The sequence below is a fragment of the Musca autumnalis genome, unplaced genomic scaffold, assembly GCF_047663935.1.
Source record: "Musca autumnalis isolate F117 unplaced genomic scaffold, ASM4766393v1 scaffold_3, whole genome shotgun sequence".
Classification (NCBI taxonomy): domain Eukaryota; kingdom Metazoa; phylum Arthropoda; class Insecta; order Diptera; family Muscidae; genus Musca; species Musca autumnalis.
Window position 1 is genome coordinate 228,018,970 of NW_027411866.1, and position 72,089 is coordinate 228,091,058.

General features: G+C 36.8%; 1 protein-coding gene and 1 non-coding gene across 3 annotated transcripts; one reads left to right on the forward strand and one right to left on the reverse strand.

Annotated features, from left to right (window-relative positions):
* Positions 1-19,823: 19,823 nt before the first annotated feature.
* On the reverse strand, positions 19,824-51,540 carry mab-21 (nucleotidyltransferase mab-21). Of its 2 annotated transcripts, XR_012411330.1 has the most exons (3): positions 50,335-51,540; positions 20,445-21,119; positions 19,824-20,224 (listed from the first exon to the last, which is right to left on the reverse strand). XR_012411330.1 is itself a non-coding variant. In XM_073973266.1 (2 exons), the coding sequence occupies exons 1-2, from the start codon at positions 51,080-51,082 to the stop codon at positions 20,770-20,772; spliced, it is 1,098 nt and encodes a 365-aa protein (XP_073829367.1). In that variant the 5' UTR covers positions 51,083-51,473; the 3' UTR covers positions 19,824-20,769. The 2 variants fall into 2 exon arrangements, 1 of the variants encoding a protein (XP_073829367.1); XM_073973266.1 differs by having other exon boundaries at positions 19,824-21,119; positions 50,335-51,473.
* TRNAW-CCA (transfer RNA tryptophan (anticodon CCA)) lies at positions 21,447-21,518 on the forward strand. The gene has a single exon. It is a non-coding gene; the product is annotated as a tRNA-Trp (tRNA).
* Positions 51,541-72,089: the final 20,549 nt, after the last annotated feature.

Genomic DNA, 72,089 nt, shown 5'->3' on the forward strand with positions numbered 1-72,089 from the left:
AAAAATCAAAGCGATTCCAGAGCTGCTCCTAAACTGAACTTATCCGAAATTTTGTGTGGGAGGTACCCGAAGGAGTGGGCCGATTGGAACCTTATCTAAGTCTGGTAGAAATTTCACGACGTGCAAAGTATGGACCAAATCGGTTACTCCCTTCAAGAGTTATCGTGCCCACAAATTTTCCGAACATTTTGGAACTTTTGTGGGGGAGGTACCGGAAGTAGTGGACCGATATAGCTCATCTTCGAACTTAAATTAAGTTTGGACAAAATATTACGAAAACCAAAATTTGAACCGAATCGGTTCATCCGTTCGAGAGTTATCGTGCGCACCAGCCAGACAGACGGACGGACATTGCTGAATCAACTCCAAATTGTCTAAAACACATTTCGTCCAAACATACTTGGGGTCTAAAACCATTATTTCGATGAGGCACATTTTGCCGTATGAAAGTGTATATATACCCTTTCTAGCCTAAAGGCTGAGGGTAAAAATATGATACAGGCATATCAGGTTGTAAAAAAATCATAATCATAATAACCATTCGTATTTCATACATAGGTAATAACTTATACGAAATGTACCGAAATACAAAAACATATAGATTTTTTGAGAAACATTTTTGTAGAATTATTTCATGTAGAAAATCAACTGAAAACATGTCATCTCAAAATTATGAAACAATATCGTCAAACAAAGCTATAAAGCATTTTTCAGGCGTTATTGGGGGCCAATAAAAAAATCATTACGTCATAACTCAGAAATATCAGCTATGGGATCTTTTGGGTTACTTAACATACTCAATATTGGATTTCATTTCCAAAGGGAATTTTTCAGTAGGATATTCGAAGAGACCACAATGTCTTTCGACGGAGTCCAGCAGGTTCTTTAATAGAAAACAAGGAAAGACAAGATGAAAAAACCAGTAGACCTTTGTGAGAAGACCAGTAGGTCTTCTGACAGAAGACTTGTAGGACTTATGTAGAAGACGTGAAATGTTCAATTATAACTCGATTGTTATAGAACTTTACTTTTGCTTGCAAAAAATTAAAGGATCAATTGGACCAAAAAAATATTTTCCACAAGAATTTTGTAATCAAAATAGAGTTGAAAAAGTCTAGATTTCAAAGGATAGTAAATATCCTGAGAATCGTCCTCTAACTACCGTTCGCTTATATGTTTTCTTATAGATTTATTTTCAAATACATAAGGTTTTTTGAAAAAATTTGGTGTGTCGAATTTAGTGTTATATTTCTATAATGTAGAAAATATTGCCCGGAGTCGGAGTCGAGTTATTTTTTTCGACTCAGACTCCGACTCCAGCAAAATTGCTCGACTCCGACTCGTAGACTCCGACTCCGAAACCCTGCCCATAATACTATTTGAAATTGTGGACTGAAATCTTAATTGCATTCAATTTCATATACAGAGACGTACGCAGGATTTTATTTCGGGGGGGGGGGCCCAACTTGACCAAAAATCATGAGAATTTTACATGTTGTGTAGCGTTACGTAAAGCTATTTTAAAGGGTTTGTTAGTTGATTTTATATGAAATATTGACACAAAGTATATCAATTCAGTAGTATTTAGGATACAATTTTAATTTTTTAAAGAGTATAAAATAAAAGTCCTCGTATATTTAGAATTGAAAATAAACTATATAGAAGCCTTTAATCATGTAGGTCTACGTTATGGTATATTATAGAATTTTACAACCGCAGAGAATTGCAATTTTTTGTTATCACAAGATTTTAGTATTTCGAAGATCTTAGATTAGATTTTGGGATTCCCTATATGACTCTATTCGTGAGTACGAATTAAGTTATACATGGGTTTAATGTGTTGGAGCGTATAGTTCGACCCGATTATAACCCCTTTTTCGACTTCTATGAATTAAATACCTCGAAAAAGATGAATAACTAGAATCCGAATATTTGTTTCGTTACTAGAAGTGATAGAGTCTGTGCAAGACAATTATAAACGTCAGAAATTTAAAATCGTACTTTACAGACAACGACTCATAGACTACGAATCCTTGTCCCAGTACTGTTTGAGACTACAAAACTCATGTTGGGCTATGCCAAAGCATGGTTGAACAAATATCTCAGAAACCAATATCAGAAATCAATCGGCAAACTCTTAGCTAAATCGTGACAAAACACTTCAAGTCGAAAAAAATCCATGATTGTTTTTCCGGCTGTAATCTCCACTTTCGGACGTTTTTGGAATCGATCATAATAAACACTTAGGTGGACTCAGTTCTTGTAACTTAATTTAAACAAGAATTTAAATATTTCTTAAATCAAATAATTGTATTGCTTCAAATATTGTATTGCTTGACAAACAACAATTGATCCTTAAAGAACCCCACATAATTATTCGCTAATAATAAGCATACTAATCAAGAAGGACCACTCGTGTCCAAAAGAGTTTTATATTTGTCATAACGTGTAATCGGTTGAAAACGAATTTAAAAAATCTTGAATTTTGAATTCTGAAAAATTTGCCGAACATATGTACCCTCAGCCTGTGTGAATTTGCGACAATGGCCAGAATAAGAGCTACACAACCCCAAATATTTTACCCAACAATATTGTATTCAGAGAGTTGGACAAAGAAAATTAACAATAAAAAATATCGGAACTTTTGGGGTATTTATCTTAACGATTGTGGACATTCCGTATAAATGCATACGTTTTGCTAATAAATTTAATTTAGATCAAAGAGCTGAAGTGTTAAACTTTCGCGGAGAAGGTACCTGTAGGAATGGAGCGACAAAGTACATTTTGGAAAGGATCTATTCTTTCAATAGTTACCGCGCCACAAGCCCTTTTAGTTTGTCACCGCAGTATTTTGAGCGTTATCAGTAAACAAGACTACAAGTATCAACAAAAAGAAATGTCCAAAGGATCCTCGAACAGTCTTTAAACTGTGCTCATGTTGAACTTTTGTGAGGGATATAACTGAAGATGTTGTCCAAACATATTCTCTTGGAAATTGAGGTTAATTTGAAAGTAATTTTACGATATTTGAAGGAGTGGACCGATAAAACCAATATTAGTTTCGATCTATGTCAAGGAAGAAATATTGCGATGTGCAAAGTTTAGATTGAAACGATTACTCCCTTCGAGAGATATAGTATGCACCATTTTAGCGAACATTTTTGAACGTTTAGGGCGGAGGTACCCAAATGACATAAACTTAAAATATTATATAATTCTTCCACAAACATCCCATATGGTACAAGGGAGACTTCTCTCATATCAATGAGTGCACCCCGATTCATATTAACTCAATGATATGGGACCTACTGTTTATCGCCGTGTCCGAACGGCGTGCTTTAAAACACCACTTTGTAGAGAAGTTTTATATGGCTGAAATTCTCAGGAAATGTCGCCAACATTACTGAGGGGTATTTTTGCCACCGTTGAAAATTTTGATGTTGACTGTCCCCGGCCAGTCGTATCCACGACCTTCAGCGTGCAAGGCTGGTATGCATACCATTGCGGTGGCACGGTGGCACCCAAACTTAAAATATTACGAGATTCAAAACTTTGACCAAATCAGTTAATCCGTTCGACAGTTATCATGCGCTCCATCCTGCCAGAAAAACAGAGATACAAACAGATTGTGCTTAAGGCCCTAAAGGCTGAGGGTACTATTATATTGAGCAAGACTAAAAATGCAAACAACTTCTAATAAAAATTTTTCGTTTGGACTTTTCATATCTGGTTCGAATTTTGTGGCTTCATCTAAACCAGTCTAAAACCACCTTTTTCGCATTATTTGTTACCTTTACAGGAAATTTTCCAAAAAGTGCGCTTAAAAATTCCTTGGAACATTGTGAAGATGTAAAATGCTTCCTTCATGTTGTTTCAGCAGTATTTTATGTTACTCTTTTTACATCATGTATGTATATCAAACACCGTTGACACGAACACACTATTCTCATATTTGGCAATTCGTGGTGAATTGTGTATCACATTCAAGCGAACATTTTTTTTTTTTTTTTTTTTTTTTTTTTTTTTTGAAAGATGTCATGACGAAAAATTTGAAAGTTTGGGAGATAAGGTGCAAACAATATCAAAACTGTGGTATTTTTAGATATTGCATACATTTTATAGCGCTTATGCAGTTTTTCGAGTCCAATTTTTGCAAAAATATTTTCTTTGTTCCCTTATTTTTAAGTTTGCTAAAAAGGTCAAAACAAAATGCGAATTGGTTTCCAAAATATAGCACCGATTTGTTCGAAAAAATTATTATTTAGCAATTTTTAGATGAGAACATAAAATCTTAGCTTAATCTGACAAAACAATAGCCAACTAAATCCTCGGTAGAAGTTGTTTGCACACGAAGTTGATGATAGGGAAAAAATTTAAGTGGATTTGCTAAATATGGCAGATTTTAGCAGTTTTTGACGCATCCAAATTAAATTCACGTCATTATTTTCTTCTACTGTTTAGCAACAAATTTGTCTAAAATAGAATAACAATATTTTGGTGAAGCTAGTGAAACAAATTTCTAATTAGCTTTAAGATATAGTTCACGCAAAACCCCTCATACATCTTGTCCAATAGATATTTTTTCATGCACATCCATTGAGTGTAATGCGTCGAGAACTCTGTATAGCTCGAATATGACATAACAATATTTAATATTCATTACGGAATTCGTATTTAATAGTGGAATGATATGACATGAAAAAGTAATTCAGATTTCATTAGAAGTTTCTCTCAAAAAAAGTATAGGCCCAACCAAATTTTTCAAAACATTTCTTAAAAAATGCTTATTAATGATGCATATTTTCTGAATAAACTTCAGAAAAAACAGAAGTTTTCATTTCATTTAAAATCTTCAATCAATTTTTTACAGTAGCTTAACAAATTTTGTTCGACCAAACCATTTCGGGGGGGCCCGGGCCCCCTGTGCCCCCCCCTACGTACGTCCCTGTTCATATACATACATGCTTTCAAAATTAGAAATCGAAGAGCCCATTTTCCAATAATGACAGATTTCCCATCATATGTATGTTCTTAGTCGACTTTATATCTCTATGAAGTTAAACCAGTGAAATATTTACTTTTCATGCAAATTATTCAATACCCCGCAGATTGTATTGATTAAAATATTTGTCTACTTTTATATTTCACTATTGTTTTTCATACACCTAAAAATTCAACCCCCAACTGATTTGTTTTTATCTTTTTCGTAATTTTTATTTATAACTAAAACAAAGACTCTTAGTTGGGTTTATCAACGGCGGTTAGTTAAGCTCATAACCAAAAATCGATGCTTTAATTTATTTAAAACTTAGATTCCAAAGATAAGATAAGAAATCTGTTTCTTCCATTGATTAAATGGGCGCATGTGGTTGTCGTCGTCTCATTGTCAGTCTAAATTTTTCGCCTAATTAAATAATGGAGTCTGTTTGTCTAACGATCAATCAGATTTATTTGATCTCAAATGCAAAATACATGTCTTTTTCCAGTGTGCGTTAAAATCTCCTGCTGAGCGAATGATTAACATAAATCTGTGATAAAATATCATTTGGATTGGCAACACTGAAAACAGAATTCTTATTGCCGCATTGATTTGTTCCGATAAAACAAGAAATCTATGATAATTTATTTTGATTTGTTCGTTAATCGAATTCAATTCGCCAAATATAAAAATAACCTAATTAAGTGGGACACAAATATGAATAAATAAAAACAAGAAATATTTGTGTTGGAAAGAAATTCATAGAAGCCTTCCGCTTTGTGAGACGCAAAAATAAATCAATAGTATTTCTTTTTAAAGTGTCAAATTAAAGGCGCAGACTTGGAATTAATGATATGAGAGATTCAATGGGAAAGAGATCTGATCTACTTATAGGTGTTGAGCGCAATTCTACAATACCGGAAGTATTACTGGACTTGTCGTCTATGTATTTATTTTACGATCTTCAAGTATTCAACCCGGAGGATAAGTAGGGTGTAACTTTCATATAATCCCCCTTGGTAATCTAAAAAACTCCACCTGTGAAAAAATGTCTTTAATATCTTTCCGAAAATTATTAACAAGAAAATAATTAGGATTGAAGTAAATCCCCCGCAGCAGTAGTTCATACCGTTCGTTGGATTTGTACCACCACATCGTTGTTACTGTTCCACATTAAATGTTGGAATTCTCTGCATGTTTGCTGTACTTTAATTATATCAATTTCCAACCCATAATTATGTCTGGCCAAAGAACAAATTTTCATTTCAAACTAACGTGCGCACACATGTTGGAAAATGTGGGGATCCTCTTCTACAGCCTTCTGTAGACATCACTCAAAAGCCAAGCGCAAGCGGCAGAGAAAGAGAAAAACAATTCGTAAGTAAGCATATTTTAGCCTTAAGGCGTACTTAGGCATCAAAACTTACCTCTAAAGATGCATAAAAATGTGCATTTAACCAATACTGAGCAGTCGGGACTGGGATGAGATACATGCTGCTGCAGCACGACATCATCAAAAAACTAACCTGTCAGCCAGACTATCAAGAATTTCAATTTATAGAGGTTCTTTGGTGGCTTTCGCTCATGTTTATTCACTTTTCATGGCCAGGCAAAGGGTAGTGGTGGTAAGGGTGGGGGAATCAAGAAGCCAGGGGCTTGCATTGAAGAGTAGAAATTAAATTAATATTTACTTTGTTCTTGACATCCATTGTGGAAACCTATAATCATCATTGCTGGTGATGACAGCATAAAAAGCACCTAATTACACATTGTTACAGTCAGTTGAGGGTATGGACAGACACACTGTGTGACGAACAACATGAAGAAGAAGAACCTTACAAACAGCCAAAAGCCATCATCAACACCGCCTTGCTGATCATCATCGTCATCAGCAACAACATTTTATTCGTACCATGTACCGACCACACAGGATGAGTTTTATTTAGGTCTGCTTAGTTTTGTAGTTGCAAATCGTCGCCTTTACATTGGCAGCTAACCAAGGGTATCTACGCAGCGACCTTGTTTGCATTGTTGCACTACTTTATCGTAAAATTGCCTATTAAAGAAATGCAAACAAAATTATGCCATGAGTTAAGCGCCACTTAGGTATGAAATGGAAAATTGCATTGCATTTAAAATTAATTGGAAATGATTTAGAAACGGGAATGCGAAGAAAGAAAGGTTAAATAAAGGAATTTTTCAGTTAGAAATTAATTGAAACAAGTAAAAAAGTATCAGTCGGAGATATACCCTCAGCCTATGTGAATTGGAACTTTCATGTACGGATAGATCGAATGTATTTAGGGTCTTCTCAGAACTTTGTGGCACTTTTTGTACATTTGAACTTGCCGACAAAAATGTGGATTAGGAGTAAAGTTCAAAAGTTTTGCGGAGGAGGGAATGGACCGACATAGTGCATTACGGAAGTGGATCTTATTTTGGGAGTCATATCTTTTTGATAGACATCGCGCCCACTAGTCATTTCAGTGGATTACCGTACACCTGTTGGACCAGTCTGGACCTCATCTAAGTCTGGTAGAAATTTTACGATGTGCAAAGTATGGACCAAATCGGTTACTCCCTTCAAGAGTTGTAGTGTGCATAAATTTTCCGAACATTTACGAACTTTTGTGGTGGATGCACCGGAAGGAGTGGACCGATATAACCCATCTTCCAACTTAAACTAAGTTTGGACAAAATATTACGAAAGCCAAATTTTGAATCGAATCGGTTCATCCGTTCGAGAGTTATCGTGCGCACCAGCCAGACAGACAGACGGACGGACATTGCTAAATCGACTCGAAATTGTCTGAAGCACATTTCGTCTAAACATAATTGGGGTCTAAAACCATTATTTCGATAAGGCACATTTTGCCCGTATGAAAGTGTATATACCCTCGTTAGAAAAATGCTGCGGGTATAAAAAGTGTTGAACGTGTAAAAAATAGTGAGATTTTTCTACTCGATAATCCGGACATTTTTATGAAGATTGCCCGTATTTGTTCCTTTCCTTACTTTTTACCAATTAACTATGCAACAAGTATGAAAGTTGAGCTAGAAATATGACGTTTTTAAAGTTTACATCAGGATGTAAGCAAAACACGGGACAGATGTGAATTTTCATCCTTTGGGAAATTAAGATTCTTTGAAATCTTTGCCTTATAGGTGTATACACCTTTTTCACATGCAGTTCGAAACATTCCAGTTGTAATTCTTAACATTATATTAGTAATTCAATTCTATTTGTAATTCGTAACAATTTATTTGTAATTCGAGAATTCCATTTGTAATTCGAATTATTTTATTTGTAATTCGAATTATTCCATTTGTAATTCGAATTTGTCCATTTGAAATTCGACTTATTCCATTTGTAATTCGAATTATTCCATTTGTAATTCGAATTATTCCAATTGAAATTACAAATACAGTCAATCCATTGTCCCAATTTGGACTTCTATATCTCAATAACGGTAAAAACTACGAAGATACCGTAAAAGTCAATCTTGAAGACAATTTTCATAGCTATAACATTTTCGTTAGTCCCATTTCTATAGGACTTGCGGTTTCCAAGAAAAATCGTGAAAACAAAAAACCCCTAAAAATGTCAACTTGAATCGCGATTTATTTAAAAAGCACTCCGGCGATTTTTATACCCTCAGCCTTTAGGCTAGAAAGGGTATATATGGTAAATTTCAAATTTCCTTTACAATTCCATCGAAAAAAATTAAAAAATTTTTTTACAAGCACATTCACGATTTTTGGTACATGGGTTAAGAAAAAAATCGTGGTTTCAAGTCTGTTCGCGTTCCTTTACAATTCCATCGAAAAAAAATTAAAAAATTTTTTTACAAGCACATTCACGATTTTTGGTACATGGGTTAAGAAAAAAATCGTGGTTTCAAATCTGTTCGCGTTCACAAAATTGGATGCTGCGCCCAAAAGTTATGGGGGGTTTTATTCCCTTATAAAGAAAAAATATTTAAAAATTCCCTTTGTGTTGTAATACTAAAATGTATATATAAATCGGTAACAACATTTATTATCTATCCGTAGACGCCTTAATATTTGCTAAATTTATTTTCATTTTCGCGGAAAATCAAAAAATAGTGAAGGAATCTTGGAGTAAATTTTATTTATTCTAACTCAGAGTCCATACCATTGTCTAAAAAAATAAATTAAAAATACGTACAGAATCTAGACAATGTCCAGAAAAATGTGAGACCAAAAATTTATAGATTGGGATTTTAAATTGCATATTGCAGCTACAACAAATGACAAAAGTTTATTGTTGGAACATAATTTCAAGAATATATTTTTTGGTTTAATACGAAAAATTTGAGAACATTTTTTGGGAGTTATTCTATTATATCGCTAAATTTCCAAACAAAACCTGAATTATTTTGCTAAAACCTCTTCAAGGAAAATAGTTTATCATCGTGAAAGTATAATTGCTTAGTGTGATAAGCACTAGAATTAGGAAATAAAGAGTGATATTGGCATTACAATCAAAGAAAAAACGTAAAAGTTAAAAACCGTATAACACGCGAAATAGTTAAGATCAGTTGAGGTGCATGTGCTTTTCGCATAGAGCGAGTGCATCTCTGTCAATATGTTTGCATTTTTCCATGTTTCATTCAGCGACCAAAGTGTGCTATCAGTTGCATCTTACTACACCAAAATGCTTCATGTGGGTAAAAAATAATGCGATGTTCATATGATTATAAGGCGCATCCGATTTCAGTGACCCCCTGTTAAAAATACGTCAATAAGACAAATTTTATACAGATTCGTCAAGAACCGCGGATGTGCTACCTGATTCTATTTTTGGGTAAATACGAATACTACTCCCGAATCTCTGTAACTTATGACACACCTTTTTGACAAATATTATAATCGCGTATAAAGGATTCCATTTATGTAAAAACATTTAAGGGAAATCGCGGTTTAGTATGCGGATTAGTCAAAATAAAATTGCGCTTATTTTCCTATTTTCAGGGTATCTATATCAGCGGTTTTAGTGGATGGATTCGATCGCGGTAGGGCTCATTAAATCCGGCGCGGAAAAAAACTAAAATCACGCGGGGTTCAAGGGTACCTGAATCACAGTTGTAAATTTTGAAGCCAAAAAATAGGTTTTTGAAGAAAAATTACGCACCAAAAATTCGACTTTGGACTCCTATTACTAGGGAGCTGTACGGAGCACACCCATGAGATATACATCAAACGACGTGGAATCTCGTGTTCTACAATCCAATAAATAGTTTAGTTCATTTTCTGGTTGCGCCCTCTAATTATAAGAAAAATTCCAAAAACCCCGATTTCAAAACTTCAAAATGTCAGCATCGATTTAAGGAGGATGCACTGTATATATCGAGAAGTCATACATTAGAACCATGTTGCCCAAGGGGTATTCTTCAAATCTTTCTTTGAGCTCAGGTCTAAATTTTCCTTGGTTTTACCAGAAATCAAGAAAAAACACAAAAAAACTTGCTAACTTCAACACATTTTTACCCATTTTTTTATATTACCACCAACGCAGCTTCCACGAAAATGATTTGTTATGGTCCATATTAAGAGATCGTGACTAAAACACTTCAATTAAAATAAATATATTCATATTTTATAAAATATATTAACAGTTCGCGACTTATTAAATGGTGAACCTCAACTTCAACGATTGTAAAACATTTTTGAATATTACCATATGCACTCAAATCAAAAATTTCTGGGCTGGTTTTCTGTATTGACAATACTTTTTGTAAACAAAATTAGATTATGATAGTTCCTAAAATCGGTATTGTTAACGATTTTAACAATATTGCGGAAATTCGAAAGTTGTTTTTGTTTTCTATGTTTGGAACAAAAGATGGTATTTTTGGATTTGGATTACAATGTTTGAACAAAACAAATACATTTTTGGAACCAAAACATATATTTTTGTTCCAACAAAAGCGAAAAATATTTTTTCTCTGCGTGCTTCTGGTACCTCTCACACAAAATTTCGGATAAGTTCACTTTTAGACCTGCTCTCGAATCACATTGATATTTTTTGAAGCGATTTGCATTCGCTACCTCCATTAAAAGTTTTTTCAGGAGCAGGTCCATATTTCTTGGGAAAACATCCCGAAAGGTGTAAAAAGCCCTATGTCACCATTTGTGGCTCTCAAACTGTTCTACCGATTTGGTGCAACATTTGGTCTTCGTCATATTTTATCCAAACTTAGTTGCATGGGGCAATACCGGTCCCCAACTTCCGGTACTTCTCCCCAATATTTAAAAAATGTTAAAATTTAGTTTAACTAAAAAATGGCCCATATCGGTCCTCCCTAATGGTACCTCCCCCACAAAAGTTCAACATTTGTGTTAATTCCTAATCCACATTTTTGTCGGCAAGTTAAAATCTTTGTGTTTATTTCAGCTTTAGTCCATATTTTGTTGTATTCAAGTATTTGAATAACAACAAAATGTTTTACAGTGGATATGAAATTGATTAGTTGCGGGCGGAGGGTCGGGAATACTATAGTTTCAGTTGTCACCAAACAACTTCATCAGTTCCCTTTTCCGCCGACTCTGTATCGATAAACAGGTCAATAAGCCCATCCAGCAAATTAAACAAAATGAGAAATTTGCTATATGGCCCTAAAACTGATTACCCTACAATTTGAGTCGAACTAAAGAATTTTATATCCACCACTGTTTTTATGTCGTCTTTGCTTTGCAAAGAATACGAACATAGGAGTGTTGCTTCAATAAGCGGGGGTAAAACAACGAGAAAGTTGTTGTTTTTGCATTACGCATTGATCAACAAGGCCGTGCTGATGCCTATTATTGTTGTTGGCGTTTTTTATTGTTGGACTGCAGAATTTTACATCTTTGTGTTTATTTCAGCTTTAGTCCATATTTTGTTGTATTCTTTAGTTCGACTCAAATTGTAGGGTAATCAGTTTTAGGGCCATATAGCAAATTTCTCATTTTGTTTAATTTGCTGGATGGGCTTATTGACCTGTTTATCGATACAGAGTCGGCGGAAAAGGGAACTGATGAAGTTGTTTGGTGACAACTGAAACTATAGTATTCCCGACCCTCCGCCCGCAACTAATCAATTTCATATCCACTGTAAAACATTTTGTTGTTATTCAAATACTTGAATACAACAAAATATGGACTAAAGCTGAAATAAACACAAAGATGTAAAATTCTGCAGTCCAACAATAAAAAAACGCCAGCAAGTTAAAATTTTGAAAAAGGCCACAAAATTCTGAAGAGACGCTAAATACATTCTATCTGTCCGTAGATGAAAGTTTCAATTCACATTGGTTGAGGGTATACCTCTGTCGGCAAAGCCGACTGACACTTTTTTACTTGTTAGACCAAAATTCGTTTTGAAGAAAACCTCTGTCGGCAAAGCCGACTGACACTTTTTACTTGTTAGACCAAAATTCGTTTTGAAGAAAACTGAATGCAATGACGGGTTCATATTTTTTGCATATGCAAAAATTATGAAAAAAATATGCAAGTAATTAATTAAATTTGGAAAATCATAAAAAATTATTATTTATTATTCCGCTACATTTAATGGGTCGATTGTCAATAGCAATTATCGTTGAGTGGAGTTGTCAGTTCTCAAAATTACTTTATGTATGGGAACCTTCAACTGAAGTTGGAAATTTCAGTTGACGAACCGGCTATTTTTCTTACTTACTTAGCTGGCCCATTACAGAACATTTGTTCAATAGGCCGAACTAGGAAAAGATCTCCACTTTTCTCTGTCTATTGCTTCTCTTTCTGGAATACCGCGCCTTGTCATCTCTTAATCCTCTTGTTTGCGCCATCTATTCTTTGGCCTGCCAATTCTGCGTGCACCTCCAAGCGGCTCCTATTTATACGCCTTTTTAGCGGGTTCATCATCGCTCATTCTTATGATATGGCCTATCCAACGCAATCGCTGCATCTCGATACGTTTAACTATATTGATGTCGTTGTATAGCAGATACAGCTCGTGGTTCATGCGACGTCGATATTCACCGTCAACGCAGATTGGTCCGTAGATCTTTCGAAGAATTTTTCTCTCAAACACACCAAGCACTACCATGTCTGCTTGCGCAAGTACCCAGGCTTCGGAGCCATACATCAGCACGGGTAGTATCAGTGTTTTGTAGAGCGTTATTTTTGTTTGACGAGATGTGGCTTTGTTTTTAAACTGCTTACTTAAGCCAAAGTAGCATCTGTTAACCAATACAATTCTTCTTTTAATTTCACAACTGATGTCGTTGTGGTATTTACGGCAGTGCCGAGGTAGACGAAGTCTTTTACTGCCTCAAAAATATAGGAACCAACGTCGACAGTTGGCCCAATCTCTATGGACGCATTGCGCGTCGACACCATCAGATTGGTCTTCTCGCCGTTTACCGCCAGACCCACTTTAGCAGATTCTCCTTCGACCTTCATAAAGGTATCTCTTCTTTTACTGATCGTCCCATGATGTTTATATCATCAGCATAAGCAAGTAACATGTGACTATTGGTGTAGATTGTGCCACTTCTTTTGACGTTTGCCTCTCGAATAACCTTTTCCAGCAGGATGTTGAAGAGATCACACGAAAGGCTGTCTCCTTGTCTGAAACCTCTTTTGCTACCAAACTCTTCGGAGAGGTTCTTTCCTATTTTAACTGAGGATCTCGTGTCAGTTTAAGTCATTTTACAAAGCCGGATAAGCTTTGCGGGGATACCAAATTCAGACATGGCTTGGAATATCTTTGAACACAGCGGGCTGTCGAAGGCTGCTTTATAATCGACAAAAATGTGGTAGGTGTCGATCTGCATCTCTTGGGTCTTCTCCAGGATTTGCCGCAGGGTAAATATCTGGTCAATGGTGGACTTGCCAGGTCTAAAGCCGCATTGGTATGGTCCAATTATCTCGTTGACCATAGGCTTTAGTCGTTCGCACAATATCCCTGACACGATCTTGTAGGCAATAGGGAGTAGACTTCTGCCCCTATAGTTTGAGCATACAGTCTTATCTCCCTTCTTGTGGACGGGGCACAGGATACTCAGGTTCCAATCCCTAACTAGCTGATGAATACACCTTATCAGCGTGCCGCCTCCGGTTTTGAACAGCTCGGCTGGTAAGCCATCGGCTCCTGCTGCCATATTATTCTTCAGCCGATTTATTGTTTTATTTACCTTATCTTGGCTGGGCGGTATACATTCAATACCATCTTCTGGGATTATGTCTGTGGTATCTTCGTCGTCTTCGCTGCTATTGGATACTAACAGTTTTGAAAAATGTTCTTTCCATTTCCTGAGCACACTATCTGCATCAGTTACCAAATTACCTTGCTGGTCTCTACAGGAGGATGTGCCTGTACCAAAGCCATCAGTTTGATGCTTGACTCCTTGGTAGAATTTTCGGACTTCATTCTGGTCCTGTACATATCGATTTTTTCACACTCCCGCTTTTCCATCTCTTTCTTTTTCCTGCGGAAAAGACGTTTCTCCTCTCTCCCTTTCTCCCGAAATCTCTCTCGTGCGCTACGGATTGTATAGTAGCCCTATATGCCGTATTTTTCTCTTTGGTAGCAGCACGACACTCCTGATCATACCATGGATTCCTTGGTGGAGGTCTCTGGTATCCACGTATGGATTTTGCGGCTGTTTGTATGGAGTGGGCAATACTTTGCCATTGCGCTTATATGTTATCGGGATGAGGAGTGCTTTGATTAAGCAATTGGGCTAGTTGAGTGGAATATGCTGTGGCTATTTGCAGCCTATCGATGTCTAACTTTCGTGTTGTGTTTGTTCGTGCTTTATTTGCAACGTTTAGACGGGTACGTATCTTTGCAGCAACAAGGTAGTGGTCCGAATCAATGTTTGCGCCTCGGAACGATCGTACATCCTACACGCTGGATGAATGTCTTCCATCTATCACAACATGATCAATTTGATTTTTTGTTCTTTGATCTGGAGACAGCCAAGTGCCCTTATGGATGTCGAGGTGTTGAAATCTGGTGCTGCTAACTACCATGTTTTTTGCCGCTGCGAAGTCTATCAGCCTCATACCATTGTCAGATGTTTCACTGTAGAGACTGAATTTTCCGACTGTTGGGCCAAAGATATTTTCTTTTCCAATTTTGGCATTAAAATCGCCTAGAATAATTTTAAAGTCATGGACAGGACAACGGTTATATGTTTCTTCTAAGCGCTAATAAAATATATCTTTGGTCAGTTCATCCTTGTCTTCTGTGGGAGCATGAGCGCAAATAAAGCTGATGTTGAAGAATTTAGCTTTTATTCGAATTGCAGCAAGTCTTTCATTCACTGGGGTGAAGCTGGATACCAGATGTTTTAACCTCCGACTAACTACGAATCCGCAACCAAACTTATGCTTTACGTCATGGCAGCTATAATACAGTGCGTCACCTTTAGGTGTTGTTGTGACGGCTTTCCCAATCCATCGTATTTCCTGTATGGCAGTTAGTCCATATTTACATTAGGCAATTTTCCTTGCGGCAATTATCAGCTTGAAGGAGAGAGGGGTGAAGCATATGGTAACCCTTTGCCTCTCAGCACCCTCTCTCACCGACAAACTGACAATTGCCGTAAGGGAAATTGCCTAATGTAAATATGGTCTAACATCGGCCTTGTAATTTTCAAGTACATCTGCCAATGCGTAAACTGCACCTTCTCTATAAAAGGTGCGAACATTCCAGTTGCAGATTTCAGTAAGTATATGTCAAATAAAAATCCATCTGAAATGAAATAGAAGTGAAGGAAAGGAAAGGGACGACACAGCACAGGGACCACAGGAACTTTATCTAAGTTTTGGATTCACTCCTTTCAATAGCCGTCGTAACTATCAACCATTTTCATTGGTTACCGTATGATTTTTGAAAAGCAAAAATCTTTTTATATGTATCATTGCGAGTATTAACAGGATCACAAGGACCACTTAGGGACTGATGCACATTTGGAAGACAAATAGTATGGACTTACCCTCAAAAATACATAATTATTATCACAATCTCTATGAGTACCTTCCAAAACAATTCTCGTAATATAAAATTTTTCATTTCACATTTTCATAGAAACAGAATCGAGACCCAGAAGTGGCATTGTTTTTAAACCCCTTACTTAAGCCAAATTTGGATGACGTAGGGGATGAAAGATACCAAGAAACGGCTTTAACATGGCAAAGTCCAGGATTTACCTTGGTCCCTCTTTCATCTCAAGTTGACGCTGACCTCCCCGTGGTGTCACCTGGGGTAGCTGCCTTTAACACCCGTTAAAGGTATTGAGCTAAAATGTGCGGCGCGTTCACCCATAAGAACGTTAAAAACTTGGGTTTGGGCGCAGTTATCCTCCCCAAGAAAAAACAGCCTACTATGAAAAAAACAAAAGAAAAGAAAAACAAATCCCTCTAAAGCTGACGACCCCCGCAAATGCACATGGAATGTTCGCATTCTTTATAAAGAAGGTGCAGTTTACGCATTGGCAGATGTACTTTAAAAGTACAAGGCCGATATTACTGCCATACAGGAAATGCGATGGAACGGGAAAGGCGTCACAATACACCTAAAGGTGAAGCACTGTATTATAGTGCCATGACGTAAACCATGAGTTTGGTTGCGGATTTGCAGTTGGTCGGAGGTTAAAACACCTGGTATCCACCTTCACCCCAGTGAATGAAAGACTTGCTGCAATTCGAATAAAAGCTAAATTCTTCAACATCAGCTTTATTTGAAGAAAAGGACGAACAGACCAAAGACATACATATTTTACGAGCGCTTAGAAGAAACATATGACCTTTGCCCTGCCCATGACATTATAGGTGATTTTAATGTCAAAATTGGAAAGGAGAATATCTTTGGCCCAACAGTCGGGAAATTCAGTCTCCACAGTGAAACATCTGACAATGGTATGAGGCTGATAGACTTTGCAGCTGCAAAAAACATGGTGGTTAGCAGTACCAGATTTAAGCATCTCGATATTCATAAGGGCACCTGGCTGTCTCCAGATCAGAAAACAAGAAACCAAATTGATCATGTTGGGATAGATGGAAGACATTAATCGAGCGTGTTGGATGTACGATCGTTCCGAGGCGCAAACATTGATTCGGACCACTACCTTGTTGCAGCAAAGGTACGCACCCGGTTAAACGTAGCAAACGAAGTACGAACAGACAGAACACGAAAGTTGGACATCGGTAAGCTGCAATCACAACAGATAGCCACAGCATATTCCACTCAACTATGAATTGCTTAATCAAAGCACTCCTCACCCCGATAACATATCAGCGCAATGGCAAAGTATTGCCCACTCCATGCAAACAGCCGCAAAATCCATACTTGGATACCAGAGACCTCCACCAAAGAATCCATGGTATGATCAGGAGTGTCGTGCTGCTACCGAAGAGAAAAATGCGGCATAAAGGGCTACTTTACAATCCGTAGCAACGCGTAGCGCACGAGAGAGATATCGGGAGAAAAGGAGAGGAGAAACGTATTTTCCGCAGGAAGAAGAGAGAGATGGAAAAGCGGGAGTGTGAAAAAATCGAGATGTACACGAGACAGCATGAAGTCCAAAAAGCCTACCAAAGAGTCAATCACCAAACTGATGGCTTTGGTACAGGCACATCCTCCTGTAGAGACCAGCAAGGTAATTTGGTAACTAATACAGATAGTGTGCTCAGGATATGGAAAGAACATTTTTCAAAACTGTTGGTATCCAATAGCAGCGAAGACGACGAAGATACCACAGATCCAATCCCAGAAGATGGTATTGAATGTATACCGCCCAGCCAAGATGAGGTAAAGACAGCAATAAATCGGCTGAAGAATAATAAGGCAGCAGGAGCTGATGACTTACCAGCCGAGCTGATCAAAACCGGAGGCGACACGCTGATAAGGTGTATTCATCAGCTAGTTAGCACCATCTGGCAGGAAGAACGAGTACCCGACGATTGGAACCTGAGTATCCTGTGCCCAGTCCACAAGAAGGGAGATAAGACTGTATGCTCTAACTATAGGGGCATAAGTCTACTCCTATTGCCTACAAGATCGTGTCAGGGATATTGTGCGAATGACTAAAGCCTATGGTCAACGAGATAATTGGACCATACCAATGCGGCTTTAGACCTGGCAAGTCCACCATTGACCAGATACTTACCCTGCGGCAAATCCTGGAGAAGACCCAAGAGATGCAGATCGACACCTACCAACTTTTTGTCGATTATAAAGCAGTATTCGACAGCCCGCAGCGTTCAAAGATATTCCAAGCCATGTCTGAATTTAGTATCCCCGCAAAGCTCATCCGGCTTTGTAAAATTACTTTAACTGCCACGAGGTCCTCAGTTAAAATAGGAAAGAACCTCTCCAAAGAGTTTAGTACCAAAAGATGTTTCAGACAAGGAGACAGCCTTTCGTGTGATCTCTTCAACATCCTGCTGGAAAAGGTTATACGAGAGGCAAACGTCAAAAGAAGTGGCACAATCTACACCAATAGCCACATGTTGCTTGCTTAAGCTGATGATATAGACATCATGGGACGATCAGTAAAAGAAGTAACTGATACCTTTATAAAGGTCGAAGGAGAATCTGCTAAAGTGGGTCTAGAGGTAAACGGTGAGAAGACAAAGTTAATGGTGTCGACGCGCAATGCGTCCATTGAGCCGAGTGGAAGTTGGTTCCTATAATTTTGAAAAGGCGCGGAATTCCAGAGTGTGAAGCAACAAATAGAGAGAAATGGAGATCTTTTCTTAGTTCGGCCTATGGAACAAATGTTCTGTAATAGGCCAGCTAAGTAAGTAAGTACTTAAGCCAAATTAGAATCAAAACAGATGTTGTTTGTTGTATTTATGACGGTGCCGAAGTAGACGAAGTCTTTAACTATCCCAAAATTATAGATGCAAACGTTCACAGTTGGCCATATTGGTCTTGTCGCCGTTTACTGCCTGGCCCACTTTAGCAAATTCTTCTTCGACCTTCTAAAATTGTCCACTTTAGGAATTATGGGTTTTTATTCCATAGTTTGTTAACAAAATGTTAAACAAAGAAACAATTCTTATTCAATGATCTACTTTTGTTTATTTAGTATGTCTGTTCCGCTTGACAAGATGACGAATTGAAATTCCCATTTAATAAATTGCATTGCACCAGGTTGTGCTTTGTTTTGCGGGCATATTTAAAAGGTAATCCAGTGAAGTAATTAAATTTCATTGAATGTTCCACTATTCATAGCATTTAAGTATAGTTTATGGCTATTGTTAAGTGTCCAAGCAAATGAGCGGTGGTAGCGGTGATGATGGCACATCAAGTGGCAGACAAACTGAGTGATTTGGAATGCCAGACATGTTCATGTTTTGTGACCAAGAAAGACAAGACATGAGACATAACATAACAACAGTAATAAACTACAACTCCTACACCCAGTGGGCTGGGAGTGAGGGGTGGAGGTAGATGGTTGGCCATATCACAAAACGATTCCAATAATAAATTATAAAACATTTAACTGGGACTCCAACAACAAGGCACGTCTTAAGCCGAAATGAAACGCACTAGTTTTAAATTTGTCGTTTTTTCTTCTTAATATATTTGTGTTTTAATTTTTATTTATGTTTATTTGGGATATTTTTGTTTTGTGTCATGCAAAGTTTGCGGTTTTTTATTCTTTACTTTTAGCGCTATAATTTATACAATGTTTTATTTGTTTTATTGTTGATGTATTTTGTTTTTTAAAATAATAAAAAATAAATATTACAACTTAAAAATGAATTTTAATAGTATAGGAGTTTATTTATATGTCATATAATGCATATTTAATTTTTATGTAGTTTGTTTTTAATCTAATAGTTTTTGATTATTTTTTTGGGTTTGAGAAAATTTTGCATCAAAACTTTTTCGAAAAAATATCGTATACATTTTTTATCATTATTTTTGGGCTTCTTTCATTCCATATTTTGATTGGCAAAAATATTACATTAGGGTGTTTTATTTTAATTATATTTAAAAATAACATATATACTAGGCTTAATTATAAAAAAACAAATTTTGTGTAGTTTCAAAATGTCCTAAATAATAATTTTTGGGATTTCATGTATACAAGTAATGCAGAATTGAATTTTAATATTCAATACTAATTTTTTTCAAGGGTGATATTTGATGAATTTAAAAGCAACTAAAATCTACATATGCAAAAAGAAATGCTTTTGACCTCAGTAATGCAAAGTTTTCACTGGTGAAAATGATCAATTCTAAAGCTGAAAACACATCCAACGTTTGAGTAAAGTTTTGTGTTAGGCGTTGAGAAAAAACAACAACAACAACAGGGCGACGCCGACACCAAAGTCCAGCGTTGATCTGTTTGCCGGCATATGTTTCAAATGAATTTGAATTTTTCTGCATCATGCCCAACAGTGTGAAAATGGCCGAAACGACACAAAACTTTACCCAAACGTTGGATGTGTTTTCAGCTTAAATAAAACATCTACTAAATAAATACAAACATAACTAAGCAGCCTAAACTATAGATTAAATTAACCACTTTTTTGTGTGGCAAATTAAAAGTGATTTGTGTTTTAACTATTTTACAATTTAACATTTTAAACAGGTGTTTTACATATCTCTTTGTCTTTATGTTTACGTGGTTGTTGTTGCTGCTGCTGCTGTGGTATACCATGAATTATTATTTTGCAGTCTAAAATCAATTCAATATGTAAGTCCCGTCCGTCTTTTATTTTGGTCTGACATCAGGCAACCACAACATCACAATTTCGTATGTTATTCTCCGGCTTCTGCTTTACAACTCCTCTAAACATCGCGCATTGGTCAGCATAATACGTGTTAAGCGCCAAACTTGTTTGGCGGCATTTTCTAAAGCACCCGGCGATTTACCTTTGAACAAATCCATATTCGGCAAAAAATAGTGTGGACAACGCCGGCACTGTAGACACGAAATCAATTGCAAGAAAATACCATTGATACGATCGGCAATGCAATTCTCCTCCCATTCCATTTCACGTGGATGCTTTTCACATTCATAGAGCAGTAAGGTTTTCAGGTGATACGAGGTAACTGGATTGCCGGGTAAATCCAAGTGGCGATCACGCAGGGTTTTCAAAATGCTTAGACAACGACGCCGGCTGGCACCTAAAAAGAGAAAAAACAATAAACGTTGTAGATTAAAGCAAATGCAAAAATGTTTAAAAACAAAAACAATAATACAAATTTAATACCGGTCTCTCGCTCTCCCCCATTGACTACAATTACTTAAACGAACTAATACTAAATAAATTTGTTTTTGAACTACTCTCTGTACACATTAGTGAACGCCGCCAACCACAATGTTCTCTCAACTGTGTGGGAATTGTGTGTTTTTGTTCTATTTTTAGAACCCTCAAAGTAATGAATTGAATGTGATTTGAAATTGTTTGACTGTTGTCATCGTATGCATGATTTGTTGTGCGGCATCTAACGGACTCCGTGGCGCAACGGTAGCGCGTCTGACTCCAGATCAGAAGGTTGCGTGTTCAAATCACGTCGGGGTCAATTCAGTTTTTTTTTATTTTTGGTAATTATTATTTTTGGTAATTATTTTTATTAATTATTGTTTATTTATTATTTTGGTGCGCAAAGAAAGAAATTAATTAAAATAATGAATTTATTATTAATTCAAAATTTTTTTCTTTAGTGGCATGTACAGTGTCTGTCATTGAAAATGATGTAAAATGAAATAAAAAATATATGTAATTGTTGATAAACGGTGCTCTTGAACCAAATTTAAATGGAAGGTGCTTACACCTGGGAAGTTTTTGCGGATTCTGAAACTACAATGTTCATAGATGAGAAAAATTAAAAAATCGCAGCAGCGCTTTTTAAATAAATCGCGATTCAAGTTGACATTTGTAAGGTTTTTTTTTTCGGTTTTCACGATTTTGCTTGGAAACCGCAAGTCCTATCAAATTGGGACTAAAGTATAAAAATGAAAATTCTCCACAAGATTGTCTTTGATGATATCTTCGTAGTTTTTACAGTCATTGAGATATAGAAGTTCAAATTGGGACAATTGGAATAACTAACTTTAAATGAAAACCGCTTACACCAGGGAAGTTTTTGCGGATTCTGAAACAACAATGTTTATAGATGAAAAAAAAAAACCAAAACAAGAAAAAATCGCTGGATTGATTTTATGCTAGCGAGGGTATATACTCTTTCACACGGACAAAATGTGCCTCATTGAAATAATGGTTTTAGACCCCAATTATGTTTGGACGAAATGTGTTTTAGACAATCTGGAGTTGATTTAGCCATGTCCGTCCGTCTGTCTGGCTGGCAACTCTCGAACGGATTAACCGATTCGGTCTAAAATTTGGCTTTTGTAATATTTTGTCCAAACTTAGTTTAAGTCGGAAGATGGGTTATATCTAGACATCGGATTTTGCATATTTGCATATTTTTTAATAATAGAGATACGAAGATTCTGATTGGACCAAAATTCGTTTCAAAGAAATCTAAATTCAATGGCAGGGTCATATTTCGTATTTATTTTGCATATTTGCATATTTTGCATATGCACAAAATATGCAAAATATGCAAAAAATATGCAAAATATGCAAAAAATATGCAAAATATGCAAAATATGCAAACAGTTTTTGGCCGAAAATCGTCATAAAAGTCGTAAAATTGACAATTAAAGTTGGGAAAAATCATCAAAGTGTCCTAAATTAAAATTGTTGGCCGTTTAACGTCGCTTTTTTAGCAGATTATTATGCTATTGAGACCCATTACCACAGTGTGGATATAAAAATATATATGTTATATGTATATTGTAATACCATTTTTTTTTATTATTAACCTATTAAAAAATATAAAATTTGTTAAATTGTCAAATATTTTATTTAAAATTCAATATTTTCTTTGTCTTAATTTGTTTCATTAGTCTGGTTTTAACTCAAATTGAAAACATCTATGTCGGATTTTTTTATGCGGCACTCCCCTAAAATGTTTAGTTTGGTTAGATTTTAAAATTGTTAAAGTTTGAGGACAATTGGAATATGTTAACACATGCCTCTGGGTCCTCGTAGTTATCAAAATCTCGACTTTTTGGCTATTTGACTTCAGCTACCCATATCTATGGAACGGTTAAAACTATTTACCCGTGTTATGCATTAAATTAAATGCCATACTATTCTTAATATTTCTTGCCGAACAACAAAATACGTAAGTAATACTGAATTCAAGATAATAAAGCTAATGTCCCGAAAACGCCTTAGGGTGAAAATGGAGTCTATTGTGAAGAAACCCTTTTTACAGTGTTTAATTTAACTTGCTTTTGTGTCTGTTTAGGTCAAATCTAGTAACTTATTTTCCACACAGTTGTAGTTGACCAATCGAACTAAAACTTTGCACACTTTTCAGACTTGGATGACAATACATGAATATGAAACCAAAACCAATATCGGTCCATTTTTTTCTTAGAGCCCCCATATAGCGGTACCACCCGATTTAAAGTATTTTAAGGATTCTGGTAAATTTTTTAGGCCGAATTGGCTATAACTTGGCATTTGGGGTTCCCAATGGTACAGAAACTTCCTCACTAAAAATGTTGGACTCAGGTCAAGGTTTTGGGATAGCCCCTATATAACGGTACAACACGATTTCAGGTATTTTAAAGTCTTTTTCTACATTTTCGGCCTAAATTGGCTATAATTTTGTTATGAGGTTCCCAGTGGTCAAAAAAATTAAATGCTGAAAAGTTAAAAATAAAAAATAGTTAAAAAATAAGTTACAGTGTTTTATTTACAAATGCACTTAAAACCAGAAAATATTTTTTAATGATTAAATCTCTCAAATAAAGCGCTTGCATTTAAATTAAAAATTGTGGCAATATTAAACGGCCACCAGCGTTTTATTTGAGAGAATCCATCATTAAAAATTATGTTCTAGTTTTAAGTGCTTTTGTAAATAAAACATTGTAACTTAATTTTTAAATTATTTTTATTTCTTCCCATATTATCAATTTTTGGGAATGAAAACAAATGTCTTTTACATTTTGTTCATATTTAAATTTATTTATTTATCTGGGTAAAGATGACTACTTGGTGATGAACTCGACTCCTTGCTCTGCTATGTCGTTCACAACTTTCAAGTTGTTTAACATCCTTTACCCTTCCTGGTAATTGATGTTCTGCGGTCAAGTTACAGGATCTTTTTCAATAAATTCGAAGTTAATGCTTAATCTCTTGAACAACAAATAAGTATACCCTGTAATTACGCCTGGTAGACTTTTTCTGCAAATTTCGGCAGTTGTTCTTTTGTTATAACCCGGTTACACTTAGCCGGATTAACCGAGTGGGTATGGATTTCAAATGTCAATTCCATAGCGCAAACGTCAAATCCTCTCGAAGTGGGTTAACCCGGCAAAAAAACTCTAGTGTAACCGTACTATTAGTTTGGTTTTTTTCATCTTCTTCTGCTTGCTTTGTTAAGATTTTTGTCGCATTTGGCTCTTTACGGTGGTTTGAACTATCAGATCAGGCCAACAAGTTCAGGACTAAGATACCACAGATGATATATCATTTTGTTATTTCCTTTATCTGATATTTGTTTCATATTTCAATAAATCTTCAATGCGGTTTAGGTCTTTTTTCGACCTAAAAAATATTTCTGAATTTTGCTTTCACTATTTGTTGTATTAAACTCAATCTATTGTCTCTAATCCTTTTCAACCTATTGATTATGTTTACCCAATCCATCCAATATTATATATACATAAACATTATCTTGTTCATTATAGGTTTTGTAAAATCAATAACCCACACTCTCATTTATAACACTCAGTTGTTGTCCTTTGATACAAAATAAATAAACAAAATAACAAACATTCTGGGCGCGTTAAACCGGGCTCGAAAGATGAAAACACAAAGTGCTTCTACGACCTCTTGCTCTTGTGAAGTCAGCTGGGAAGTAGTTTTAAAACATTCTCGCCTACATCGAACTTGGATTTGTCAATCGCAGACTATTCTTATAGAAATCGCGTGAATATGTTTGTTTGATGTCCGGAATATGTTTGTTTGATGTCCTCTCAACAATACTTCTTATAAATCTGTACGCAGGTACAGAAACTCTCGACTTAACATTTGCCCAAGCAGGTAAGACCACATTATTCTAGGCATTCGTACACTGCTAAGTCTTGTTTCTCCCCTGAGCTACTGTCAGTTTCAGGAACGCCCAGGAGTTGTTCTTTACCCCATACCAGATGATACCAGAACAGCAACTGTTTTGGGAATACCTGGTAATAGTTTTCCATGCCAGTGCACGCAAATGGCCTTGTTTTGGGGTATCTTCCTTGAAGTTGTTGCAAGTATTTTCGCTGTTTATTCTCCGGAATAAACGGATAAAGCTTCTATAGATCACATATTTTTTGGGGGTCCTCTCCGAGAGCTTCTGCTGTAGAAAAAATGATACGACTAACGTTCCTATAAGACGCTTTACAGGGATCCAGCAGCAATGACAATTTCATGGTTAGAAGTTTTTGTTGAAGCTGCGCCTGATTATTTTCGGGACAGATGGTTCTTCAGATTCTACGAAGCGTTTAGCATCAAAAGAAGACCTAGACCTCATTGAAAATCTATTGAAATACAAAAACATAGAGTGTAAAAGGAAATAAAAAATGATAAATCACCTGTGGTATCTTAGTCCACCGTAAAGAGTCAAATGGCGACAAAAATCTTAACAAAGCGAAGATGGAAACTTCTCCGGAAATATTCGACCCAAACTTACAAAAGAACAACTGTTCGAAATTCATAAAAAAGTCACATTAACTCCGAGTCGAGCTCACCCCAGATTACAACCAATTAATTAAAAAGGACGAATAACTAAAACAATGCGTTCTCCAAGTAGTCGGCTATACCCAGATAGTCACGTTAATCGGGGCACTGGTTTTCTATCTCGAATTCAGTAATACTTAACCATTTTGTTTTTGAATATAAAATAAACAGAATGGCCTTTAATGCATAATACTGGCAAATAGCTTTAACCGTTCCACAGATATAGGTCGCCGAGAGAGACGAGATTTTCATAACTTCGAGGCTCCAGTAGCACGCGTTAACTTATTCCAATGGTGCTCAATTGGCAATATTAATCTTAAATCTATCTAAAATCTAATCTAAGTAAACAGTATAGGCGGCACCCCCGCCTAAAAAAATCCGACATCGATTTCTTCCCTTTGCGTTAAAACCAGCCTAAAGCTACAAATTAAGACAAAGAAAATATTAAATTTACATAAAATGATTGATATTTTATCAAATTTTATATTTTTGCATAGTTTAACAATAAAAATTGTATTACAATACCATATACCCTACACCACACCGTCGTAAGAGGTATCAATAACACAATAATCTGCTATAAAATCGACGTTAAATGGCCAACAGTCTTAATTTAGGACACTTTAAAGTGTTTTTTGATGATTTTTCCAACTTTAATTGTAAATTTTACGACTTTTATGACGATTTTCGCCCAAAAACTGTTTGCATATTTTGCATATTTTTTGCATATTCTGCATATTTTTTGCATATTTTGCATATTTTTTGCATATTTTGCATATTTTTTGCATATTTTGCATATTTTTTGCATATTTTGCATATTTTTTGGCATATTTTTTGCATATTTTTTGCATATATTTTGCATATTTTTTGCATATTTTTTGCATGTTTTTGATATGACCCCAAATATCGAAAAATTGACCCTCAAAACGCCTAGATCCAAAATTTGAGTCCAATCGGATGAGAAATAAAAAACATGCAAAAATCCGATGTCTAGTTATATCGGTCCACTCCTTTCGGTACCTCCACCCCAAAAGTTCGGAAAATTTGTGCGCACGATAACTCTTAAAGGAATTAACCGATTTGGTCCATACTTTACACATCGTGAAATTTCTACCAGACTTAGATGATGTTCCAATATGGACTCAATTGGTCCATTCCTGCGGGTACATCCCGCTATAGTGTGATAAAAAAAGACCTATCTATCGATATCCCCGCAATTTTTTGAGGTTTAATCCTATCCATACTTTTTTCGGTTCATACGCCCAAAATGTTTTTTTTTTTTTTTTTTTTTTTTGAGAAAAAAGTATTTCACCATTTTCACGATGTTCCGGGAATACTTCTAACAGAATAAATGGAGTTGGTATACTCTCATCACCAACCAACTAACAAAGCTCTCCCTGGATATAAAGCCATATCCGAGCGTATCATCATGACAAGGCTTAACTCAAAGTTCCACAACATATTTAACGTGCAGTGATATGCCCCAACGGAACCCGATAATGAAGATTCTAAAGATTTATTTCACTCTCAGCTTAACTCAGTTATAAGCTCTCTACCAAAGGGAGGCATAAGAAACGATAACGGCGATAGACTTGCTGAATTCTGAAATAGTCTATTTATGGGCGCCTCAAAGTTCGTACATAAATATATCCATAAATACACATGTGAATTATCAGATGGCCAAACGCGAAATGCAATCGATCGTATTCTCATTAGTTAACTTTTGCTCGGCTCGCTCATGGATTTGAAAACAAGACGTGGAGCAGATATCGATAGTGATCATGTTGAAGTAGGAATTAATATATTTCAGTTAAGTTTGCATTGTTTGGAAATGCTCGCTTTTCGCTTTACTTTCATTGTGTTTGATTTTTTTTTGTAACAACATTGATATGCCATCTAGGAGTTTTCTAACGAGTGTTGTTTTTGAGCCTACGCGATCTTTCGGTATTATTATTAACACTTTGTTTTCGATCGCCACTCGTAACACAGGTAATCTGTTCTTCTATTTTCCCTTTATAATTATTTATTTATTTACTCAATAAAGCTTCTGCTTTTTATTATTTGAAAATTAAAACGTTCGTGTTTTTATTTCTCTCTTTTTCGAAACGCAATTTCGGCGCCTTTACAGATCACATTCTGCTAATTTGTACACAACGTTTAATACCGGCCGTTTTAAAAAATTAAACCTCTTGCAACTGTGTAAAAATTAAAACTCTTCCGCAGAAACTGCACACAGATATAAGGAAGATCTAACAGAAAACCTCCAGGGAAACAACATGAACACATGGGACAATATAGCAACAACGTGCAAGAAGCAGCAACCTCCGTCATTGGAATTGCGAAGCAAACCCAAAAGCCATGGATCACTAACGAGACTCTCGATGCAATAAAACACCGCAAGCGATTACGCAATATTCTCCTAAGAGCCAAAACAAATGACGCCAAAGTACTAGGCAAAGATAACTATTGTGTAGCTGCAAATATTGTTAATCGTTTAGCCCGTAGAGACAAACATATATCTTTCAACAATCTGGTTGAACAAGCTTCTAATATTTGAAATATTCGTGGTGTAAAAAACCTTTACGGAAATGTGTGGTAACAATATTAGGCCTATAGCAATAATCAAGGAAGAAAGCAGCCCCGAGGAGCAAAAAGACCACTGGCGTCACCTCTTTAGCATAGAGGAACCAGCAGCCAATGTGACCCAGCCATGTATCTCCTTCTGCGCCGCAACTCAAGAAAGGCCGTAAATACAGATCTACCTACTTATGAAGAAGTAACAACAACAACACTGAAGTCACCTAAAAATGGCAGGACAGCAGGTCCGCGCAACATACCCTCGGAGCTACTTCGGTATGGGACAGAACCCATCGCTCAATCTATTACTCCAATTATTAACGACATGTGGGAGTCAAATGTCTTGCTCAATGAATGGAAGAAGGGTACCATGGTTACAATCCAAAAGAGGTGATCTCACCCAGTGCAACAATTGACGAGAAATAACATTTTTAAATGCAATCAGCAAAGTAATGGCTCAACTTCAGCTACACCGTACATCTTATGTGCTCGATTCGATTTTACCGAAGGCATTCCTCTTAAAATTGTAACCCTAAAAAGGCAACTGTATAGAAATGCCGAAATATCTGTCCGTTTCAACGGCAAAGAAAGCATACCCTTCTCAACGTGCAGGGTTCGATCACGTCAATGCTAAAATGGAATTGCTAACGCGAAACGTCTGCAAAATCTGTCTAAAAATAAATGCTTAAAATACTAAGCTTATGAGAATATGCTCAACATGTCAATCGGCACTCACAATAAATGGACAACCCATTGATTACTTAAAACACTTTTGTTACTTGGATAGAAATATTATCAAATACGATGGAGCAGATATCAGCGACCGCATTAACAAGGCAATAAATGTTTTCCGTTAGGTCAACAAAGTTTGGAGATGTAGTGCCATTTCTCTCAACAAAATTCAGAAAATTTAACTGTAGCATCAAATCTATTCTGCTGTGCGAATTGGAGTTTCACACAAGCGACGACTCGGAAACTTCAAGTACATATTTATAAACCGCTGCTTAGGCAAATTCGGAGAATCTTCTGCCCTAACAAAATATACAATTCTGAACTAGTGCTCCGAAATAATTGTAGCCCTGTCCATATACAAATCCGCAGGGGGAAATGGGTCTTGTAACGCCACGACTTGCGCAGACCACACAATGACATTGTTCTAGGCTGGTGTCCCCAAGGACAACGCCAAGGAGGACTTTCAAGAAACATCGAAAAAGAGAACTTGTATTGCCCTAAGGATGCATGAACAGAATCTCTGGCGCGATTGTGCCTATTGGCATGGAAGTATTCTGAATAAATCAGGTATCAATGTGAACCAACGTGGAAAACTAAGCTATTATATATCATCAGTCCTGAGATTTGACTATATAGATGTCGTTATCCCTAGTAGAGATGACTGGAATCGCAGTAAACGGTCTGGCATTTTATACAGACGGTTCCAAGATGGAAGAAGGTTATGAGGCTGGCGTCTGCTGTGAAAGGTTAGGTCTTGAGTACACTTACATGTTAGATAACAACTGTAGTGTTTTTCAGGTTGAAATCTTCGCGATTTTGAAGGCAGCGGAATTGTTATAAAGTCTGGATGCAGGGATCTTTGAACCGGTGACTATCTTTGTGGATAGTCAAGCGGCTCTTAAAACCATCAAATCCTGTATCAAGTCAGATGTCAGCCTTGAGAACACTAACTAACAGCTATCGACTATGCTGGGTACCAGGACACTGCGACTTTATGGGTAATGAAAAAGCAGACGAGTTAACTAGACGAGGATCGCAGTCTACAGATCTAGCAATCGCTGACTCCATCATAGCACCCATTTGTTACTTTTTCCAAAGTATTAAGACGCTCTCCGACGAAAGAGCCAGGGATTTATGGCATTGTGTCAAGATCTGGTCAACTCTGTCTGTCAAAAGAACGAATTCTCTGTTGAACCTGAATAAAGCTGAAGTTAGAGTAATGACGGGAGTTTTCACTGGACAGTGCTATATCAGGGCCTTTACCATAAATGGGACGATGACGTTAATGACTATTACAGGCTCTGTGAGGATGAGAAGGAAATGGAGACGATCGAACACAGGAACCGCATTTCCAATTTTCTTCCAACCATCACCACCCAAACTTTTTCTCCCTTAAAACTACCAATACGGGTCATTTCCTGGTTAAGCTTGGACCAATGACACCTCTAGAACTTTGAGATATAATCGAAATTTCGTGGCGCAATTATATGTCACGATCTTGAAGATTGACCGCTATTACTAGACTTATACCGAGAGTGACTTGTCTCTGTCCGTTTATACCTTCGGAAGCGATTTCCAGGCTACTTCTAGCAGACTTCGCATGCCACGGTTACCGTAACTCATCGAAATAAGCATTTGCGACCCATGTGTATTCATATTTTTGATCAGGTCAAAATGTGGTCAGTTTGATCACGTATGGTGTAATTTTTGCTTTGGTTGCACCCTCGGATTTTAGGTATTTTGTGGATTTTAGTTACATTTTTTGAACGAACTACCTGTAGTTTGACATTTGAAGTTAACAGTGGTCACAAAACTTCTCCAACAAAAATGGTCAACATAGGTGGATATTTTATTATCATGCAGAATATTTGGCCAACGATATATTAAGAAGGAGAGAGCTCGTATTTATGTAATTAAAGCATTTTTATTATGTAAGACATACAGATATAAATAAAGCGGCCTAATCAGCCAAAAATGTTTGAAGATGAGGAATTAAAAGAATTACTCTAAGAAGATTGTTATCAATACGAGTTATTTCCAAACTTTAAAAGCATTAGGATTTTTTGAAAAGCAGGGGATTGAGTCCAATGTGGCTTGAAGCTAAGGAATTTGGGTCGAATGCCATATTGGAGCTGTACGTTGAAACACGTCTTTGTGTGTCACAAATGCTTCTTTAAAGCCACAAAAAAGAATAATTTTGCATAGTATGGCCACTGGCATTCAAAACTGGATACGTTAGGATAATTCCAAACGCAAACAACCAGCCAAATCAACGCCGAAGTTGAATATCCATCGATCAAGGTAATGTTCTGCCTTTGATGGGATCACGGCACAGTCGATCTGTACCTAACACAAGTGCTTCATTTGATGAAAGCAATCAATGAAAAGCGACCAGACATTAGAACATAATATTTCATCATGACATATATCAACCAAACAACAATATTTCATTTTGCCTATAATGGTAATTTTACATATCAAAACTACTTAAAAAAAACAATCCAATTAGACCATATTATAATTTTTAAATAATGAAACCCCTTATTACTGTCACCAACGGTGTTAATAAATCTGTTATAATTTGATATAATTGCCGTTGCCTTATTAAGTTTTTGCTTACTCCATATTAATCAGAAATAATTTAATACCTTGCCTCTGACAGACCAATAAATAATAAAATTAATTTCGAGAGTAGGAAATCCCGAAACAAATTTGTTATTGTTCCAAAGCAATACTGTAGCGTCACATGACAGTTAAACAATAACTGTATAACAAGTGGATTTTCGTTAATTCTTCCAAACCTTTTTTAATCCACCTAAAAACCCTGTGACCACTGTGCCATATCTCGGCTGGTCTCGTGATATTACGCACAAATCAAGTTAGTGAGTGCATAGTTCGCCGCCATGTTTAGTCACACGACTTTCGCAGGTATGATTAAAAAAACACTCTAGAATGTTATAACATTTCCTAAGAAAAATATATTTTTAATTTATCAGCTATTATTTGTTATAAAACAAATTGAAATGGCACATAAATGGAAATTTATCTGTTATTGAATGACAGACAGACAGATAGACACAATTATAAATGGGTGTGGACGTAGAATATGTTCATTCATTGATCTCAAGCAGGTGCTTAATTATCTAAGCGCTAATCACAGTGTGGGTCATTGTGTTTCGTGGAATTTTCACGCTTAGTAGACCACACTAGTAGACTCACTGATAAGTCGAACAAAAAAAGAAATTAAAAATAAAAATATGTTTTATTTTTGGCAATCTAATCGGAGATACATATGTAGGTACACCGTTGAAGTTTTTGTTGAAAGTATTATTTTAAAGCAAAATACTCTACTGTATTTGCAAACTTATTCTTTTGAAATTACGGGAAATAAGTTTCCTAGTGTTCTTGAAATATATAATTTTAATGTCCGAGGAGAATTGGGTTCATTCATGATCCGGTCTTTTTTAAGATATCCACGAAGACTGCAAAATCATGGTTGTTGTTGTTGTAACAGTGTTTGTTATTATGTTTGTATGTTCGTTCTTTTGTTCACTCTGGCTCTGGGTCTATCTCCAGTTCCAGGAAAGTGGCTGCTTCGATGGGATGTAACCACAGAGTAGGGTTGGCTGGGCAGTTGAAAATTTGTTATGTGTCGTGCCGGCCCATGCCACATACTGGGCAGATGTCTTGCACGGCGCGGTCGAATTCCGCCCAATAAGAATTAAGGCGACTGCAATATCCCGAGTGTAGTTGAGCCAAAACTACTCTAGTTTGTCGTGGCAGCTGACGCTCCTCAGCTGCAATAGATGGGGGATGTATTTCGAGGACTTTATTCACACTATAACTGCTTAAGGCCTTGGCAACTGAATCCGTGTGAATACTATTTAAACCTGCTTGATACGCTTGTTGATCTAGGGGTTCTCTCCTGTATCGTTGGACCTCTCCCTCTAGAACATGGATATCCTTCCGGATCTGCCTGTATGTGCCGGGCCTACCCACAAGATGGTGATTGGGATGGCTCACACGGTAACATCCAAGCAGGTACTGCAACGAAAGCATCTCATTGTTTTGCTTTACTGGAAGAATCTTTGCCTCCTCATGTAGATGGTCCACTGAAGATTTCTCAGGGCGGCATTCTGGCAAGTTTGAATCTTTTTCCAATTCGTATCACATAATCTCGGGGACCAGACTGGCGCCGCATAGCTTACCACAGACCGACCTATCGCGTTATATGTGGTCAACAAGGTTTCTTTATCTGCACCCCAAGTGCTGCCGGCTAGGGACTTGAGGACCTTGTTCCTACTTTTCAGTTTGTCGCAGATAGCTGTGGCGTGCGCGCACGACGTGAAAGTAGTGTCGAATGTGACCCCTAAAATTTTGGGACAGTTTGTGGTCGAAATTCTGCCACCGTCGACCACGACATTCAATTCTCTTCCATATTGCGCTGTCCATGTGGTGAACAGAGTGGCTGTTGATTTTGTGGCGGAAATCTGCATATTCCTCGAATGGAAAAAGGTGTTAAGATCGGTTAAATAGTTGTTCAGTCTCTCACAAATGTCATCAGGATAGGTACCCGACGCCAGGATCGTGCAATCATCTGCATACGTTACGATCTCGATGCCGTCTGGAGGGGGCGGAATACAGGAGAGGCAGAGGTTAAACAGTTCCGAAGATATCACCCCACCTTGGGGAACTCCCTGTTTCAATCTACGGGGTTAGGACTCCTTGTTCCTGAATTCCACGTACGACTGGCGTCCACACATATAATTGACTATCCAACGTTTCAAGCTTGGCCGGAGGGTTGTCTGCTCAATGTCCTCAAACAGCGTGGAGTGCCTGGCTGTATCAAAGGCTTTTGTCGTGCTGTGCTGCTTACGGAATCCATGCTGATGATCGTCAACTTGATAGCTATTTCTGATACTGGGGAGGACTAAGGCCTCAAGGGTCTCTGCTACGGGCGACAAAAGCGAAATCGGCCTGTACAATTCACTTTTGCTGGCATCCTTGCCGGGCTTCCGTAGTGGGACCACCCTGCCCATTTTCCAGACTTCAGGAACAATGAGGGTGGATAGCGACCAGTTGAGAACTTTAGTGAGATACTCCACTCCCGGCTCATCCAGCTACTTCGGCATTACCATGGAGATTCCATCAGGGCCCAACGCTTTGGATGATTTAGCGTTCCTGATGGCATTGGCAACATCATCCATTGTAAACTGTGGTGGTTCCTCCTCGGCAGGAAGAGATCTGTCTCTTCGCCCTGTCACTCTCGGGGTGCTCGACAAACTGTCGATTGAAATAACTTGCGCACCTCTTCGGGTCAGCCAACGTAACGACGCCAAACGTGACTGAGGTCCTATCTTCCCTTCTTCCAGGGTTCGAGAGTGACATAACCGTTGCCCACAATTCACTTGTACCGGCCCTAATGTTGCAACTCTTCAAATGATTTAACCACTTGTTCCGCTTGTGCTCGCCGACCAGCCTGTTAACTTCCAGTGTCAGCTCCCTGACTTTGGGGTCATTGGGGTTGGTTTGGCGAAGCTCATCACGCTCATTTGCTAATCCCGTCGCCTCTGCTGGGAAGTTTGTTCTTACTTCGGGTATTCGACCAGCAGGGATATGGCGAGCGGCTGCAGCAGTGATGATGTCTCGGAACGTCCTTTCCGCTAACCGAACATCAGAAGGATTGGGTAGTTCTCTGAAGCGGTGATTGGTGAACTCTCTGAAACCCTGCCAATCAGCTTTCTTATGATTGACGAAAGTGCGGCGTTCAGAGGTAATGAAATCGGGTGGTCTGCTAATGGAGACAATTATGGGGAGATGGTCTGATCCAAGGGAAATGACGGGTTGCCAGGTAACGTCATTTGGTGTGACACTCTCCTCTAATTCTGGTAGGGGCGTCCTCATTCACCGTGCAAAACGTAGTGCTGTCAATCTGCTCAGCCAGCGCTGTACCTCTCTGGTCGTTTCAGAGGGCCGAATGCCACATCTCATGATGCGCATTAAAGTCCCCCAGGACCAGACGATTATGACCTTCCAAAAGCGGGCTAATGTTAGGCACGTAATCTGAGATACAGCTATTTCTCGGCGGGATGTATACGTTCAGCAACTCTATCTCGGCAGTTCCACACCTGACTGCTACCCCCATGCATTCCATGTACGGGTCATTAGAGACAGGCTCAAGCGAGATAGGTCTGTATTGGACAGACTGGTGCAATAGGAAAGCTAATCCCCCACCTCCACTCCTGGTGCGATCTTTCCTTAGCACATTGTAACCATCACAATGTTGTAAGCTACAGTTGTTGTTGAGCTTGGTTTTTTTGCATCGACGTGACCACCATGACATTTCCCCGACTCATAAAATCTACTATTCGCTTAATCTTTCCTCGGAACAACGTGTGCGACTGCTGTTGGGGGAACTGTGGGGGATTCGCGTAAAATGACGCCGTCGCATCTAAAAATCCTCCTCGAAGTTACCCACCTTCGTTTTCCTCGTAAATAGACATATTTCCGTTTTTTAACATTCAGACCTCTCGATCTGGCCGAGTTGTATGCAATTTTGAGAGCCGTTTCTACTCTTCTGCAAAGTATATTCGGATTCTTTCCCCTTAGAAGTATTACAACGTCGTCTGCGTAGCAGACTGGGTCAAATCCTTCTTCGGTTAAGGTCCTTAAGAGACTGTTTATGGTAGCAACCCACAAAAGAGGTGATAGTATCCCTCCCTGTGGCGTTCCTTGTCCGACTTTGTCTCTTATTTTGACGTCATATAGCCCGCAGCTTATCCATCTGTTCCTTAGCATATGGTTCATCCAGTTCCTTAAGGCCCTGTCCACCTGAAACCCGTGTAAAGAGTGGATCAACGTTTCGGTGCTAACGCTGTTAAAAGCGGCTTTGATATCAATGCATACAGCAAGTGTATGCATCTTCATTTCAAAGGTTATCTCTATATGGTGTACTACCTCGTGCAACGCGGTTTCCACTGATCGGCCTTTAACGTATGTGTGTTGTTTGAATTTGAGCATATCGTTAGGGATTTTACTCTTTATCATGGTGTCGACCGTCCGTTCCATTGTCTTGAGTAAGAATGAAGTTAAACTTATCGGGCGATAAGATTTTGGTATTGCGTAGCTTGCCTTGTCAGGTTTTGGGATAAAGACTACCTCTAGCGGGGTGTATGCAAATTTTAGACAAGCGTTGAAGATCCTGACCAGTTTGGACGCAATAAGGTCCGCTTCCCGCTGTAATAGGGCCGGAAGATCTGGTCTGGTCCCGCTGCTTTGTATGGTGAAAAGCTCGTGATGGCTTATTTGACCATCGAGTTCTCAATTTTTGGTGCATCTCCTGATGAGTAACCCGACTCAATCGATGCCTCGGTGCTGGCCGTGGTATTCGACGAAAAGTGCGTTTTCATCAGAAGGCCTAGAGTTTCTTCTGTTGTTTCCGTCCTTTTCCCATTTCCATCGACCATTCGCTCGGTCTGTGTATGGGTGGGTTTGGACATAAAGTTCTTAATTTTCGATACGTCGTTAACGCTATCCACCTGTTCGCAGAATAGCTTCCAGGAGTTACGTTTGGCGTTCCATGTAATTTTGTTGTATTCCTTCAATTTTGCCTGGTAGTTGTCCCAGAATGCAGCTGCTTTCTTACGTTTTGCCCTATTATAAAATCTGCGGACCTCCTTGCCTTTATTCCGAATTTCCCCTGTCACCCAGGGTTTTTCGTAGGCGGCTTTTCTCTCTCGAAGGGGACAACTTTCCTCGTAAGACTTTACTAGTGCCTCAGTTAACTTTAGGACAGTCCTATCTATGTCCTTCTTACTTAGGCATTCCTCATCTGCTTGCCCTAGTCTTTGTTTTAATCGTTTTCCGAAAACCAGAGTTAGCCCCCCTCTAATTTGGATCATGGCTACGCCCTTGTCACCAAGTCAACTCCACCGTCAATGATCAACTTTAACTTTGTTCCATATTGAAATATTTATGAATTTATTTTTCCAAAAAAACCAAACAAAATATATATGGATGTTTGTCCAATTTAATATCTGATTGTAGCCATCAATTCAATCTATAAAATGTGACAATAACACAAATTAACTTGAACAGAGACATGAGAACAAAAGAAGAAGTGGTGACTGACCAGCCAGCCACAACACAAGGAACATTGAAAACACTGAAAAACTCAAAACTTGTTTATTTCAAAATTCTCAAGCGAGCAAACGAGCGAGTGAGCACCTTCGATTTCATTGCTAACGCTAACAACCAACGCAACACAACAAATCACAGAATTTCTTTGAAAACATTTGCTTTTTGGACTGACTGACTGACTCTGTGAAACAAACGAAATGCCGAACAACAAATACATTTTCTTTCGTCGTCGTTATCAATGAAATCTTTGCTGGTCTCTCTCACATGTCGTTTAGATTACATTTCAATGTTTCACACAGATTTATGAGCAGTTTTCATGTTAAAAACAAAAGCAACAACAACAAAATAAACTTTGTCACAACCGCAAGAAATGTTTTAAATTCCCGACTATACATATTTTAAAATTGTTTTTGTTTTTTGTTGTGTTCTTTTCAACCAATAACAAATCTTTCAAAGCCTCTAAGAAAATAATCGGAATAAAAAGCTTATCTGCGAGCGATAATCTCGTGTTGTTGTTGTCGTTAATAACGTCAGATTTGCAAACGTTTGTACCAGCTTATATATTTTTTGAATCATATGATTCAGACATTTTGGCACTATTGTTATCACAAAAATTAGTGCGAAAGAAAATCATCGCGTTAGGTTGAATTTTTTCGGAAAATTAAATGGAAGATCATTTGTACGCATTTGGTATAGAAGACCCCTGCGAAAATTAGAATAATCTAGACCAGCCATGCACGCGTCTTTACGAAAAAGTTAAGTACAACTCTCTTTCCCATACAAAAACCCAAAATAGCATTCTCTTCTTGTGCACCATTGATCTAGACCAACATTCCGCAGCCCTTTACTCGCGAGCAAGCAAAGAAAGCTTCTGTCTCCACTCACTAATTGAAAAACCATGCACTGACAACAGTGTTTGCTCAAATTGTTGTCAGTGCATGGTTCTTCAATTAGTGAGTGGAGAGAGAAGCTCTATTTGCATGCTCCCGAGTAAAGAGGTGCCGAATTCGTATCTAGAGCAGCATCCGACAAAAAGGGGCACACGTGTCCTTAATGAGAGTAACAACAAAATAACCACCATTTAGTCCAGGTATCGGCACCAATACAAATGCATTGTTTGCGGCCTCACGCATACGACTCTCTCTCGCTCTCACCACAAACAGCGTGTGCGTTAATGCATTGCTAAAATTAAAAATCATTGAAACAACCGACACCAGAACCTTCTTCTTTGACTTCTGAACGAAGACTGAGAGGTGGTTGTTCTGTTGTTATTCTCATCAAGGGCACGTGTGCCCCTTTTTGCCGGACATTGATTTAGTCTTCACTCAGAAGTCAACGAAGAAGGTTGTGCCGTCGCTTTTTTCAATGATTTTTACCAATGCAATAACCCACACGATGTGTGTGGAGAGAGCGAAATTTACGCTCTCGATGTTGTATGCGTCTGACCGCACATACTTCATTTGTATTGGTGCCGATACCTGATCTAGAGCAGCGTCAGGCACCATACTTTTCTATTGCATACTTTACGGGGTGTCATTGTGTGAGTACATGCTTTTTCAATGGGTTGAATTGTGTGTGTGGAGAGAGCAACGTTAAATGAACGCACGTGGAGGAGCGACAAATATTTTGTTAGTACACGGACTTCTTTTCATGAAGGCCCGTTGTGTTTTTTTTTTTGTCAAAAGGGCAATTTAACAACATATCTGTCATTTGATCATCGTTTTACATTTTCTTTGTAATATTCCTAACACCAAAAATCAGTAACAGTCATGGACTTTTCGTTGGAAGCCAGAACTACTTCAAGTAATCATTTATAGGATCAAACGTTTCAGTCCCAGAGGCAAAATAAACAACAGATTTCTGGTGTTGGCATGCCACTAACTATCCAGCCGAATTCCATATCTTGGGCTAACAGATATTCATTTTAAAATTGGCAACAATAGCACTGAGCGTTACATCCTACATTAAGAGCTGTAAAACAGCGAAAGAAGCTTGGAACTGTTTGAGTGAAATACATCGACCCAAAGGCCCAGTTGAATAAGGTTTAAATTGCTGTGAACATGCAGGCGTGTTTTTTGTGTTGGTCAATATTTCGAAAAACCTGAATATGTGAAGGGTGTCCAAACTAGAACGCAATTTTTAAATTTGTCGCCATTCGCTAGTAGAAGGTATGAGGTGAAGGTATGAGGTGAAATGAAAATATAAAGGTGAAATACATCGACCCAAAGGCCCAGTTGAATAAGGTTTAAATTGCTGTGAACATGCAGGCGTGTTTTTTGTGTTGGTCAATATTTCGAAAAACCTGAATATGTGAAGGGTGTCCAAACTAGAACGCAATTTTTAAATTTGTCGCCATTCGCTAGTAGAAGGTATGAGGTTAGCAAAATTGGAGCGCTACAGGAATGAACAACGCATTCTCATTGTGAAATTGTTTTACCAAAAATGGTGAAAGTTTTGCGGCTACAGTTCCCAAATTGCGATCAATTTGGGGTCCCAATAATACTCCAAAAGAGTCAACTGTAAAGAGAATACTGGATAAATTTGCCGAAACTGGGTCTGTTAGTGATGTAAAGACAACAACGCGCCTTCGACCAGTTCGATCGACCGAAAATATCGCAGTTGTAGGTGATGATGTCGCTCAAACTCCATCCACCTCAATTTTACACCGAGCTCCGCAAATTGGTGTCTCCAAATCCACTATGCAGCCAATTTTGACGAAAGATTTGCATATTCATGCATACAAAGTTCAATTGTAAGCCTCAGGAACTGAAGCCAGCTGACCATGGACAGCGAAGGGAGTTCGTAAATTGGTTATTGGAGAAACAACATGAAAATTCTGGTTTTGCCGATAAAATCATCTTCAGAGACGAGGCCCATTTCTATCTTGATGGCTTCGTCAATAGGCAGAATTGTCGCATTTGGGTGAGGAAAATCCTCGAGTGATTCACGAGAAGCAAATGGAACCCCTTTTTATGAAAATAAGGCAGGTCGGGCGCAAACAGTCAATGGTGTTTGGTATCGTGAAATGATAACCAGTTTTGTTCTTGCCTAGAATTGAAGAAATGAATGTAGAGGGCATGTGGTTTCAACAAGACGGTGCCACATGTCATACAGCCAGAGAAACAATTCAATAGCAGCATCAGTCATTTTCCGGTCGTGTTAGTTCGCGTTTTGGAGACAAGATCGTGCGATTTAACACCTTTAGAATTTTTCTTTGTGGTTTTTTGAAGTCGATGATTTAAGCGAATAAGCCGACGACGACTCAAGTCTTAAAAGAGGAAATTGGACGCTGCATTAATGAAATAGCGCAACATTTATGCAAAATGGTCATTGACAAGTAAAAAGGTATCAGTCGGCTTTGCCGACAGAGATATACCCTCATACCATAAAGTGAAGACAGATTTGGACAAAATATTAGGAGATCTTTGGATCCCCTTGGACCAAATCGGCATGTCTGTTTAAGAGATATAGCGCGTACCATTTTAGTGAAATTTGTTTTAATCTTTTGTGCGGGAGGTACCCGAAGAAGTGGACCGATGTGGCTCATTTTCGATTATAAATCAAATTTGGACAAAATATTACGGCCAAACTTTGGGCCGAATCGGCTGATCCGTTCAAAAGTTACCGTGCACTCCCGCTACTGATGTTGTAGGGTTTTTTATAGCGTTCGGGTCATTTTCTCAGGAACTATAGACTTGCCGCTGAAAGAACTTGTGCCGTCGTAATGGGGGCAACGAATACAAACTGCTACAATAGAAATCAAAGGGATTCGAGAGCAGTTCTTAAACTGCACTTTTCGGTAATTTTGTGTGGAAAGTACCCGAAGGAGATGACATATAAATTCCATATTCGAACCTAATCTATGTCTCGTAGAAATATTGCGATGTGCACAGTATATACCAACTCGGTTACTACCTTCGAGAGTTGCCGCGCGCACCATTTTAGCGAAAAGTTTATAACTTTTGTGAGAGAGGTACCAGAAGGAGTGGACCGATATGGCTCATCTTCGAACTTAAACTAAGCTTGGACAAAATATTACGAGGTCCAAATTTTGAACCGAATCAGCAGATCCGTTCGAAAGTTATCATACGCTCCAACCACTACACATAGGGGTTATTTGCAACTTTTAGGCTATTTTCTGATGAAGTATGGACTTGCCCCTGATGAAACATGGACAATGAATACTAGTTGTTACAACACAAATTAAAGCGATTCGAGAGCAGGCCCTAAACTGAACTTTTCCGAAATTTTGTGTGGGAGGTACCCGAAGGAGTGGACCGACTGAGTCCATATTGGAAACTCATCTTAGTCTGGTTGAAATTTCACCATGTGCAAAGTATGAACCAAATCGGTTACTCCCTTAAAGAGTTATCGTGCGCACAAAATTTCCGAACATTTTCGAACTTTTGTGGGGGAGGTACCGGAAGGAGTTGACCGATATAACCCATCTTCGAACATAAACTAAGTTTGGACAAAATATTCCGTTCGAGAGTTATCGTGCGCTTCAGCCAGCCAGACAGACGGACGGACATGGCTAAATCAACTCCAAATTCTCTGAAACGGATTTCGTCCAAACATACTCGTACTTGGGGTCTAAAACCATTATTTCAATGAGGCACATTTTGCCCGTATGAAAGTGTATACAGTATTTTTTGCTTACCTGCACAATCAAAAATTGCACGACTTCTTGCGTTCTAGCTGGGACACCCTTTACTTACAATAGTGATCGTTATCACTTAATATGTGTTGTAATATTGCATCGTGTACATTCTAATATTACAACAAATTACAATTATTGGTTGTGAACCAAGCAAAATAAATTGCAAGCAGTGCAATGTAGACTACTTCTATCACGGCATGTTTTGATGCAGTTCAAACGGAGTCATGAAAAAGGCACTCCATTCCTCACATTTTAACCGCTTTTGGATGCAATCCAAAGAATCACATCCATTTGCAGTTAAAATGCAGTGCCAAGGGTCAGTTAAAATGCAGTGCCAAAGGGTTGGTTAAAATGCAGTGCTTTGGAGTGCATCTTTCAGTAGTCACGCTCTTGTAAAAATCATGAGTGAAAATGCTTAATTGGATGCACTTCCAGATTACTTGTACATATAATTTAACTGCATCTTTGGAGGCAAACATTTTGCTGGGGAAATAATGTTGAGGGACTGAAAGGGTATAGGTCCTCAACATGATTTCACAACCAAATTCGAATAATCCGTGCATATAAATTTACCTGACATTGAGTCGTTATATCACCTTGCAATAAATATGATTAACAAATTTATTACCTCTGTCCCAACGTTTGTTGCTGTAATTAAAATACAATGAAAAGAAAATCTCTACATGTCAATAATTTTTGCTTTTAAATTGAATTATCAACGTCGCGAGATCAATGACTAATTTTTAGATCGGAAATTTATCAAGGTAGGTATTTTTTGTGTTATTTTTTTCATAGGTAAAGTTAAGTTAAGAAGCCACAAAAACCACAAATCAAAGATCTTTTTATATTATTCATGTACTACTACCACACTACGTCTGTCCTCAGTCAGTTCTATCAAAACCTATTATCGCATTCGCATTTAATTTATAAGTCATTATATCAATCGGCATTTAAAGCCCCTCAAATAAATCAATTATGGTTAAGTGTGTCACTGATTACTGCCAATAAATACGACAGACGACCTGGCATTTGATATTTCTTTCAAATTTGTTTTTTTTTTCGGAGGGGGATTTTTGGTTCGGTTTTTCGTACGCACTATCACTCCTCTACAGAAGAAAGAAAACCTGGTGTGTGTTTTTTTTCTTCTCTGATTTTAAATTTTGTAAACGGAACAAGAACGCCAGCAACAACAACAACATTGGCCGCCAATCACTGTGACCAGAAGAAATGTTTGACATGATATTTTCATAGACACACCACACTTCCAGCTGGGAGCTATTTATTATTGATTTCGCTTTGATTGTTTTTCTTGTTGTTGTTTTAGTTTTAGTTTATTGTTTGTGGTTGACAAAGTCGTCTCTTCATGCTGCGCTTGGTGGCGTCTATGTTGGTCGGGTTGTTATTGCTCGTGTGTTATGCTGCTGCCAGTTATTTTGTTGTTTAGTTAAGATTTTAAGTATTTATAGTTGTCGAAAGTTGACACCTTAATTTGTGATCACTTGTTGTTTCTGTTGTTCGCCTTACCTTTGTCTTACTGCCAGTTGCAAAGATCACGAAATCAGTTAAATTTTAAAATTTTTGATAATTTTTGATTTGTTGCGGGGATTTTTGTTGATTTGATAAGAATACGATATGTAGCGCCAGATATAATGTTAACTTGTTGGAATCTAAGCGATATGGATGGAAGGCTGGGGGGAGAGAAAGTTTTGTTTTATATTTATAGAGGAGAAGCATTTAGTCAGGGTGTCATTCTAAGCTTAAAATATATGTAGATTTATGGAGCGAATGGCGACTGACTTCTAAATCCAAAAATTTATTGGAGCAAAGAATGAATGACATGTTTCATGAAGAAAACCGATGGCCGTAGTTTTTACATTGGTTCTATATAATTCTCATATACACATTCGAAATAACGTTGGTATATTTTTTGTTACAAAAGTAAACCCTATGAATAATAAATATTTATTTCTATATCAGTTATTTTTTTGAGTGTAAGTATTATCTCTAATAAATTATATAATTTTATTAATTGTTATCTTCAAGTTCTAATTAGATTACCACAAAATAACCGGCAATATCCAAAATATGGCTTGATTGTTTAGTACCAGAATTATTAGCATACATTAATCTGTTATATTGTACCAATTATTCTTATAATAATGATGTCAATAAAAATTTAATTTATATTAAAATGTTAATTTTTTAAATCAAATTGCGAAATATTTGAAGTCATTACTTTTTATGTTTGAGTACATTTTAATTTGTTAATAAAGAACACCTCGAATTAATGGTTTATTGAAAGTAACATACAAATAATTTTTTATTCCAAATGACATCCTTTGAATGATAATAAAGCGATATTATCAAATAAACCTGCTCAGAAAATGAGAAAATATGTTTATTGGGTTGGTTTTAAAAAATCGATAGGCGGCACCCCCTATAGTGTTTAGTTTTGTTAGATTTTAAGATTGCCAAAGTTTGAGCATAATCGGAACATGGGGCCTCAAATATAGCTAATGGTTCCTATATATAGCTAATACTAAAATCCGAGTCGATTTTCACAATTTTTATAGGATTAGTTTCTTAGCCACAACTATAGATGGTATTCTACCAGGTATTTACCCAAAACATGGGTAAATACCCGATAAATTTCTTTTTTGGGTGTTTATTTGGGTAAATAAAATTTTATTTTGAAATGAAAATTTTGTTTTTCTGTCAAAAAAAAAATCAAAAGGAATACCAGATAAACGGTTTAACCTCGCGGACAAAACTTTTTATATGTCAAATCGGTTGTTGGAGTTACTTGTGAGAAAAATTTAACGATAAATGCAAAAATTATAGCTGTGTTGAGGAGGACTTAAATCTCAAGATTATCCACTGAAATCGTGGGTTAATCCATCTGATATATTATAAAGTTTGGATCTCGATCCAGCATTTATGTTTTTCTGCATGGAGAACTACAACAAACCGCTCTAAAAGCTGTCAAATATCAAAAAATGCTGTCACAATATATGAGAGATTTACCACAAAATATGGACCAAAATTGGTCATATTTTATTGTATGATTTTAGTTTCTGTAGTTTAAACCCACATTTGTACCCAATTTACCCATTTTAATGGGTATTTACCATTTGGGTATTTACCCATTTCCCATCTCTACCCACAACATAGAATTGACACAATTTTTTCATCAACTTTGGCCCCATACAAATTTCTATGGAAACTTCGAGGCCCCAGTAGTATATATTTATTCCTTTAAACTCCTATAAGGAGCATAGGGCCAGTCGAAGCCCCAGTGGCACGTGTTAAAATATTCCGAATGTACTGAAACTTTGTGAATCTTAAAATCTAACAAAACTAAACACTATAGGGGTATGCCGCGTAAAAAAACCGGCATCGATTCTTTAAAACCACCCAAATAAACATATTTTCTCATTTTTTGAGCAGGCACCCCCATAGCCTCCTAAAAATAGATTTTTTCACTTTGAGTTAAAAGTTCCTTATCAAGAAATGTGGTATAAAGGCTAAAAGAGCTAAATAAATCATGAATCAAATCTACGACTGCTGCCAGAATTTAGAAACGTTTTGATGGTTTAGCAATATTCAAATAAGAAAGCTTTTGCCTTTCGCTATACTGCAGATAAACTATCGGTATTAGATTGATTTGTGATTATTTTTGCAAAGAAATGGAGTTTGATAGGTCACAATCTGCGCGAAACGCGACACAGCATTCCAAGGACAGCACTAGTACCCAGCCACGACTTCAGTCTATAAACTAAAACGAAATTCATCAATAGCTACATCTGGTCTGTTTTATTATATGCAGCCGAAACTTGGACAAGGAAAGAAAAAATATAATAATTTGAATTCGGGATATACCGAAAGATACTAAAAATACTTTGGATAGATCGCATAAAAAATGAATCAAGAATCCATTGAATACAAATCCATTTTTTGTTAAACACAAAAACAATTCTAAAACAACAAATAATTTATAAATTATTATATGATCGCATATATCCGAAACACGCATGTGATAATAAAGAAGAAAATTCTTCGCAGCTTCTATTACGAGTGTACAATACTCGTCACTGGTTTGTTCCCGTCAGTGCTGAAAGACATCATCAACGGAAATCACAGGATACTAGGGCGACAAAAAGTAGCCGGGGATGAATCCAGGGAAAATTGAGATAGTGCTATTCAGTACAAAATTCAAATGTGCAATCCCAAATCTACCACAATTACGAGATCAAGAAATACCAATATCAGATGAAAATTAGCCATGTTCATAAGGCTAAGACAAAAACAAGTTGAGTTTCGAAAAATTTGCAATGTTTAGAGGCGATTTATATGACATAATAATTAAAATGATGACATAATTTTTTTGATTTTTGTTGTTGGGCGCATCCACTGTGCAACGGCTCCCAAACATTTTGAGATATTTGTAGTATGCAACGGTTGCTTTATGAGTACGATGTTATGCCTCCACGATAGTTTTGAGTCTAGGATAACGCTCAAGCATTTGGTTTGTTCTGATATTGGTATTGATAAGAATTTCAGTTCGAAGAAGACTAAACACTAAATTTCAGCAATTTCGGTAAAAGAATGTGGCTAACATTCAAAATACCGAAATTCGGAAGGTACCGTTCTATGGGGGCTACCACAAAACGTCGATCTATACCGACAAATTTCTGAAAACATTACTCTCTGTAATAGAGGGTTATAAATGAAGTTGAGCCAATGGGGGAATACTCCACTCAAGCAATCGAAACTAAATACCAAATTTCAGCCATTTCGGTGGGTTATTGTGGTCACAACCTTCAAATTACCAAAATTCGGGAGGTGCCTTTATATGGGGGCTATATGAAGGCGTGGACCTATACCGACAAATTTCATATGAAGACTAAGTATCAAATTTTAGCCACTACGGTGGAAAATTCCGACAAATTTAGGGGTGAAAGTTGAATACCCCCAACGAAGACTAAATACCAAATTTCTGGCATTTCGGCGAGATAATGAGGCTAAAACTTTCAAAGTACCGAAAATCGGAATGTACCGTTCTATGGGGGCTATATCAAAACGTGGATGGATATAGCCCATTTGCAATACCAAACATCCTAGGATTAATAAAAAGTTCTACACCAAATTACAAAGGTCTATCTTAAAAAGTGCGAGCTGCATCCTGATTTCAACAGACGGACGGGCGGACAGACGGACATGGTTATATCGAGTTAGAATTTTACCCTGATCAAGAATATACATATTTTATAGGGTCTCCGATGAATATTTCGAAGTGTTACAAACGGAATGACAAATTTTATTATGTATACCCTCCACCACCATATGGGAACACTTTATGGATTAGGATTAAAGTTCAACAGTATTGCGGAGGAGGAACTTAAAGGAAAGGACCGACATAGTCCATTATGGAAGTGAATCTTATTTTGGAAGTCATATATTTCCCACTAGTCATTTCAGTGGGTCATCGAACAACTTTTGGACTAGTATTCTGGATGCATGGACTTGTCCACGGAAAACATAATATCGCTTTAGACAGGACGACAACGAACATCATCGTTATACATTTTCAGGATTTTCGAACAGACCCTAAACTTTAATTAGACACAAATGTTGAACTTTTGTGGAGAAGGAACCTTGAGGAGAGGATCGATATGGGCCATTTTAGAAGTTAACTAAATTTGGACAAAATATTAGAAAATCCAAATTGGTTGCCCCATTCAAGAGATATCGTGCATACCATTTTAGAGACCTTTTAAAAATTGGGGAAAGGACCGGAAGTTGTGGGCCGGTATAGCCCATCTTCAAACTGAAACTATAGTTTCAGTTATATAGTTATAAGATTGGGCAAAACATGACGAAGGCCAAATTTTATTTTAGACCAAATCAGTTCGAGAGTTATCGTGCTCTCCAGCCACTACATAGGGAGCCATAGGGATTTTTTACACCTTTCGGGCTGGTTTCTCAAGAACTATGGACTTGCCTCTGAAAATACTTTTACCGTCGTAAGTCCCAATTTACATTAGGCCATTTTCCTTGCGGCAATTCTCAGTTTGATGTAGAGAGAGGTGAGGCATATGGTAACCCATTGCCTCTAAATACCCTACAAACTGACAATTGCCACCTACAAACTGACAATTGCCGCAAGGAAAATTGCCTAATGTAAATATGGACTAATTGAGGCAGGGTATGAAAGTTGCTTCAACAAAAATCAAAGTGATTCTAGCGCAGGTCCTAAAGTGAACTTATCTAAAATTTTGTGTGAAGGTAGCCGAAGGAGTGGACATATGAATATGGACTATCCGAACCTGATCTATATCTGGTAGATATATTAGGATGTATAAAGTATGGACCAAATCGGTCACAGCTTTCGAGAGTTATCGTGCGCACATTTTTTCCGAACATTTTTGAACTTTTGTGGGGGAGGTACCTGAAGGAGTGGTCCGAACTTAATCTTTGTTTGGACAAAATATTACGAAGGCCAAATTTTGAACAGAATCGGCAAATCCGTTCGAGAGCTATCATGCGCTCCAACCACTACACACGGTGTCATAGGGGTTTTTTTTTTGCAACTTCCAGGCTATTTTCTCGGGAAGTGTGGACTTGCCACTTATGAAGCTTGTACCATCGTATGGGGTGCAGTGAATACAAGCTGCTACAGCAAAAATCAAAGCGATGCGAGAGCGGTTCATAAATTGCACTTTTACTAAAATTTGTGTGGGAGAAACCCGAAGGAGTGGACCGATTGAGTCCATATTGGAACCTCATCTAAGTCTGGTAGAAATTTCACGATGTGCAAAGTATGGACCAAATCGGTTCAAGAGTTATCGTGCGCACAAATTTTCCGAACATTTTCGAAATTTTGTGCGATAGGTACCGGAAGGAGTGGACCGATATAACCCATCTTCGAACTTGAACTAAGTTTAGACAAAATATTACGAAAGCCAAATTTTGGACCTAAACGGTTGATCCGTTCGAGAGCTATCGTGCGCTCCAGCCAGACAGACAGACAGACGGACATGGCTAAATCAACTCCAAAAAGTCTGAAACACATTTCGTCCAAACATACTTGGGATCTAAAACCATTATTTCGATGAGGCAGCGAATGCAAGTTGCTTCAACAAAAACCAAAGTGATTCGAGAGCAGGTATTAAAGTGAACTTTTTCGAAATTTTGTGTGGGAGGTACCAGAAGGAGTGGACAAACATAGTCCATATTCGAACCTGATCTATATCTGGTAGATATATTTGGATGTGTAAAGTATAGACCAAATCGGTCACTACCTTCCAGAGTTATCGTGCGCACAATTTTTCCGAACATTTTTTTTTAACTTTTGTGAGGGAGGTACCTGAAGGAGTGGACCGATATGCCTTATCTTCGAACTTTAACTAAGTTTGCAGAAAATATTACGAAGGCCATATTTTGGACCGAATCGGCAGATCCGTTCGAGAGTTATCATGCGCTCCCTTCCCTTCAAGAGTTATCGTGTGCACAAATTTTCCGAAAATTCACGATATAACCCATTTTCGAACTTAAACTAAGTTTGGAAAAAATCTTACGAAATGTAAATTTTGGGCCGAATCAGTTAATCCGTTGGAGAGTTATCGTGCGCTCCAGCCAGCCAGACAGACAGACGGACATGGCTAAATCAACTCCAAAAAGTCTGAAACACATTTCGTCCAAACATACTTGGGATCTAAAACCATTATTTCGATGAGGCACATTTTGTCCGTATGAAAGTGTATATACCATCGTTAGCATAAATGCTGAGGGTATAAAAAGTGACTCTGGATTTGGAAAATATATGCTTGCATCTTCTGAAATCACCTAATCTCCTATCACTTTACTTTTGCCAAAAAATCTATTGGCTTTTGGAAGTGGGAAAGGCGAAGAATTATATCATATACGTCACACTTTCTGATAAGGCACTTCTTGTGTAGACTGGGTAGAATAATTGGGTCCGCTGTTTGTCAAACTCCTAAACATTTGCGCTTAATACAGTTTATAGGCTGGTCTTGGTATATTTTGAAAATTTACACCGCTTGCAATTGCCACAAAACGAATCTGTAATTTGTTATTAGTTGTTTTCGCAGTCATAGGCTGCGGTAATTTAGTTGTACATTTTCCAAAATACATACATATTTAATCCGGACAATAAATTCTATTATGCAAATATTTCTGAGAATGATCTGCATGAAATAGTTACTGCCTAAGATTTTCTACTGCTAGGTGCGAGGTGAAATCTCATCCAACCCAGACCAAAATGCGACTTGCCCCTAATTTTCTACATAATTCTACGAAATTGTTACGAATTGTTACGACTATAGGTTTCTTTATTGTCAGTGACACCTTTCAAACACCGACGGCATTTAAAAGAAAAATAACAAATAATTTCCCCTCCACAACTTACCTTGTAGCAAACGATTTTCGGCATCTGTAAAACTCAGCACCCAGGCATCACCTTCCATGGCGGAATTTTTACCCTGCAACGCTATACATTCCTTCGATAACATATCAAATCCTTCAGTCTTAACCTCTGCAACAATATTTGGATGTGGCCATGGTATACCGGGTATGGGCCAGTGTGATGCTGATCGTGGCCACAGGCCGGCACATTTGAAAGCGGGTGTAATTTGCACAATAATACGCTCACGTATACGTAACTTCACTTCTGTGGTGTCGGCAATCATTTTGACAATATCACGATAGGCACATTTATCACAGGCCTGGGCCACGAGTGTTTGAAAGCGGGAACGTATTTTGCGTGCTGATAAATAACCAGATGCCGTTATGAATTCCACCCACAGTGACATGGAACGTTTGCGGCCATCACTGAGCTTGAGAACAGCACAACCGGGCAGCGTACCATCATCGACAAAATTCAAAACACCCATTTGATTGAGGTAGATAATTATTTCAAATTCTGTTGGTGATATAACTTCAAGACCCTCGAAACGGCCATTGTAATCGTTGAGGGAGGATATGAAACGAGGCTCTTGCACCTCCACCTCTTTGAGGACATCTTGGACAATGCGACACACTTCCAAGATTTGTTTGTGTATTTGGGCTTTGCGTGTTTGCACACGATCCGCACAATATTTATTCATTTGATAGACCATTTTTGATTGGGCCGCAATCATATCCGACGGCACCAGCATGTTGAGTGGTTTTTTGTTTTCTTTTGTTTGTGTTAAAAAAAATCAAAATTAGTCAAGGCTAATAGGAACTTAGAAACACTTGTGCTTTTGTGCTTTTTGTTTATTTTTATGCAATTTATTTTGTGTAATTTTTCTTGTTTTAAATATTTTTTATTAATTTTCTTTTAATATTTTTAAATTTTTCTCTTGTTGTTTTTTGTGCGTTACAAAATTCTTGTTCACTTTTGAGAAGTGTTGACGCTTTTTTCATCCGCTTACATTTGGAAAAACAACTTTGGCAAAGACGACGTTGAACCAGATCGAAAAGTAAGAAAACACGCGACGTCACACACAATTACTTCTCCACCACACATTCGTTTCACGCGTCGTCGTCAAGTTCTACTAAATGACTGAGTTTCGTTTGGTTAATTCACCGCAAGAAGACGGCTGTCGACGATGGCGTAGCGCCTCTGCAGCTCATTTGTTTTCTTTTGGGCTCTTCTCCGTACCCATCACATAAAACAAAGAGCAAATACCTATAAGGTGGGCTGCTAAGGCCTTTTTTTGTTTGCTCTTCTTTAAGTTCAGCAATTGTGTATCTGTGTGTGTTTTCACCTTACACATTGTTGTTGTTTCATTTTTAGATAAACAAACAAAATGTTCGTACTCTCTCACCATCTCTTTGTTATTGCTACTCTGGTGGCCATATTGTTTGTGAGAACTTAATTACAATTATCAAATGTTAGAAAGAGATGGTGTAATAAAGTGGGAGTGAATACTCAGTTAAGCGGGTTGTTTTCGTTTGTTTTCTTTTGTTGTTGTTCGTGTGGTTGGTCTCTCGGCATTTTCACACCTCTTTAAAACATTTATGAATGTGTATTTTTTTCTTTCTCCATTTATGCTTGTTAAATGGCAATTTTTATGACTCTGGATTGGTTTCCAATTCGTTTTTGCTTTATGCGGCATTTATGTTTGTTTTATTTGACTTTTGTGGTTTGGTGAGTAGTGTTCGGTTATAGAAATGGCGCTCATGTTTATTTTGTGGTTGGCAAAAATTTCGAAAGGTTTGTTATTTGAACAGTGAAATTTGTAGATTTTGCAATGAAATTACTACATATAAATATACAAAATTAATTCATTGCATATCGATGCTTTAATTCCACAACCTCGTATCTTAAAAATAAATGTTTTCAAGAGAGATTAAATGCAATTATTAGAAAATTTAGTACAATTAATTCCTTTACCCAAAAAAACTTTTAGCCAAAAAAATAAATACAGCGAATCACAGTCAAAAGTATCCACTTTTTTTTATTTATTAAATTCAAAAACATATGCATTACAATTCGTTTTGTGTAGCCCCAGCGCCACATGGACATTTTTGGGGCAAATTGGCTAAGTTTATAAACCATTTCCCAAGTTATAAAAAAGTGATTTATATGAAAATCGTTTAAGTATTTCTATATACATATTTTACCTTAGAAGCATATCGACGTTATCCATTAGATATAACTTCAGACTGTTTTTAAAAGTGGAAATTCTGGAAAAATTTTTTATGCTTGGAGGAAGACGGTTATATTCAAAACAACCGGCATATTCAATACACTGCTTAGTTGTTTCGATTCTGCATCGCTTTACATGAAGATTTGTACTATTTCTAGTATTAATATAAGTATGATTTTGTGTAAAGGTAATGACATGGTAACCAATATTTTTTAGTGATTTAAACATGTATGTTAATAACTGCATTTTATGAAGACCATGTATTGGCAAAATGTTTTTAGATACATTCTGGAATAATGAAAGTGTGGGATACATTCGTGGAAGGTTGTAAACAATGCGTAAAGCTTTATTTTGCGATCGTTGCAGGGATTTAAAATCACAATTTTTTTGATAACAGTAAATCATAGGTAAATAATTGTAGTGACTATGGATTAGAGAGTTGTATAATAATATCTTCGTATTCACATCAAATTTGTTTTTAAATTTATAAAGTAACCCAATTGCAGGAGCAACCTTGGACTTCACATATTTCAAATGAGTATTCCACAACAAATTACTTTGGAAGTTTATTCCCAAGTACTTCAAACAACTGCTTGTTACAACATTTCTTCCACAAATGGAAACATTAAAATCATCTCTTCCACTTGCAAAATGTGGTCGAAAACGTAATAATTTTGTTTTTTCTGGATTTAGAACCAACCCATTGATTCGAGTAAACTCATAAAGTACATTCGCATCGTGTTCGATCTGGGCTTTCAAAATTATGTCATGGCAATATGGATAAAATAGACTCATATCATCTGCAAACATAATCAATTTTCCATGCAACTTCAAATTTGATATATCATTTACATATAGTGTAAACAGTAATGGACCCAGCACACTGCCTTGAGGCACTCCATACTGAACATTTTCCATTTTACTGCAACATTTATCAATCTGAACAAATTGCTTCCTGTTATGAAGATAGCTCTCTATGAGTTTATGAGCATATCCAGAAATTCCATAATACGGAAGCTTATTCAGTAATATTTTATGGTCTACCAAGTCTACCAACATGTTGAAGTTATCTGAGGGAAAATGCTGTATTTGTTCCTTTAAACTTTTGGGTATATTTACAAAGAAATCATTTAAAGTATCACACATCTGGCTATCTGTTAAATATTCGCCATTGGCATTCTTTAATTGTATTTTTGAAGATGTCATTTTTCCCAAATGTTCATTTAGAAATTTCCAACATTTTTTCGGATTTTGTTGCAAATTTTCCAAATTAGTCCGATAAAAGAAATTCATACAGATTCTGGATGCCTTTTTTATTACTTTACTTAATTTTTTTATTGTGGTGTCAAAACTGGGATTTGTACCTTTCTTTCTTCTCTTTAATAGCAACTTTTTGTTAAACTGTATAAGAGCCAACAAATGTTCATTTAACAAAGGTGTAATTGCATATCTTGTGTTCACTATTTTTTTCCTGTCTGTGGTTGATGTATTAACGCAGTCAGTAAATGCGTTTATCAGTAGCGTCATGTCTTCATTAGCATTCCCAAAAAACTGTAAATTTTCAAAATTTTCCCTGACATTTTCTGCTAACAAGTCATAATTGCAATGACATTGGGATCTCTAAATATATATTCATTATTTACAAAGTCACAAATTAGTTTACATGATATTATATTGTGATCAGTTAATATACATTCGATGGAGTCTATTATGATCGTATTTTGTATATTACTGAAAATATTGTCGATCGACTTTCCACTAGCTGGTCGAGTTACTAGGGAATGACGGCTTTCATAGCAAAACTGATGTAGTATATTGGAAAGGTCACATGATGAAGAATTATCCAAGAGATCTATATTTGAATCGCCCATAATTATACTTGAAAAAGTGCCGATGCTTTCTAACATGCTTTCGAAAAGTCTGTAGAATGTATCTAAATCACATTTTTGAGATCGGTAGAAACTAGTAATTTTCAGAGGACTACCCTTGACTTTAAAATTATTTATTACAACACTTATGGCTTCAATATAATGGTCCCTTTTACAGTATTCTACATTGTATGAGAAGTTGTTCCTAATAAAGATTGATGTACAACCGTGTGCATCACTTCTACAGCAGTGTAGAGTCAGAGTCAGTTTCTTTCATTAAAACTGCGATTGCTAAGAATTGGTTAATGATAGCGATTTCATACCTTTTTATATTTTACATTAGTGTCTTAACTTAAGTATAATAAAATAAAATTAACGAAATTCAGGTAAATTTAGATAAAAAAAATAAAAATGGTTTTATGAAACCAAAAGGATTTCTTAGGAGTTTAGCACTTGGTATGACATCCTTTGTTATCCTTTACAGCTTTTAGCCTTTTTGGTAAAGATTTAACTAAGTTTTCTGGGCAAGATATCGGAATTTTTCCCCATTCTTCTTGCAAGGCATATTTCAGGGTTCCTATACTATAGATGTTACAATTTTTTATATTTGTCTCCAAAAAAGTCCATAAATTATCTATAGGATTTAAATCTGGGGATCGGGGAGGTGTTTGAATCACTTTTTGACAGTTACATAGCATCCATTTTGGAAAAATATGTGATTTGTGCTCGGGCTCATATATTGATAAAATTGGAATGTTGTCCCAAGTCCCATATTTTCAGCGTCTAAATTTCAAATTATCCTTTCAGAATGTTTAAATAATACATCTTATCCTTAATTCCTTCGATAAAGACACGATTTCCTACACCGGAAGCACTCATATAACGCCATACCACAACAGAGTCTCCTCTGTGCTTTACTTTTGAAATTGTATGTTTGGGGTCCAAGGCGGTATTTGCCCTATGACATACCTTAATTGGTCCATATGACCAAAACAGGTTAAAGTTGTCTTCATTGCTTTCATTGGCAGCCTGTTTTGGTCATATGGACCAATTAAGGTATGTCATAGGGCAAATACCGCCTTGGACCCCAAACACACAATTTCAAAAGTAAAGCACAGAGGAGACTCTGTTGTGGTATGGCGTTGTATGAATGCTTCCGGTGTAGGAAATCGTACCATTTTGTACCTTTGAACTTGCCGACGATAATGTGGATTAGGATTAAAGTTTTGCGGAGGGGCTACTTAAAGGAATAGACGACATAGGAAGTGGATCTGATTTTGAGAGTCATATCTTTTTGATATACATATATTGGGCACACTAGTCATTTCAGTGGGTCATCTTATAACTTTTGGACCAGTATGCCATGAAGCATGGACTTGTCCACGGAAAACATAATATGACTGTAAACAGCAGGACCACAATGAACAGCATCGGCATTCATTTCCAAAGCATCTTCGAAGAGACCCTAAACTGCATAGCGACTACATATAGGCGTTTTTACACCTTTCGGGCTGTTTCGTCAAGAAGTACGGACTTGCCCCTGAAAAAACATTTATCGTCGTAATTGAGGTAGCGAATGCAAGTTGCTTCAACAGAAATCAAAGTGTTTCGCGAGCAGGTCTTACAGTGAACCTATTTTGGAATATTTTTGAACTTTTGTGGGGAGGTACCTGAAGGAATGGACCGATTTGGATTATCTTCGAACGTGGACTATGTTTGGACAAAATATTAAGAATGCCAAATGTTGGACTGAATCGGCAGATCCGTTCGAGAGTTATTTGCGCTCAAACCATTACATACGGTGTCATAGGGGTTTTTCGCGGGTTTTCAGGCTATTTTCTCAGAAAGTATGGACTTCCTCCAGATTAAACTTGCACCGTCGTATAGGGGGCGGTGAATATAAGTTGCTAGAAAAAAAGTCAAGGCGATTCTAGACCAGGCCCTAAACCGAACTTTTCCGAAATTTTGTGTGGGAGGTACCCGAAGGAGTGGAGCAATCGAGTCCACATTGGAACCTTATCTAACCCTGTTAGAAAATGTACGATATACAAAGTATGGAGCAAATCGGTTACTCCCCTCAAGAGTTATCGTGTGCACAAATTTTCCGAACATTTTCGAACTTTTGTGGGGGAGGTACCTGAAGGAGTGGACCGATATCGCCCCTCTTTAGCCTAAAAAATATACAAAACAAGGATCGAACTCACTGTGGCCCCCTCAAAACATTTGCAACTGAGAAAGAATTTTTTTAAAATTTTATCCGATCCTAACTGCGAAAGGAGTCTTAAAGTGTCCCAAGCTGTAGCTACAAATGTCAGTCACCGAAAGGAACTTTATTCTGCGTTGAAAATAATAATTCAGTAATCATTGGATTAGCATATTGTAAAAAAAAACTGACTTCCGACGACAGCATCCACGGACTCATCACATAACCCACTAAACAATTTTTGCCGAGATCGCACCGAATTCGGACGAAATCTCTGCACAAGTTTACATTTCTGATTTTTGTGACGCGAGTCCCGAAACTCGGAACTTTTTGTCGAGGGAAATTCGAGATGTTCTATTCGAAAATCGGAAACTAGGTATTCTGATATTTGATTAGATATTCTTAATATTTTCTACCAAATTTCTCAATATTTATTGGGATATGATTCGAATTTATCACTAATTAAATCGGAACTTTATTAAAAATATTTGTTAAACTTTTTATTACACGATGTGTAATTTTTATACCCTACACCACTATGTGGGGAGGGTATTATAAGTTGGTTTTGCCCAAAAAGTTTGTAACGCATCGAACTAATGGTCGTAGACCCATACTTATATATACCAAAATGATTGTCTCGACGAGCTGAGTCGATTGGGCTATGTGTGTCCGTCCGTCAGTCCGTCCGTCCGTCCGTCTGTCCATCTAAACCTTGTAATCACGCTACAGGTCGCAATTTTGATCGGATCGTCACCAAATTTTGGGTGTTGATGAGGGTTCCGGAGGGGAAGAAGCCTATTGATTTTGGTGATGGTCGGATAATATTTAGGGGTCGGAATGGGCAAAAAACTTATTTGGAGAAAAAATCAACGTTTTTTTCCAAAGCAAATATCTCAGCTTCTATAAGGGGTATATCAAAAGCAAAACCTGCTAATGAAAGAAGAAAATATCGCCTTTGCAACGATGTAACGTAGGTTGTCGTAGGTGGTCAAACAATATCGCAATAGCAGCTAATAGAACACAACTTTTCATTTTTGCGATTTAAGATATAATGACGAATATCACAGCATAGGTTGGCGACTTTCCAAAAGCAAAGTCTGACTATGAAAGTAGAAAATCCCACCTTTACAATGATGCAAAGTAGGCTGGCGTAGGTGGCCAAATAACGGAGATATCACAATAGTCGGTAATACATCCCATTTTTAAATTTTTTTGTAATCACGCTACAGGTCCCAATTTTAGGCCGATCGTCACCAAATTTTGGGTGTTGATGAAGGTCCCGGAGGGGAAGAAGCCTATTGATTTTGGTGATGGTCGGATAATATCCAGGGGTCGGAATAGGCAAAAAACTTATTTGGAGCAAAAGTTAACATTTTATTTCAAAGCGAATATCTCCGCTTTTGTACGGGGTATATCAAAAGCAAAACCTGCTGATGAAAGTAGAAAACATCACCTTTGCAGCGATGTAAATTAGGTTGTCGTAGGTGGTCAAACAACAGAGATATCGCAATAGTCGGTAATGCATCCCATTTGCCGATTTTTTTGTAATCACGCTACAGGTCGCAATTTTGATCGGATCATCACGTTTTTTGGGAGTTGATGCGGGCCCCTCAGAGGAAGAAGCATATTAAGTTTGGTGGTAGTCGGATAATATTCAGGAGTCGGAATAAGCAAAAAGCTTATGTGGAGAAACGTCAACGTTTTTTTTTTTTTCGTATGCGAATATCTCCGCTTCTGGTAGGAGTACATATTCCATAAGGAAAACCCGCCAATGAAAGAAGAAAAGATCTCCTTTATATTGATACAAAGTAAGTGGCCAAACAACCGAGATATCGCAAAAGGCAGTAATATATCCAATCTTTCCATTTTTTGTAATCACGCTACATGTTGGAATTTTGATCGGATAGTCACGAATTTTGGGGCTAGATGGGGCCCCACAGATGAAGAAACCTATTGCTTTTGGTGATAGTCAGATAATATTTAGGGGTCGGAATGGGGAAAAACTCATGTGGAGACAAACTTTAATTCTTTGTGAATATATCGGCTTCTAGTATTGGTATTCCAACGGCAAAGCCTGTCGATGGAAGAAGAAAATATTACCTTTACATTGGTGTAAAGTAAGTTGGTGAAGGTGGTCAAACAAGGTAGATACCACAACAGTCAGTAATGCATCCAATTCTTCCTTTTTTTGCAATCACGTTACAGGTCGTAATTTTGATCGGATGGTCACGAAATTTTGGTTGCTTATGGGGGTCCCAGAGAGAAAGAGGCATATGTTGTTTGTTTGAGGTAGTCGGATTATATTCCCTAAAAGAAATGTTTTCCAGTGAAAAGCTTATGCACAGGGGTAGTGGTGTAGGGTATCACATGGTCGGCCCCGTCCCGACTATAGCCTTTGCTCACTTGTTTGAGTCATGTTTTATTAACCATATTCTGACTCCGCAGTGTGATAGAACACCAAAAAGGAGAAGACACGCGTCTCGCCGTTTTTTTCCTATCTCATGAACTTTTGCGGTTATAGACCTCCAAATGTTTGAGGCTTTGATGTAAAATGGGTCATATGGTCAGGACTATATCTTCCAAGCCGTTAGGAAATTTGAATTTATCTCAGAGGCAAAGCTGTAGCCCTTGTCTTAAAGAACAAACTGTGAACACATATAATCCATCAAACATCATCTGCAAGGTCAAAAGCGCCATGGTCAAATTTCTTTTAAAATTTTTCCTCAAGTTTTGTTATACAGCTATCAAACCGATTTGAAGCAAACAACCAACTACAAAAATGTACCTCAGATCTCAATAAACATCTTTCTAGAATATACGAACTCTGTACAGACGGTTCTTAAAGGTCAAAATAGCAAAGCAAATGTAATTTGTATCTTGTTTTCTCTGGTTTTGGTCCACAGATACTAAACCGTTCAATATTCAACAGTAAAAAATAGCAAACACTTTTGAAAATATTCAATTTTTACACTTTTTTTCTCCGATTTTGGTCCACAGATACCGAATCTGAACCGTTTTCGATAGAATTTGGCACATTTATTTTTAGACCGAATTCAGTCACACGATCCAAATTTCATCAAATTCGGTCGTATATAGCGTGTTTGGTGCAGCAAATACGTCAAATCGGCCGAAAATATATATGGGAGCTATATCCAAATCTGAACCGATTCCGATATTATTTGGTACATTTATTTATAGACCTAATTCCGTCATAAATTCCAAATTTCATCAAAATTGGACAGATATAGCGTGTTTGGTGCATTAAATACCTCAAATCGGACGAAAATATATATGGGAGCTATATCTAAATCTGAACCGAGTTTCAACCAAAAGCAATAGCGTTCTTCCGACGGCTAAAAAAATGATCTTGCCCAATTTTCAGCCAAATTGGACAACAAATGCGACCAGTACGTTGCGAACGGACGGACGGACCTGCATAAATCGACTCAGAAAGTGACTCTATGCATATCCCTAGAAGGAACTATGGGTCTATCTCTTTTCCTTATGCATGTTACATATAAATGCACTAACACATAATACCCATTACCACAGTGTGGTGTAGGGTATAAAAAAATGTATTAAGGGGGTTTTCAAAATTAAATTTTTGGCGTATAAACCGACAAAAATGTGGAATAGAATTAAAGTACAAAAGTTTTGCAGAGGAGGTACTCAAAGGAATGCACCGAAATTGTCCATTATTGAAGTGGATCTTACTTTGGGAGTCATAAGTTTTCGGTAGATATCGCGGCCACTAGTCATTTCAGTGGGTCATCGTATAACTTTTCGACCAGTATGCCAGGAAGCATTGACGTGTTCACGGAAAACATAATGTGGCTGTAAACAGGACCACAGGACATCAAACAGACCCTAAACTGCACTTAGACACAAATGGTGAACTTTTGTGAGGGATGTACCCTAAAGTGAGGGCCGAAATGGGGCTTTTTTATAAGTTAAACTAAATTTGGACAAATTATTAGGAGATCCAAAGTTTGGTTCAAATTGGTTGCCCCGTTCAAGAGATATCGTGTCATTTTAGTGACATTTTTTGAAGTATTGGGGGGAAGTACCGGAAGTTGTGGACTGGTATGTTTGGACAAAATATGACAAAGCCCAAATTTTTGACCAAATCGGTTGATCAATTCGAGAGTTAACGTGTTCTCCAGCCACTACATAAGGTGCAATTGGGGTTTTTACACCTTTAGAGCAGGCATGACCAAAAAGAGAACGGAGAAAATGTGAATGTATTCAAAATATTGGCAACTTATAACAGTGTGTTAGTAAGTTTGTATTCACGCAAGCTGTAAAACAATAACAAATCAAAACATTTGTTATCTTTTGTACGCTCTTTATGTGGATTCGGGTCGTGTGAGTGTAAATTGCCGAAAATCATCGGCACCGCCGTGTCAAATGTGACCATGCTTGCTTTAGAGCTGTTTTCTTTAGAAGTAAGGACTTGCCCCTGAAAAAACGTTTACTGTCGTAATTGAAGCAACGAATGCAAATTGCATCAACAGAAATCAAAGTGATTCGAGAACAGGTCTTAAAGTGAACTTATCCGAAATATTGTGTGTGGGGGGTACCCGAAGGAGTGACAAATATAGTCCATATTTGATCTATATCTGGTAGATATATTAAGATGTGTAATGTATGGACCAAATCTGCCACTCCCTTCAAGATTTATTTAGATTGAACTTTTGTGGGGGAAGTATCTGAATGTGTGGACTAATATGGCTTATCTACGAACTTAAACTAAGTTTGGATAAAATATAATGAATCCCATATTTTGGACCAAATTGGTAGATCCGTTCGTGAGTTATCTTGCGCTGAAACCACTACACACGGTTTCCTAGGGTTTTTCGTATGGAGGTCAGTGAATACAATTTGTTACAACAAAAATCGAAGCGATTCGAAAGCAGGTCCTAAGAGGTACCCGAAAGAGTCAAGAGTTATCGTGCGCACAAATTTTCCGAACATTTTCGAACTTTTGTGGGGGAGGTACCTGAAGGAGTGGACCGATACGGCCCATCTTCAAACTTAAACTAAGTTTGGGTAAAATATTACGAAGGTCAAATTTTCGACCAAATCCGTTCCTCCGTTCAAGAGTTATTGTGCGGTGCGCTACCAGGCAGACAGACGGACGGACATTGCTAAATCGACACCAAATTGTGTGAAACGGATTTCGTCCAATCATACTTATGGCATAAATGCTGAGGTTATAAAATATAAAAATCTGAATCAACGAAAGCCTGTATATCTGTATACCTACAGTATCGGCCAAAACTAAAACACCCCCTCAGTAGATATTTTTAAATGATAATTTTTTTATGAAAACTAAATTATAAATGTATTTTTTATTTTTCTTTTTATTTTTTTATATCTTTATAATTGGAAAATACAAAAATAAGGAGATCAGTAGTGCGATTCTCTAACACATTTTTGGAGTTACCGACAAAAATCGGTAAAATTAAAACGCAAAATTATGAATGAAAAGTTCAAATAAAAGTTGACAACACTCTTGCTATCGGTAGAACTTTACGACTGCTTTTTATTCGTCGCTAACTTAACAAAAAATATCAGTAATTACCGAAATTATAAGCAATTTAATTTTACCGACATTTGTCGGTAACTCAAAAAATGAGTTAGAGAATCGCACTACTGAATTTAAAAACAAAAGTTAAAATTCAAAAAACATTTTAGGTCGCAAATATAAGCGGACAAAACTAAAGCACCCCCCCCCCCCCCATTTGAGATACAACAACAACTATTGAAATCAATATTTCGTTGCGTATCCTCTATTCTGGACGACACAATCACATCTTTTAGGCATAAAGGATACTAAATTATTAATTATTGCAGGCGAAATAATTGATTTTCGGAACATTTAGCTTAAATCCTCAAAATACTGAAAATCGGAAGTTACCGTTATATTGGGGCTACACCCAAACGTGGACCCAGGTCCACTATTTTTGGTGGATATGTTTTGTGACCACTAGGAACACTAAGTACCAAATTACAGCTAATTTAGTAGGAAAATGTGGTTTAAATCAGGGGTGCTCAGAATATTTGGTGTATTAGTAGTGGTAAGCAATGGTAATGGTAATGTAATGGTAAGGAAGCGATCACCAATGGTTTAAATATCCAAAATACCGAAGATCGGAAGGTACCGCTATAAGAGGGCTATACCAAAACATTAGCCGATATTGCTCATATTTATCCAAAAATTATGCTACAGCATTCTGCGGCTTATTCAGTCGACGACCAGCAAAAAAACCTTCCGCCTCCATGTCTTACAGTGTCTTTGCAGTATTTAGGATTTAACGGTTGTCTATTTGGTCCACGCCTTTTACCATCTGAATACTTTAAATTAAACATAGATTTATCGGAAAACAGTTCAAATGGGTCTTGGCTAATGCCAGTCTTGTTTCTTCATTTTTAGTCGATATGAAATGTTTTTTTTGCTGGTCGTCGACTGAATAAGCCGGCGTCTACCGTTGCAATTCGTTCTTTTGCTAATTTTTAAACGTTAGCGATTTTGTATTTCACTGTGCAACATTTTTAAGGTGATCTTGTGCAAACACTTCGAACTGAGGATTTTTTGAAAGCACAGACCCAAGCGACAAGAAACCCTAGTTGGGTTTTGTTGTGTCAGATCCAGCTCGGATTTTATGGCCCTATCTAAACATGGCTAAATATTGAGTTTTTAAAGAAATTCGGGGCTATATCTCTGAGACCAATGCGAATCTTCTTCTGACCTCTGAAACAAATTTGTAGATAAGGACAAGAATAAAATATTTGGAGAAATAATGAACTCGAAAAACTACATTTATTGCCTCATTTTTCAAAATATATGCAAAAAGTCCACAATTTTTATACATTTCGCACCGTATCTCCAAAACCGTTAATTTTTTCTGAATATTTTCTTCTGGAAAAATATTCCCTGGAATGTAATACACAACTCTTCAGAACATGTCATTGTTGTAAAATGCCTCTACGCCATTGTTTTCAGTACATTTTTCAACGGCGATTTAATAAAAATGTCAATGATGTGGTGAAATCCGAAATGCGAGAATAAACTGTTGGTGTGAACTGTGTTTGAAATGCGTGTTGTAAAAGATATGATGCAAAATACCGCTGAAACAACATGAAGTAAGCATTTTAGAGTATCAGAATGTTCTAAAGAATTGTTGAGAACTTTATTTGGAAGGTTTCTGCAAAAGGTTACTTGGTTCAACTCCCAATAGTTTAGCCGATACTGACCACAATTTCAGAAATTACGTAAAATTTTCTATATTTTATAGATTTTGATGCCCTAGATGGAGTTTTTCTTATGTGGTTTTTTCAAAAGATAAGTTCTACTAGTTTAGGGCTACAATATTGTTAAAGACAGCAAGTCCAAATTCCTATTCGTTTCTGAGATAAAGGCCTGATAAATGCAAAAAAGTGAAGATTTAGCCCGGTTTAGATGAGGCCATAAAATCCGAACTGGATCTGACAGGACAAAACCCAACTAGGGTTTTTGTAGTCTAAATATGTACTTTCAAAAAATCCATGCTAGAAGTTGTTTGCATTTTCAGTGTTGCATAGTGTTTTACTAGTGGATTCTGTAGCATCATTTTTGGATGATTACCAAAACATTAGCCGATATTGTTCATATATCGGCTAATGTTTTGGTAAAAAATAAAAAAATTATCATTTAAAAAAATTTACTGAGGGGTGCTTTAGTTTTGGCCGATACTGTATATCACATACACAATGAAGGGACTCACAACGATTTTCCTAATTTACTGCGATAATAGAATACTACAAAATTATCATGTATGCCTATACATATTTAGCATCAATTATTAAATACGCATTGTTCCTTGACACTGAAAATTTTAAACATTTTTCAAATTTTGTTTTTTCAAAATAGTCTGGCTTAATCCCATTGTTGTTGTTTTAATATTTTAAAACAACTATTTTATTAGTGGAAAAGATTTGGCATTGTTCGCCAAGGGGTAAGGCAGGGAATACTATAGTTTCGATCCACGCCACTGGATCTCATCAATTCCCTTGTTTCTTGTTTGTGGATATTCTCCATCGAAGTTATTTTTCAATAACTTCTTCAACAAGAAACTTTTTATACCCAAACATCAATCATATCTAGGTACAATAATATTTAAGGTAACTTAACGCCATTAGCAAAATTGAATTTATCTCCAAAAATAATAGGGTAAGTGCTCCTATCTCCGGCATGTACCAGTAGTCGGCAGCTTTCGTATTTGAGTTTAAATAACTCAAAATTACTTTTACAAAATATGAAAATAATATCAAAAAGGCTTCAACAATACTCTCAGCTAACTATGTGTCAAATTTCATTGAGGTAAGGCCATTTATTGTATCGGAATTTAACTTTTTGTTAGTGGGCGTTTTTCACTACAACCGAAAATGCATGCCTCTTAAGAAAAAATTAGTGGAGACGTCAACATAATAATGTCTGTAATTATATTATAATTAAAAAACTTTTACAAAATTGTTGTTGTGTTCGTAGAGAATAGTCAAAAGAACAATTTAGAAAAATAAATTATTAAAAAATTATTTTAATGCTGGCCTTTTTGCCGACTTTAGGGACAACAAAATGTAAAGTTTGCCAGAAGTCGGCATGGGGTGAAAAACACCCGATTTGTCCGTTATTTTTAGCTCAAAATTATACAAAAATGTTAAATGAATACTTTAAGGTCTAATTAATAAAAATAGTTTAATTAAAATAATGACTTTTTAGTGATTTTAGGCATGGTTTAAAGTGCGTACATTTGTGTCATGCCGGCATTTGGGTAATAGTTTCCGACTATAGCACCAACTAATTTATTTAAGCAATATAAATACAATTTCCTACTTTTATGATGCACAATTATTTGGAATATGAGCTAATACTGTAGATACTACTGACCTTTCAAGTAATTTAGATTATGTTAAAAACAAATCTAAAACGAACAATTTTAAATGAATTCCAAATGTTAACAAAATCTTTATTTCATTTACTTTTTAAAAGCAATATCGGTTAAAATATGTATTATTTGTGTAAAAGTATGCTTTTTGTTATTTAAAATAATAAAAAAGAACATTTATATACCAAAATACCAGGTGCCGACTATTGGAACATGTTATGCCGACTATTGGAAGATGGTGCCGACTACTAGCAAAAAAGCACTATTTTAACAAATTCGCAAATTTCACAAGTTTTAAAAGAAAAAACTCAACATTTCTTTATATCATCGTAAAGTAAACTAAATTTCGAAGCAAATAAGCTTTATTTCATTGCAAGTGGACAAATTTTCTCGGAATGGCGAAGGATTGAAGTTAGGCAAACTCTTAAAGTGCCGACTATTGGTGCACTTACCCTATTGTTATTTTATTTGTACAAACAACAATAAACAACACACGATATGTACGTACTATCATGACCAATAAATTCCAAACAATGTTTCTAATAAATTTAATCACTCATACCACCCTAAACTTCCTGTTTTCTACAATGACTAACCTACCTACAAGTGTGCCTTATGAATTAATTTAACATACCCTTCATTAAAACATCTGGCATCTCTTTTCTTTTTCCCCAGAGAAAATGTATACATTTGTTGTTGTTTTTAGTACCCATTTTGCTCACCACAATCCAATTATGAATGAATTCATTTACCATAAATTACCGCAAATAGTCTCCGCCTCTTTTGACTACAAAAGGCACACTTCATTGAAACGACGACAAAAAAACCTTCAAGCAGTGGAAACTCACATAGATAAACACCAACACAATGAAACATAAACACAACAATAAAGAATTCTTCTCAGCACTCTCACTCTCCTCCCTAATTCTCAATTACGAAAGCAGCAAGCATCAACAAACAAAGCAGAACAAACGGTAGCTAACGCACTTAACCACCCATTTTCAAAAAGGAGAACAAAAAAGAGAGCAGGAACCCTAACAGAATGAAAATCATAATCATGTTTATGGCGGTATTTTTGAAATGGTGTGAAATAAGGAAGTTCTTCAGTTGGTCTAACAAGGGAAGAAAATATGAACACCAAAAAGATTCTGTGGTATGGAGAATGTTTTATTGTATTGTTTGTTCTTGTTTTATGGTATTGCTGTTGTTGTTTTTATTGTTACCGAAAGAGAACAGGAAACATGGCTGGGGCTGTTGTACCAAAACATGGTGAAATAATCAAACCAATCTCATGTGGTGTTTGTTTACAGCCAAAGCTTCCGTTGTGAATTGGAGCTTCCAAAATGATTTTGTTTTTACTTTTATCAACATTTGTATTTAGTGGGGAAGTGAAAGAAGTGTGTGAAGAAGTACTGAATTGAAAAAGGGATGTTGTTTAATTTCATTATGTATGTACTATTTTTTTTCTTTTTCTTTTTTGTTTCGATGTTTGCGATATTGGGGGGAATACGCAAAGGACATAATTTATGTTTCCTTTTTGCCTATTTGGAGACATAATTAATGATGGTTTAACATGAAATATTGCTGAATATCGAAAATGAATATCATTTATAACGTGATTGTAGACAATGTTTATGTTGTAAGTTTGAAGGTATGTATGTATATTGGGGTTGTTGTTGGAATAGTAAGAGGATACAAATAACATCAACATGAAAATAGTAAAAGGTATTTTTGTAACATATTCATCTTGAAGTATCCCAATATTTTAAACGTAAGCTCTATTCATTGCATTTCTTCTTTACTTCTCCAATTTCGGGTGGTATGTCTTGTGATATCATCGGAGTTTTAGCCTCAATCATTGTAGCTCGATACATTCGTGATTCATTCGACGCCGCACAATGGTTTAGACGTCACAAGACCAATTACGCTACTCATACGATTTGCAACTAGTGCAGTAAATTAGGAACTAGATTACCCAACTCTACCATCAACTTGGTATTGTCGCAGTTTACTGCCAGACCCAATTTAGCAGATTCTCCTTCGTCCTTCTAAAATGTATCAGTTCCTACTTTTACTGATCGACGAATGAATTTTACATCTTGTATAACGTTTTCCAGTAGAATGATGCGATCACACGAAAGGTTGTCTGCTTGCCTGAAACCTCTTTTTGTACTGAATTGTTCGGAGTGGTTCTTTCATATTTTAACCCAATTCTGACATGGATTGAGCGTAGGAGGCTATCGAAGGATGTAATCGCCAAAAAGATTGTAGGTGTCGGTATGCATTTCATGGGTCTTTTCCAGCATTTGTGCAGGGTAAATATCGGGGTTTCGGAGTCGGAGTCTAGCAAATTTTGCTGGAGTCGGAGTCGTGAAAAAAGCTCGACTCCGACTCCGGACAAGAATTTGTTCTATATTTATCAACAATTTGTAAAATCAAAAATTTTAAATCATTTAAAGGACCATAATTTAAATACAACCTTTTTAAAATATACATATGGTAATTTTCAAATTTCCTTTAAAATTCCATAGAAAAAAAATTAAATATTTTTTTGGCGAGCACATCCGCCATTTTTGGTACAAGGGTTATGAAAAAAATCGTGGTTTCAAATCTGTTCGCGTTCACAAAATTGGATGCTGCACTCAAAAGTTATGGAGGGTTTTAATCTCATATAAAGAAAAAAAATTTGAAAATTCCTATTGTGTTGTCATAAGAATATGTATATATGAATCGTTAACAGCATTTGATATCTATGCGTAGATGCTAAAATAGTTGTTAAATTTATTTTTATTTTCGCGGAAAATCAACAAATAATGAACAAATCATGGAGTAAATGTTATTTATTCTAACTAAGAGGCCATAAAAATCTCTAAACAAATAATTTAAAAATACGTACATAATCTAGAAAACGCGTAGAAAACCAAAATTATAAAGATCGCGTTTATAACTTGCATATTACAGCAACAACAAAGAACGGAAACTTATTGTTGGGAATTATTTGAAAAATATATTTTTTGGTTGAATACGAAAAATTTGAAAAAAAAAGGTTGGGAGTTATTCTATTATTTCGCTAAATTTCCATACAAATCCTGAAGTATTTTGCTTAAACTTCTACAAGAAAAGTAATTAGTCATCGTGAAAGTATATTTGCTTTCTGTGATAAGCAATAGAAATAAGAAGTAGAGAGTAATATTGAAATTACAATCAAAGAAAAAACATAGAAGTTAAAAACCGTATAATTCGCGAATCCGTTGAAATCAGTTGAGGTGCACGTGATTTTCGGATACAGGGAGTCCATGTCTATCAATATGCATGGATTTTCCCATGTTTCACTCAGCGCCCAAAGTGTGCCATCAGTTGCATCTTACTATTCAAAAAACCTTCAAGTGGGCAAAAATTACGAGATGTGCATATGATTATAAGGTGCATCAGATTTCAATGGCCGCCTATTAAAAATACGTCAATATAAATTATTTTAGACAGATTCGCCAAGAACTGCGGATGTGCCACCACATTCTATTTTGGGATAAATAGGGATATTACTCCCGAATCTTTGTACTTTGTGACACACCTTTTTGGCAAATATTATAATCGCGTATAAAGGATTACATTTCTGTAAAAATAATCAAAGAAAATCGCGGTTCAATTCGCGGAATTGTCAAAATATATTTTTGCAGATTTTCCTACTTTCAGGGTATCTATATCCGGCGTTTTAGTGGATGGATTCGAACGCGGAAGGGCTTATTAGATCCTGCACGTAAAAAAACTAAAATCACGCGGGGTTCAGGGGTACCTGTACGACAGTTGTAAATTTTAAAGCCAAAAAATAGGTTTTTTTCAAAAAATGTACGCACCAAATTTTCGCCTTTGGACTCCTATCACTAGGAACGACGTGGAATCGCGAGTTCTACAATCCTTTAAACTAGTTTCGATTATTATCTAGTTGCACCCTCTAATTATAAGAAAAATTCGAAAAACACTGAAATCAAAACTTCAAAATGTCAGCATCGATTTTAGGGGGATGCAGTGTATATATCGAAAAGTCATACACTGGAACCATGTTGCCCAAAGGGTATTCTTTAGTTCTCTTTTTGAGCACAGGTTTGAGTTTTGCGTAGTTTGGCCAGAAATCAAGAAAGAACACAAAAAAACTTGTTTACTTCAACACATTTTTCCCATTTTTTTATATTACCACCAACGCAGCTTCCACGAAAATTATTTTTTATGGTCCATATTATGAGATCGTGGCTAAAACATAAATTATAAAATATATTAACAGTTCGCGACTTATTAAATTGTGAACCTCAACTTCAACGATTGTAAAACTTTTTTAAATATTACCATATGTATGTTGATTACGAAATGCATAACGGACTTTTTGAGTCAATTGATTTATATTACACTTTGGAATAACGGTTTCATATCCCACATATTCTTGGGAAAGATCTTCTAGAAGATTTACTGGTCATCTCATAGAATACTCACTGGTATTCTCATCTTGTTTTCTATTAGAAGTCACTAATGTTTCTGTGAAAGAATCTGTTGGACTTCTAAGAAAGCCTATGTGGGCTTTGACCTCTTGACTTCTTCTCCTTCTTCTTCTATGCAATGAGAAATCCTGTTGTTCTTTGATGAGAAGAGATGAAATTAATTATTGATTAAATGGAATCAGGAGTGTGGGGTCAATTTGTTAACATATTTATGTAGAGGAAGGCGCAAATATAGGTTTTATAATAGAGTTATAATTGAAATGACGAAAGGAAAATCGTTTAACAAATCGACGTTAAATCATGGGTATTACCTGTATGGTGGATTTAATAATTTCTATGTCTATTTAACCATTTCCGATTGTCTGTTCGGCCTAGCAGAAATTAACGTTGGTTTTACATGTATTTTTTTAAGGTGATAGACAAGGGACACTTTCCACCATGAGATATGTACTAACTTTGTCACGCCGTTTGCAACTGTTGAAATCTGAAGAGTGCTCGCATTATTTAAGATGGAGCCATATAGTTTTGTACAGAAGTTTACATTATTCTTAAGATGTTTGGTATCCCAAATGGACTATATCGGTTAACGTTTTGATATAACTCCATAGAATGGTACCGACTGATTTTCGGTATTTTGAAGAATTTTACTACATTATCGAATCGAAATGCTTTAAATTTGCTATATAGTATTCGCTAGGGATATAAAACATTAACGATTTTATGTATTTTAAAGATTTGTGTCATATAGAAGCGTTATAGAAGACCAAAAATTTTAATTTTTAAAAGCTGTTTTACTGTCTTGATCTTTAAGAATCGATCCTAGAAAGTTCAGATGTTCTAGAAAGTTACTTACTAAGACCTTTGGAACACTTTTGTAGCTGATTGGTCTTCTATCACGCTGCGGTGGTAGAATATGGTTAATTTCGAGTCTCATTGGGTACACAAGTCAAATCCGGAACACCTTATAATGATACCGTTGGATTTTAATTATTTTTAAGGGTGTTCCTACATGTTCATACTGATGTCGTTGTTAATTTGTATTCCGGATTCCCAACGGACAGAAACCCTCCGCTCAGAAAACGACAAATATAGGTCCATGTTTTGGTGTACCTTCCGATGTAACGTATTTTCAAGGTTTCACATAGGAATGACTTTTTTATTAACACTTTCTAGATAACAGCGAGAAAAATCAACCGATTAGTTAATCTATATAAATAAAAATCAAATGTCGTTCGTTTGTAATGGCATCAGTTGAGAAAGGATTGACTGATTTGGATAATTCTTTTTTTGAAATGTTCGTCATAATCCAGCATAGGTTTATTACATTGACCACGCCCACTTTTTTAATTTTAATCTTTTCTACAAAAACTACTGAACCGATTTTCCTTAAATTGTCAGGGAAAGTACAGCAATGGCCACCGGTCATCATGGCCACATATTAAAAAAAAAACGAAAAAAAATTACTGTATTTCAGGAATAGTGTTCATAAAGTCTTGCCAAGAATCAAATTTCTCCATTTCAAGAACGCCTTTTCATAAAGCAAAAAGAATACTGGTTTTTCTTTTTTAGAAGTCCAACAGGTTCTTTCACAGAAGACATAAATGACTTCTTATAGAAAACAAGAGGAGAAGACCAGAGAATCTTCTTTGAGATGACAAGTAAATCTACTAGAATTTTGTCCCAAAGAATATGTGGGATAGAAACCAAATATGCTTCCGATATGCATTTTGTATTAAAATTATGGTCCCTTAACTGACTTAATGGATTTTTGATTTAAAACATTGTTAATAAATGTAGAAAAAAATGTTGCCCGGAATCAGAGTCAGTGCTTTTCACTTCTCCGACTCCAGAAAAATTTGCGATACTCAGACACCAACTCCGAAACCCTGGTTTAAGCGAAATCCGCTTCAGACAATTTGGAGTCCATTTAGCAATGTCCTGTCTGGTTGGAGCGCACGATAACTCTCGAACGGATGAACTGATTTGGACCAATCTTAGTTTAAATTCCAACATGAGCCATATCGGCCTACTCCTTCAGGT

What these genes read in the sequence shown, in the direction of transcription:
- mab-21 (XM_073973266.1), bottom strand. Translation starts at nt 51,082, where the DNA reads ATGCTGGTGCCGTCGGATATGATTGCGGCCCAATCAAAAATGGTCTAT. An exon ending in CGAAAATCGTTTGCTACAAG is followed by an intron (nt 21,120 to 50,334) that starts GTAAGTTGTGGA and finishes TTCTCTTTTTAG; the next exon opens with GTGCCAGCCGGCGTCGTTGT.